At 41.0% G+C, this 65,631-nt stretch overlaps 2 protein-coding genes across 3 annotated transcripts; one reads left to right on the forward strand and one right to left on the reverse strand.

Annotated features, from left to right (window-relative positions):
- Positions 1-13,339: 13,339 nt before the first annotated feature.
- On the reverse strand, positions 13,340-27,950 carry LOC118831215 (zinc finger protein 420-like). The gene is made up of 6 exons (XM_036738470.1): positions 27,796-27,950; positions 25,040-25,419; positions 18,351-18,433; positions 17,118-17,244; positions 16,123-16,236; positions 13,340-15,597 (listed from the first exon to the last, which is right to left on the reverse strand). Exons 1-6 carry the CDS (start codon positions 27,948-27,950, stop codon positions 13,418-13,420), a joined length of 3,039 nt encoding a protein of 1,012 aa, XP_036594365.1. The 3' UTR covers positions 13,340-13,417.
- Positions 27,951-31,239: 3,289 nt separating this feature from the next.
- Positions 31,240-59,554, forward strand: LOC118855384 (zinc finger protein 501-like). 2 transcript variants are annotated; one of them, XM_036765484.1, is made up of 5 exons: positions 31,240-31,287; positions 45,014-45,105; positions 51,392-51,518; positions 52,510-52,599; positions 53,219-59,554. In XM_036765484.1, the coding sequence occupies exons 2-5, from the start codon at positions 45,073-45,075 to the stop codon at positions 54,457-54,459; spliced, it is 1,491 nt and encodes a 496-aa protein (XP_036621379.1). In that variant the 5' UTR covers positions 31,240-31,287; positions 45,014-45,072; the 3' UTR covers positions 54,460-59,554. The 2 variants fall into 2 exon arrangements, with proteins under 2 accessions (XP_036621379.1, XP_036621373.1); XM_036765478.1 differs by lacking the exon at positions 31,240-31,287 and adding an exon at positions 38,779-38,804 and having other exon boundaries at positions 53,219-59,550.
- The last annotated feature ends 6,077 nt before the right edge of the window (positions 59,555-65,631 follow it).

Genomic DNA, 65,631 nt, shown 5'->3' on the forward strand with positions numbered 1-65,631 from the left:
GAAAAATGAGGACTGAGAAGTGGCCTTTGGATCGAGTAATAAAGAAATCATTGTTATTTTGGGAGGAGTGGTTTCAGGCTCCCTGCAGGACCATGCAGGGTCATTGCTCCTGGGCTAGCAGGAAAGTTGGGTGTTTCAGAAAGCAGAGACCACTTGAAGAAGTGGCTATCACTTCCCCTTGGAGAAATAGAAACACATGAACCCTGCTCCAGGTCATGCCTGCTAACCATGGGTACCCCCCAGGGCTGTGCCCTGGGCCTTCTTTTCTTCTCCTTCTATACTATTTCAGCTCCCATGGATTCAATTATCATCTCTACATTGGTGATTTTCTAATCTACTTACCCAGCCCTAATCTCTCTGCTATTACATATGAAAACTAAAGAAAACTGAGAGACGATGGTCAGAGAATGATCAATTTACTAGTTAGTTTAAGTTTACTAGTTAGTAAAAGTTTACTAGTTTACTGTCTTAATGACCAAAGACCTCAAGGTAAGACTGATTAGGCTTCATATAGTTTTGGGAAGTGCAGGAGAACAAAGAACAGAGTTGGATAGGCAGGAAAACCAATGTAATTGCTTACAGGGCTGACAGCATCATGGGAGTGGGAACAACATGCACCCATGGGGCTAGTAACTACCCCTCTCTGTCATAGAGGAATATTTGATTGATTTATGGGAGCCATCTGCATCCTGAGGCTGATTGTGGGCCAGGGATAACAGATTCCCTCTCTCCTAGGAGGCAGATAAGACCTTCATTAATTGTACAAGGACAGGCATGGATGGACAATATATTGTAGAAATGTACCAGGTTAGCTTGCCCTGTGTGAGCTCCTGATAAAAGTTTTTTTTGGCAAGCATGTTTTGCATTCGAACCATATGGCCAGCCCATAAGGTGTTACGCTCTCTGAAGCAGAGTTTGAATGCTTGGAAGTTTAGTTCAAGAAAGGACCTCAGTGTCTGGTACCTTATCCTGCCAGGTGATCTTCAGAATCTTCCTAAGACAATTCAAATGGAAGCCATTCAGTTTCCTGGCATGGTGCTAGTAGACTGTCCAGGTTATCAATGTGCAGGGTGGGGAAAGAGGATAAAAGAGGGATTCTTAGAGGGGTGGGTAGATTAAGGAATAGGAGGGCAAGGTAGTAGTTAGAAGTAAATTAGAAGCCTGAGGAAGGTTAAGGTAATGATAATAATAATAATTATGATAATAGGGTAAGAAGAATAAAGAGGAAAATTAGAATGGAGGGAAATACACAACTACTAATTATAACTTTGAAAGTAAATGGGATGAATTTACTCATAAAATGGATGAAAAATCTGAATTTCACAATATGTTCCTTACAAGAAGCAATAAAAAAGAGAGATACACACAGTTAAAATAAAGGGCTAGGGTAGAATTTATTATGCTTCAGCTGATGTAAAAAAATAAACAACCAGGGATAGCAATCACGATCTCAGACAAATTTAAAGCTAAAATACATTTAATTAGAAGAGAAAAAGGAAAACTACACTGTATTAACAATATTACTCAATATTAGACCATAAATGGTCTAAATATATAATAAATAACTGTAGACAATATAAAATACCTGAGAGTATATCTGCCAAAACAGACCTAGAAACTACATGAACATAATTCTAAAACACTCTTTATACAAATAAAGTCAGATTTAAATAATTGGAGAAATATTGTTCATAGGTAGGTAAAGTCAATATAATTTTTAAAATGACAATTTTTACCTAATTAATCTATTTATTCAATGCCATCCCAATTAAATTACTAAAAATTGTTTTACTGAGTTAGAAAAAAATAAAATTCATTTGAAAGAACAAAAGGTCAAGAATTTCAAAGAAACTAATGGAAAAAAATGCAAAGGAAGGAAGTTCAGCAGTACTAGCCCTCAAACAGCATTATGAGGCAGTAAATATTAAAATTATCTGGGACTGGTTTAAAAATAGAAAAGTGTATCAGTGGAACAGAGTAGACACATATTACACAGTGGCAAAGGATTTTAGTAACCTTGTGTTTGACAAACATAAAGATTTAAGATTTGGGGATAAGAATTTGTTATTTGGTCAAAATTGTTGGAAAAGCTGGAAATCAGCCTGGCAGAAATTGGGCACAGACCAATATTTTAAAAACCACATATGAAGATAAGATAAAAATGGATACATGGCCTAGATATAAAGGGAGATATCACAAGAAATTTAAAAGAACATGGAACCTATTACTTATCAAACTCATAGATAAGATAACAATTTATGAATAAACAAAAGATAGAAAGCATTGTGCTGTATAAAATGGATAATCCTGATTATATTACATTAAAAAGTTCTTGTACAAATAAAACCAATGTAGCTAAGATTAGAAGGAAAGCAGAAAAAAATTTCATACAGTCTCTCAGGTAAAGGCCTCATTTCTTAAATATAAGAACTTTGTCAAATGTATAAGAATACAAGTCATTCTCCAATTGATAAATGGTCAAAGGATAGGAACTGGCAGGTTTTTTCGATGAAGAAATCAAAACTATAGCCATATGAAAAAACACTCTAAATCATTATTGATTAGAGAAATGAAAATTAAAATAACTCTGAGATACCATCTTTTTTTATTTTTTTAATTTTATTTAATATATTTAGTTTTCAGTATTGATTTTCACAAGAGTTTGAATTATGAATTTTCTCCCCATTTCTACCCTCCTGCCCACTCCAAGATGGTGTATATTCTGGTTGCCCCGTTCCCCAGTCAGCCCTCCCATCTGTCACCCCACTCCCCTCCCATCCCCCTTTCCCTTCTCTTGTAGTGCAAGATAAATTTCTATGCCCCATTGCCTGTGTATCTTATTTCCTAGTTGCACGCAAAAAATTTTTTTTTGTTTTTGAATGTCTGTTTTTAAAACTTTGAGTTCCAAATTCTCCCCCCTCTTCCCTCCCCACCCACCCTCCCTAAGAAGGCAAGCAATTCAACATAGGGCACATGCCTATCATTATGTAAAACCCTTCCACAATACTTATGTTGTGAAAGATTAACTATGTTTTGCTCCTTCCTAACCTATCCCCCTTTATTGAATTTTCTCCCTTGACCCTGTCCCTTTTTGAAAGTGTTTGTTTTTGATTACCTCCACCCCCATCTGCCCTCCCTTCTATTGTCCCCCCTTTTTTATCTTCTTCCTCCTTCTTTCCTGTGGGGTAAGATACTCAATTGAGTGTGTGTGGTATTCCCTCCTCAGGTCAAATCCGATGAGAGCAAGATTTACTCATTCCTCCTCACCTGTCCCCTCTTCCCTTCCTACAGAACCACTTTTTCTTGGCACTTTTATGCGAGATAATTTACCCCATTCTATCTCTCCCTTTCTCCCTCTCTCAATATGTTCCTCTCTTATCCCTTAATTTGATTTTATTTTTTTAGATATCATCCCTTCATCTTCAACTCACCCTGTGCCCTCTGTCTATATATATATATACATACATAGACACACACATATGTATATACATACATACACATATATGTATATATGCACATTCCTTTCAGCTACTATGATACTGAGGTCTGAGATACCATCTTACACTTATCAGATTGGCTAAAATGATAGATGTTCTTTAATTGGAGGATGGCTAAAGAAGTTGTGGTATATGTTTGTGATGGAATATTACTCTGATATAAGAAATGATGAATTGGCTGATTTTAGAAAAACATGGAAAAACTTGGACCTATGAAGGAAGATGCTATCCACCACCAGAGGAAGAACTGACAAGTAGAAATATGTATAGTATGGTCTTACATATATATATGTATATATATATATATATATGTATATATTCATGTTTAATTGCAGGCTTCTCTAGGCTAAGTTGAAAAGGAATGGAGAAAAAAATAAAAAGTGTACAGCTGAAAACAAAAGAAAACTTAGAAGGAAGCACAGAAAATCTGGGTAGTATTGAAAACAATGTGTACTATTTGTTACATAGGGTTTTTTTTTTAAAGGAAACAGTCTGAAATGCACATTTATTGTTTTATTCTGAATCTTCTCTTTATGTGCTGCTGTGTACATGGAGATGTGGAAATCATTTTTTTCCTCATTTTGTATGTAAGTTTAAATGCATAAACAATTAAAAAATAATTTAAACTTTAGTGTAAGACACAACAAAGATTATCTTTAAAACTGTTGACATGAAAACAAAAATCATTACTACGGCCTTTAATGGAAGGCCTTTTTTCCCTTGAAACATGCAGAAACACTTCTGATCTACAACAGTTTTATTCTTTGTTTTTGTTCTTTGACTGAAGTTGTTGCCAAAAGGGCGACATTTTCAATTTTATTAGAATGTAGATTATTGGGGAATAGCAGTGGGCTGTCTGATGCATTCTAACTTCTGAGTGTAAGCTTTTGATATTGTTGAAAACACTTTTTGAAAATAAAGCTAGGCTAATCTGGTCAAGACGGTGATCCAGGATGATTCCAAAGGACCCAGGGTGAAAAATTCTATCCACCTCCAGAAAGAGAACTGATGAATTCTGAGTGCAGATTGAAGCAAAATTTTCACCTTTCAAAAACTTTCTTGTTTTTTTTTTCTTTTGCAACATAGCTAATATGGAAATATGCTTTACATTACTTTGCATTATAATCAATAACATATTGCTAGCGTTTTCAGGGGCTAGGGAAGGGCAAGAGGAAAGGAGAGAATTTAGAACTCAAATTTTTTTAATGTAATTGGAAAATATTTAACAAAAAGAAATAAAAATATTTATAAATTAAAAAGAAGAAGAAAATGGGGCAGCTAGGTGGCACACTGGATAGAACACTGACCCTGGAGTCAGGAGAACCTAAGTTCAAATCTGACTCTGACACTTGACACTTAATTAGCTGTGTAACCCTGGGCAAGTCACTTAACCCCAACTGCCTCAAAAAAAAAAAAAAGAAAATGAAATTACAATATTTTTGGTGTGTTGAAAAACTGAGTAGTGTAGGAATGAGGGGAGATGTCAATGTAAACAATTTTCCTGGAAAATTTGACAAATAGTGTTGGGAATATCTTAGAGGATGGGTGAGTATTCATTCTTTAACCAGTGGTTACACATGGAAGTTAGGTGGCGCAGTGGATTCATCTTCCTGAGTACAAATCTGGCCTCAGACACTAACTAGGTGACCCTGGGCAAGTCACTTAATTCAGTTTGCCTCAGTTTCTTCATCTGTAAAGTGAACTGGAGAAATAAATGGCAAATTAGTATCTTTGCCAAGAAAACCCCAAATAGCGTTGGACGTGACTGAAATAACTCAACAACACATGCGGCATGGAACTGTAACTTGAGTGGTCTCTGAACTACAATAGTAATCCAGATTTAGATAGTCACTTTGGCTCTGTAAAATTCAGTATTAAATTACAATATTTATGAAAAGGTGAATGTTATATTCTAAATCTCCATTGATAAATCAGTATTCTTCTCTTGGGCTCATGAATTTTATGATCTATTCTTAAATCAAATTGGTTAAGTAGACAGCCCCTCTACTCCTTTCCCCAGCACCCCAGGGTTGGTTAGCCCTGCCCCCTGCCTGGAATTCTCCCTCCCATTTCTGCCTCCTGGATTCCATCAAATTCCAGCTAAAATCCCATCTTCTACCAGGAGCCTTTCCTGACTCCCCTTGATATTAGTGCCTTCCCTCTGTTAATTATTTCCAATGTATCCTGTACATAGCTTGTCATTCCTCCATATACTCTGCATGTTATATCCCTCATTAGCCTGTGAGGTCCTTGAAAGCAGGGTTATATTTTTATTTTCTTTGTATCCTCAACACTTAGACCAGTCTTCTGACACATAGTAAGTGCTTACTAAATGTTTATTGACTCACTGACTACTCAGAACCTTAACAGGGATGTGATGTTGAAGAATTCTCAGAACCAGGTCTCCCAGAGTCAGAAGACCCAAGTTCAAATATGATCTCAAACGGAAGCTGTGTGACCCTAAGCCAGTCACCAAACCTCTGCCTCAGTTTCCTCAAAAGTAAAATGGGGCTAAAAATAGCACCTACTGTACAGGGCTGTGCGAAGCTCAAATGAAATATTTGTAAAGTGCTTAGCATAGTGCCTGGAACATAATAGGTGCCTTAATAAATGCTTGTCCCCTTGTGATAGATCCTGTTGGTCAGGATCTGCCAAATGAGCTGTAACTTTATCAGCATAAGGAAATCACATACAAAGTGTAACCAACCATCTATATAGGACTTAGTAGATAAATCCTAGAGAGATGATTAAGGCACATTAGTGGATATGACTTACACTCACACTTAAGTGTCAGGGGCAGCATTTGAATCCATATCCTTTTGACTTCAAGTCCAGGAATCTGACGGCTCTGCCCCTTATACCACACTGACCATCAAATGTTAAAACTCCACTCCCAAGCCCCAAATCCAACGATTTCGTCCCTGAGCCCCTTGTTGTTTCAATTAATTAGGTTCAGAAATTTGCTAATTAGAATTCAGCATGGTACAGAGAAGAGAATGCTGGATTTGGAACCAAAGGGTCTACTTTTGAACCCTGACTCTGTCATTTACTGGTTGTATGATCTTGAGCAAACAATGTCTGTGAGCTTCAGTTTTCTCATCTATAAAATGAAGAAGTTGGAATAGTTCAGCTCTTAGTTCCTTTCCAGCTCTAAATCTACAAATACTTTGGGCCGACAGAATGCATCTACTCCATAGCTCCAGAGGGAAGGTCTGCTGAATATAGAATTGGAAATGGCCATTTTCTGTCTGCTGTCATCTAAGCCTTGGGAGCTAAGCTGAAGAGCCTCACAAACTGATTGTAGCGTGAGCAATTTCTGCACTGCTCCCTCTGTCCCCATAACAGTGTTAGGATCAGAGCATTAAACAGAAAATTTGAACTCCAAAACAAGCAGTACAAATGAACTTTTAAAAGACATCAGGATGATTAAGAGGGCAGAGAACCCTAGCACAATGTGAGGATGGTTCCAATGCAGCTAAGATAGTGATAGGAACCAACCTAGGTTGTGATCAGCTGGATTAGAAGCTGAGCAATCAAATAGTACCTTCCAATTTTAATCTTGTTAAGAAGGTGCTAAACGTAGTTGTTGCTAAGTTGTTCAAAGAGTACAAATTCTGCTGATGCTTGTGGGGCAAGAAAGCCCCAAAGATTCCACCCTAGTTTTGGCTTTGGATAGGCTGCTTTCCTAACACTATTGAGAACTGGAAGAATTGTGAAGAGATGGTAGTCTGGGTAAGGCAGTTCTGGCATATGTAGTGTGGGTCAAGGACACCTCCTGAGTGTGGACCCTTGGAATCACTTCTGTGTGACTGTCAGTGTGGGACCTAATCAGTCTCTTATTGGAGTGGGTACTGAATGATGTGCTTGGCGTGAGGGGGTAAAAGTGAATTAGAGCCATCTGAGTTGGGGTGATGGTGATGGATTTCCAAAGTGCATCTCACACTCCTGTGTTTGGATCCCCAAAAAGGACTGATGCTAGAACTGGTGAAATTTAGTGCTCTACTGAGACTTCAAGCCCAGAGTATGTACACATTGAGTCCTCATGCCAATTCCTACCAATTGATTTCAGCACATGAGGATAAGCCCTCTACTGAGCTGGTCTTACAAATTCCATAAATTGTGAGCCCTGTGGTCTCCAGAGGGTATTAAGAATGCTAAGGGAAAAATTACAGAAATTCAGAGGAGTGGGAAGTGCTCATAGTCAAATTATAAGAATGTCTGAATTCCTAATATAACCCTTCACTATCCTCTGCTATCCTAGAGATTGTCCTTCAAATCCTTAGTTGAATTGTCGCTACTGGGTGGTGAATCTCATCTCCACAAAGTCCCATTTGAGTACTCTGCAACCCTGACCAATCATTGTTATTGAAATATAGAGCAGGAAAGGACCTTTGAAATTGTGTAGCCCAAATCTGTTTTAAAAGGAGAGCATGCCTTATGTATGTCTAATATTCTGGTGTACACAGAGGATCCCTTAAATCCTTAGTGGCAAAGAAATTGAAAGGTCTCTTGCAGGTCCTGCCACTCTGACCCCAGGAAAGGTTAGGGTACAGAATAGTACAATACAAGCTATTTTACCCCACAGAAAAACTTAAGTTTTTGGTATTCTTGTTGGACAGAATGACATTCAACACACTGGTTTGTTGCTGGGTTTTTTTTTTTAATGGCATGAATTTATTGCCAAAAGGTGAAATGATGTGTAATGAAGGGGGCTGAGGATGAAGAATCTAGTGTCCATCTAAACATGCAAGCACATAGGCACAGCCTATACACCTATACACACTATCTTCGAGGTCTTGCAAACTCATACATATGCAAAATCCATAAAAAACAATCTATCTAGTCACACACACAAAATCAACTACCTTCTCCCGAGCTATACTTGCACAGAACAATCTACAACATACAACCTAATTTTAATACACGTGCATACAATTTATACACACAAATCTACCTACCAAAAGCACAACCTCCACACTCAGACAAAATCAATCTACTCAGTCGGAATCTATATCCTTACATTCTATACATAGATAGTTGTCTTCTATAAAACCTACACATATTAACAGAGGCATACTGAAAACCTACATACTATATAAAAAGGAGGAAAAAAAAATCTGGCTTGCTTAATCACAGTAAATGATGGAAATGAGGCTCAAACCTTTTTCCTGACTCAGTCTTGAGCTTTTAATGCACTAATCCAATCTTGCTTTTATAGATCAGGAAACTGAAGCAAAGAGAAGAGAATCAATTTGTCCATTTATGAATCCAAGTAGGTTAACAGGAGTTGGAGGAAGAACCACTTTCCCTATAGAACTACCTAGGCTAGTCTGGGCCTGGTTCTCTCACTGATTCTGAGGCACCAATTCCTCTTTCTTTCCCCTCTCCCAAATCACTTACTGACTCAGATTCTTACCTGGTTCTCTTCCTTCAAGTCAACATGGAAGGAGGTCTAGTGTCCTAGTGACTTGGCCTTACAGCGTTCAACATTTTATCAATTTCTTGGATAAAGGAATGGCCAGCATACTTATCAAATTTGTAAAGGACATAAAGCTAGAAGCTAAGTCTAGGTGACAGGATTCAAAAACATCCCAACAGATTAGAACCCTAGGCCAAGTCAAGTAAGATTACAATTAATAGGGATAAAAGGAAAGTCTACCTCCATTTGAGTTTTAAAAAAACAACACAGCTACTTAGGTACTTGATGGAAGTGGAATGGCTCGATAAGTTTGTATGCAAGCTTAACATTATGGAATCTCAGGGCAGGAAGCTCCAACCTATGCCCAAACCAGAACCTCCTCTATAACATATTCAATGAGTAGTATTTCAAAAAAGACCTTGAACCTCCTAAGACATCCTGTTTCACTTATGGATAGCTCTAATTGTCAGGAAGCTTTTCCTTAAATAAAGCTTAAATTGGCCTCTTCGCAACTTCTCCCCATTGCTCTTAGTTCTGACCTTTGGGAAGCAAAGTAATTCTCTCTTCCATATGACGGCAATCATGTTTCTGCCCTAAGTTTTCTCTAGGCTAAACAATTCCAGTTCCTTAACCAATCTTCACATGGTACAACCTGAAGACCCTTCACTATCCTGTGTGCTCTCTGGATATTCTCAATCTTTTCAATGTCCCATCTAAAGCATGGTGCCTAGAATTGAACACAGTATTTCACAATGTGGTCTGACCAAGGGATGAGTATATGAGGACTATGATCTCCCTAGTCCTAGACACCGTGACTCTTTTAATGTAGCTTCCGACTTAATTAGCTTTGCGAGCGGGGGCTGCCTTAATTTCACTGCCAACTTTTATTGATCTTGCAGTTCACTAAAGCCATCAGGTCTTTTTCAAATGAACTCTAGTCACACCTTCCCCATTCTGAACTTGTGAAATCATTTTTTAAACCAAGCATAATATTTCTCTGTTAAATTTCATCTTATATTCACCTCAATGTTCTAATCTGCCAAGACTTTTGGGGATCCAACCATCCAGTGTATTAGGCATCCTTTCCAGTTTTATCATCTTTATAATTGATAACCATGTTATGTGCCTTTATACAAATAACTGATAAAAATATTAAACACCACAGGACCAAGCCTATATCCCTGGGGTACTCCACTGGAGAGCTTTTGCCAAGTTAACATGGAAGCATCTTTGACTGCATGTGGAGACTAGTCATCAACAAAGTTCTGAATTCATCTCATTATATTACCATCTAGTTCATCTCTCTCTACCCTTTCCACAAGAATGAGAAAATTTGCCAAACCCTTAGTAAAAGTCTCTGCTATATTTTACAATATTCCTCTGATCTACCACTTATTTAGTAACCCTGTAGAAAAAGGAAATGAGACATCATATGGCAGCTTAAAAAGCTGCATTAATCTAGCTACAATCCAGGATGAGGTAGTGTCATTGTACTTGACACTGTTTAGACCATATCTGGGGTATTATGTTGAATTCAGGGCATCGGTTTAAGGCAGGGGTGGGGAACCTGTGGCCTTGAGGCCACATGTGGCCTTCTAGGTCCTTGGGTGTGGCCTTTTGACTGAGCCCAAATTTTACAGAACAAATCCTTTTTTTTTAATTAATTTTTAGTTTTCAACATTCACTTTTATAAGATTTTGAGTTCTAAAATTTCACCCCCTCCCTCCACTCCCCACTCCCAAGACAGCATGTAATCTGATATAGGTTATACATGCAGGATCATAAATAAATCCTTTTATTAAGGGGATTTGTTTTGTGAAGTTTGGCTTCAGGCAAAGGGCTGCACTTGAGGACCTAGAGGGCCACATGTGGCCTCAAGGCCACAGGTTCCCCAGCCCTGGTTTAGGGATTTATATTGATACATTAAGGATTGTCTAGAGGAGGGGAACTAGGATGGTGAGGCTAGATAGTATGCAATTCAATGATCACTGGAGAGAACTGGAAATGTTTAATATGGAAAAGACATGATATCTGTGTTCAAGTACTTGAAATGCTGTTATGTAGAAATGGGCTTAGACATGTCCTTTTTGGTCCCAGAAGACAAAAATAGGAGCAGCAAGTAGAATTGCAGAGGCAGAATCAAGCTTAATGTAATAATCAGAGCTGCCCAACAGCAGATTAAGTGTTCTCAGGAGGCAGGTTTCCTATCATTGGAGGTTTTCAAGTAGAAGCAGAACTCATCAAGTCTGCTTTACAGAGAGATTACTAATTAAGTTCAAGTAGTACTAGGTAAGGTCTGGAGGAGGGAATCCTCAAATACTAGGACTCTAAAGACCTGGGTTCAAGTTCCAGCCCTTCTATTACTATGTGACCTTGAGTTGGTCACTCAAACTCTGGACTTTTTTTTTCCCTTTGTAAACTAAACATGGTGGGCTAGATAATTTCCCTTCTAGCTCCAAATTCTAGATAACTACTCCATACAAAGACTAAAGAGAAGGCTAGCATGGTTTCCTGTTCTTCAGATATAGAAGACAAAGCCCACCTTCCTAGGATGAGTTCCTGAGAGAAGTATTTCTTGGAAATACACTAATACATGAGGATCAGTTTTAGCTGACCACCAAACAAGACAGTGATAGAGGCCCTTTTAAGGTACTACATCCTACCTGGATTTTCTTGCTCTATTCAAATAAAGCACCATTATTCTTAATGAGTTTGAAACAAGGGAATGGAAAAAGGGTGATAAGAATCACCCAGAGCTGGAAAGCCCCAACACTGCCATACACAAATGCCAGATACTGCTTTCTGATAGAGGTAATGGCTATACTGTGGGTGTAATTCACTGCTCCTTTGCCCGTGAATGAGTTAAGAAACAGTAGTCAGTTACAGGGTATTTATTACTGACAGCATGGATAGGATGAAGATAGCTGGAAAAGGGTAGAGGAAATTGTGCAGGAAGTCTTTTTTTGGTTATTCAAACCTGTGATTTCACTGACTTGAGGAACTCCTGTCATGTAAAATAGCATTAAGTTGCTTGGCAGTTCTGAGATGTTGAGTGACTTACTAATTTTATACTGCTAGTGTCAGATGCAGAATCTGAATCCAGGTTTTCCTGAATCCAAAGTCAATTCTCAATCTACATCAACATGATGTTAATTAAGCAAAGTCATGGAGTTGGGAAATTACTGGATATCTCTCTATCTAGTTGACCTGATTACACTTCGAAATCAACATGTCCAAAATTGAACTCATCTTTCTTGCAAAAATGTCCCCTTAGGAATTTTCTTTTTAAATAACACCATCGTCCTCCTGGTCACCCTTGGGATCATCTTTACTCTTCCTCCTCCCTCATTCAACATATCAAACTTGTTCTAAGTCCTGTAGGTTCTATATTCCCAACAACTCTCTCATCTACCCTCTCTCACTTCAACCATTACACTTCACATCCTCATCTCTTTTCCTCTTGATTACTGTAATGATCTATTTAGTCTTCTTGTCTCCAATCTATCCTCTCCAACACATATTTCGCATCAAATTCCACCTCAGATACTTGCTAGATGTGTGACCCTGAGCAGGACACTTTGGGCTGCAGTTTCCTGATCTATACAATGAAAGGATTGCACTTGATGGATCCTAAGGTTCCTTCCAGCTCTAAATCTATGATCCTATAATCTTCTTAATGGATTTCTCTTACTGTGCTTTCATTCAAAAACCTTCAGTGATTATCCACTGCCTATTGAGTAAAGCTGGCACCTTGTTTCACAATACTCTCTTTCAAATATTGCATGATCCAGTCAAATCCTCTTCTGTCTTTGTCAAATGTCTTTCCCGATGCCTAGAAATGACCCCTTGATTTTCTATCTTCAGTTGTTGAAGTCATTTTTCTTCCTTCAAGAATCAACTCCATTCTACCTTCTCTACCTTACATGAAGGCTTCCCTAAAACCCCAGAGATAGAAGATTCTGTCATCTCTCCTCAAATTTCCCACTTCACACAGATTTCTCCTTGGCACTTAATTATTATATCACTGTTACTTGTGTTTGGATTATCCCCCACTCCGTTTGATTGTGAGCTCTTTGAAAATAAAGTGTTTGTCATCTTTGTATTCTCAGTGCCTAAAGAATATGTCTATATGTGTATATATTTTATATGTGTGTGTGTGTGTGTGTGTCTTCTACTATACATAGTGGATAAATTCATCAAATTGAATCTAATTCTAACAGACACCCTTTCTTCAATAAAGACCCATTTGAAAGATGGGGAAAAAACTTGAGGCATAAGAGTAATGAGATAGGTTGCCTGAGGTCACATAGTGAATGAATGGTGAAGACAGGGCATAAACTCAAGCCTTCTGACTCCATATCCAGTGTTCTTCCTACTACAACCCATTAAACTATAACAGAAGAACTATCCATATCCACTGCATCAGCAGTATTCTTTTCACCATTTATTCTCTTTAAATAAGGGAATATCTATAACTGAACATTTTCTGCAAGTATCACATTCATAAGATCTTTTTTCCCATGTGAATTCTCTCATGTCTTTTAAGGCTTTTGCTCAAGAAAAAGGATTTTCCACATTCACTGCATACAAAAGATTTCTTTCCCATATGAATGAACTGATGTTCAATAAGGGACGAGTTATGAGGGAAGATTTTCCCACATACTTTACATTCATAAGGTTTCTTCCTATCATGAATAAACTGATGATAAATAAGGCAAGAATTCCGACTGAAGGCTTTCCCACATTCATTACATATATAATTGTTCCCTTCAGGATGCATTCTCTGGTGGTAAGAAAGACCAGATTTCTGAATGAAGGCCTTCCTACATTCATGACATTCATAGGGCTTCTCTCCAGTGTGAATTCTCTGGTGTTTATTAAGCTGTGTTCTCTGACTGAAGGCCTTCCCACACTCCTTACATTCATAGGGTTTTTCTCCAGTATGAATCCTCTGATGTTGACTAAGGGATGATCGGTCACTGAAGGATTTCTCACATTTGCTACATTCATAAGGCTTCTCCCCAGTGTGGATTCTTAGATGTTGAGTGAGATGTGTGCGCCTACAGAAGGCCTTCCCACATTCAGTACATTTATAGGGTTTTTCTCCAGTATGAATTCTCTGATGTTGAGTAAGTGATGAACTTCGGCTGAAAGCTTTCCCACATTCATGGCATTCATAAGGTTTTTCTCCAGTATGTATCCGGCAGTGTTCAATCAGGTGTGCTTCAATACTGAAGGCTTTTCCACAATCATTACATTTGTAGCCATTCTCTCCATGGTGAATTACCTGATGGTGAATAAGGCTAGACCTCTGACTGAAGGTCTTCCCACATTCAAGACATTCATAGGGTCTCTCCCCAGTGTGAATTCGCTCATGAACAGTAAGGTTTGTTTTCCGACTGAAGGCTTTCCTACATTCCTTACATTCATAGGGCTTCTCTCCAGTATGAATTCGCTGATGGTTAATAAGGGATGAGCTATCTCGAAAGGCTTTCTCACATTCATTGCATTCATAGGGCTTCTCACCAGTATGAATTCTCCGATGTGGAGTAAGGCGTGCTCTCTTACTGAAAGACTTTCCACAATCTGTACATTTATAGGGTTTCTCTCCAGTATGAATTCTTTGATGTTCAATGAGGGATGAGCTGTCACTCAAGGCCTTCCCACATTCTCTGCATTCATAGGGCTTTTCTCCAGTATGAAATCTCTTATGTCTATTAAGTTGTGTTCGGGTCCTGAAGGTCTTCCCACATTCATTACATTTATGAGGTTTCTCACCTGTATGAATTTTCTGATGTTGAATAAGATATGGTTTGTGGCTAAATGCTTTCCCACATTCATTGCATTCATAGGGTTTCTCTCCAGTATGCTTTCGGTGATGTTCAATAAGGCTTCCACCAGTATTGAAGGCCTTTCCACATTCATTACATTTATATGGGCTCCCTCCAGGATGAATTTTCTGGTGGTGAATAAGACCAGACCTCTGACTGAAGGACCTCCAACACTCACGACATTCATGGCATTTCTCTCCAGTATGAATTCCCTGATGTACATTGACATTTGCTCTCTGATTGAATGCTTTCTCATGTTCTTTATATTCACAGGATTTCTCTCCAGTATTAATTCTTTGTGATTTTATAAGAAATGAGCTGTGGCTCAAGTCCTTCTCATATTCACTGCAGTCATAAGGTTTCTCTCCAGCATGTATTTGATAATGTTCACCAAGTCCTACATTAATAGTAAAGGGTTGCCCACATTCCTCACATTGGCAGAGTTTCTCTTTTCCATTTAGTGTCTGAGGTTGAGTAAGGGCTGTGTGATGACTAAAGAAATTCTCACATTCACTGGGATTCCAATATTTTGTCTGTTTGCAGATGCCTTGATTGAAGGTTCTGTCAAATTCATTGTATTCATGGCCTTTCTCTGCAGTGAAGTTTTTTTTATTAGAGATTTTCACTTGGAAATCATTTTCCTGGAAATAAGACTTTCTTTGGGTCTCTTCTGCAAAGTTCTCCTTTTGGCTCAAAGACCTGCTCCCCTGTTTAGGAGCTTTTCCAAACATGCAACCCCGGTGGAAAACTACTCTGTTGAGTGCCTCCACTAATCTCTCTGGTTGACCTACGTCTTCAGTAAAGTCCTTCGTTTGAGGTGACCTTTGGGTCTGGCACTTAGTCTTCCAGTCTGAAAAAAAAATGAGAATACAAATCATAAGAATTTTGATGTTGGAATGGATAGAAAGAAAGACTTCATAAACTTAATCCAACCCTTATGGAAAGAAGTAATCCTTCATTTGTAACATGGAGTTCACATGTCATTTGAATGGAAAAGATTTCTAGAGATTATCTAGTTCAAATAATACAGGTAGGTCCATGGCTATCTTTGTATTCTCAGTGCCTAAAACAAGGCACTATACACTTCATTTTACAGAGAGGAAAACTGAGGCCCAGAGAGGTTACCTGACTTACCTAAGGCCACACATTGAGTTACCTTGTGACTTTTGGTAAGGAAGAGCCTAGTGGGGGAATATTCATCTTCCTCCTCTGAGAAAGGTCACAGAATCCTAAGTAAAGACTGTTCTTGATTTGGAGATGCCAAAACCCCAACCTCTGCCCATCAAACACGTCCAATATATCAAAGATGGTCATATTTCAATGAATAGGTAGGCTGGCAGTTGCAGTGATTCATATGTGCATGGAACACACTCACCTGGACAGGTGCCTTCCAAGACCACTCCTTTTTCAGTTTCTTGGGGATAAGGCATTTGCAACTCTTCCCCCTGCTCCAACCAGGAGATCATGACTGGTTTGGAATCCACAAGTCCTGTTTTTAGGGAAAGAAACAAGAGAACTCTGTGTGTGTAAAAAGTAGAAAATAAAAGGCTTCAGGATTGTGTTTCAAAGTGGGATGGTAGAATGATCCATGTGGCAGTATTGCACAATGGAGAGAGCTCTGCCCTAGAACTTAGAAAACCTGGGTTTGAGCCCTGGTTCTGTCACCAGGTCAATCGTTACCTAGACAAATCAAAGAATCATACAATCTTTGGAAAGTGGAAGGGGCATGACAGGTTCATTCATTCAAACTTACCCCAAAACATGAATTCCCCCTAAATCACATATCCCAAGCAGCTAATCTACTTTCTACTTGGAGACTCCCAATAAGTGGAAAGTTGAAATGGGCTCAGACCCCATATGCTCTTATTTGTAAGGGGCTTGGTATAACACAAGAAGAAATACTGGAGTGAGACACAGGTTTGGATCCCAACTCTGCACCGACTCATTGTATGACTTTCTTCTTCCCTTGGCCCTCAACTTTCACATCAGATTAAATTATCTCAAAGTGCCTTTCTAAGCCTAAGATCCTATGACAGGTAAGATATTACAAAGAAATTTAGCTTGCCTTTCCCAGCCAGAAGGATAGGATTCTCTATCTTACAGAGATTTCTGCACTGGGGCCTTGCCAGAAAGTCCCTTGCTGGCCTGGGATGAGGAAGGGCCAGAAAGAGAATTTGCAGGTTTCTAAGTCTATTCTGGGATCCTTTTTACTTGGTTACAAGAATCAGATATCACTGTCTCTGACTACAAAGATGATTAGGATTCTTGGAAGACTGAACTGCTTTGGCTAAGTAAAGTGGAAGCCCCAAAATATATGATAACAGGCGCCCTCAAAGGAAGACCTGATTCACAAAGGGAAGGCAATCTTACCTAAGGAGACCAGGTTCCTATAGTTCTCCAACATCACATCCTTGTAGAGGTCCCTCTGAAGAGGGTCCAGGTGTTCCCACTCCTCTTGGGTAAAGTCCACAGTCACCTCCTTGAATGTCACTGCTTCCTGAAACACCAGATTCCTGCTGGCCCAGGGGCCATCCCCCAACATGCCCCTAGTGGGGTAGGCTGGAATTAGCAGGACTCCCCTGGAGCAGGGGAGGTAGATGTAATGTAGAGTATGGTATAGTGGAAAGAGTGCTGGGGCTTGGAGTCAGGAGACATCTGGTTTTGAATCCCACCTCTGATATATCCTACATGTGCACCCATGGGCAAATATTTAATCTTTCTGAGCTTCAGTTGTAAAATGGTGATAATATCTCAAATGCCTCTTTCACAGAGACTCAAATGAAATGATATATATGTAAAATGCTTTGCACACCTCACAGTCTCATGTAAGCATTGGTTGCTATTACTATTTCTATGGGATAGATAAGAACTAGATCTAAGAGTGTCTAGAAGGGAAGAATGACCTGAGGTAGATTATGACTGGCAGGATTGTGAACTCTTTCAAGATAATCAAGTTCTGCCATGAATTTACTTGACAAACTTAGACAAATCATTTGACTTACTCTGCCTTAGTTAACTCATCGATTGAATAAGGGTGTTGAACTAAAAATCTCTTCCTCATTCTCTGACAGAGATAGAAGTAGGGCTCAAAGCCACATTCTCCGGCAGACATCTAGGCAGGTAGTGTGGACCCAATCTTATCAGAATCCTTTGCTCAAAGAAGCTAACATGCCAGAGCACCCTCTTGCCTTCTGTTCCCTCCTACCATCCTCACATGTGTAATGTACAACATAATTCCTATATTCAAGGCCTAGACTGGCTCTCAGAGATCATTTACTGTCCTTCAGCCTCTCTTATTTTTGCAGAGAAAGAAAACATAGTCTAGAGAGAGGGAAAGTGACTTACTCAGGGTCACACAGCTTGTCAAAGACAGCCTTGAACTCTGACCTCCTGGCTCCCAAGTCCTAGACTTTTTTCATCAAAACACACTGTCTCCCATGGAGACCAATGTTCATCAGGATAGGCCTAGCCTCCCCAAGCTGAAGACAAAGATTTGGGACTCAGGAACTTGGGAAGAGACACTCAAGAATGAAGAAGCAAAACATGTCCATGCTTGGGGATCTGGGACACTGTTCAGGAGAGATGATAGAGAACCCAACTTACCCAGGAAGTGATAGAGCTGGCAGCCATTGCCTCCTCTTCTGTGGTCCACTTTTGGGGAAGGGAGGACTTCAGAGGCCATGGAGCTATTGGGGATAAAAGTTATGGTGAGGGAGAACACTCTAGCCTTGTGCCTCCAGACTCCCCTGGGCAGAAATCCCCTCAAATCTATTTTTAACCCATCCCTTGGCTCCTCTCCAGGTCAGAAATGAGGCCCACAGTCACTGTGACTGGTTCTGCCCTGGAGTCCCAGTAAGATCAATCTATTACTATTCATTCAATTCAGGTCAACCAACAAATATTCATGATAAGGACTGTGGCATGAAAAGCACTGTGTTACACATCACAATCTAGTAGGAAAGACAAGACAGGGAAAGAAACTGCTTAGAAACCAGAATGTGAAACATGCAGAGAAGTCAAGTAGATATGAAAGAATTAGGAGAGACACCCATTCAGGGATATCAGGGAAGGCTTCCTGAAAGTGGCGGCATTCAAACTGGTTCAAGAAAAAAAGAAATAAAAGACTCCAGCAGGTAGATATAGACGGTGAAGAGAGGACAAGAAGGCCCCTGAAAATAGTGAGTCTCCAGTCTGGGTTAAGTAGAACATGAGGGAGTATGTGTTATATGTGGGGGAGAGGGAGGCAGAGGGGAAAGTTGGGTGATGTTAAGAGGGACGGTTATAAAGTATGAGACTGCTGTAGAAGAAAGTTAACATGACAATGGAAACCTGGCCTTGGGTGAGAGCTGTGGCACACTGAGAAGACAGATGTGAGATGTTAAGGAAGAAATAAGAGGAATGGGAGATGGGTTAGATAGTGACACTATTAACACAGAGACACTAAGGCAGAGGTAGGGGGGCATAGGCTTTGGGGAGAAGATAATGAGCTCAGTTTGAGACATCCAGGTGAAGAGATATAGAAGGCAATGGGAAACGTTGGCATGAAGTGTTGGGTAGAAACTGACAGTGAATTTAGAGATTGAGAATCATCCATATGGCGGTTGTAACTGAATACATGGAAATGAATGAGATCACCAAGGAAGAATATAGAGAAACAAATCAATAACTTAACTTTGCAAAATACCTACATTTAAAGAAGTAGGAAGAGGACAAGCTACAGGCTGATAAATTTTTCAGTGACGATAATTCAGGAAAGCTGTAGACTAAGGCATGGAGAAGTATCAGCAAAGGATAGAAGGAATGAATGGTCATCAATGCAATAGGATCCATTTGGTAATAGTTACAAAAAAGTAAAGAAGATCAATGGGATGGACTAGACAAAGATAAATGAATTAAAAAACCCAATTCTGATACACCCCAACACAAAATACTTATGAAAGAACTCTCTATTTGATGAGTTGCTGGGATAATTGGAAAGTGGACTTGTAGAAATTAGGCTTAGAACAGTATCTTAAACCATATATCACAATAAGTTCAAAATGGATATATAAGCTGAAAACTTAGAATAATACAATCCAAAAAAATTAGCAGAAAAACAGGTCATATACTTTTCAGAGGCATGGATAAACAAGGGTCAGAGGGAAATAAATAAAGTAGGTATTTTGAGTACATGAAATTGAAAAGCTTTTGCAGAAACAAAATTAACACATCTAGGACAAGAAGGGAAAGAATAAATTGTGCAAAAATCTTTGAATCAAATATCTCTGAAAAGGATTTGATATCTCAGCCATAGAGACAACAAATAGAAATATATAAGACCAAAAGTCATTTCCCAATAGAGAAGTAATCAGGGGATATGAACAAACAGTTCTCAAAAGAATTGTAAACTAATTACATCCATATAAAAATGTTCCAAATCACTAATAAGAGAAATGCAAATCAAAATATACCTGATCCATTCAGTCAACAAGCATTTACTAAGCACTTATTATTTGCCAAGCTCTGTATTAACTTCTAGAAATAGTAATATTTTTTTAAAAAAAGATAAAACATGGTCCTTGCCATCAAGGAATTCACATTCTAATGAAATGGGAAATGAGATGAATTGTGAAAAAACATACAAATAACTTGCTGAAAGTGTGTTTTTGGGAAGGCATAATTAACTCCATTTTGTTCTCTATTAGCCATTTTGCTGTGTCTGACCCCTACATGAACTGCAGGAGAGACTGCAACAACTGTTCTCTTTACTGTCTTCTTTCCTTCTCTAACTGGTTCAAAAACAGTTAATTGCCAGAAAAAGAGGATTTCAACATCCTAAAGAATGTTCCCTTTCCTTTCGTACTCTGACAGGGAGGATGTCTGATTTAGTCCAACGAGCTATACTAACAAGGACATATCCTTTCTCAATCTCCTGTAGCCAATGATATACATTGTTCTTAATAAGCACACCTTAAAAAATTTTTGTATGACCAGCTGCACTATAACGAGAGCCATCTTTCCTTCGTCTCATGCAATGTATAAATAATACTAGCTGAGTTGTGAAAGACATACATTTCCATCAACAGCTGGTGAAGTGTCACGCTAAGTGAATAAACTGCAGTAAATTCCATTTCTGATTCATGCTGGCTTACTGACAGTAGCCAGTCAAACAAAACATGCAACAAACTATACATAAAAAGTAATCTTAGACAAAAGGCCTCCTGCAGAAGGTAAGATATCAGCTGAATCATCAAGGAAGCCAGGAGGTGATGGTGAGAGGACGTTCCAGGCACAGGAGACAGCCACTTAAAAAGCACCAGGCCAAGAGATGTCTTGTCCTATGTGACGAACATCAAGGCCACCGTCCTGGACTGTGCAGTATATGGATGGGAGTAGAGTGTAAGAAGACTGGAAAGGTGGTAAGGGGCCAGGCTGTGAAGACCTTTATAGACCAAAAAGAGATTTGATATTTGATTCCAGGGGTAACAGGGAGCTACTGTACGTGAACAGGGGGTGACACAGTCAGATGTGTGCTTTAGGAAAAATCACTTTGTCAAATGAGTGGAGGATGGACTGGAGTGGGGAGAGACTGGAAGCAGAAGTCTATTGCAATAGTCTAAGAATGAGATGATGAAGGCCTGACATAGGATTGTGGTTGTGTGACTGGAAAAAGGGGACATATAGAAGAGATGCTGAAGACAGAAAAGACTTGACAACAGAATACATATATGGGGTAAGTGCGAAAGGAGTTGAGAATAACACTTAGGTTGGGGGCCTGGGTGGTGGGTGGCTAGGAGGATAGTGGTATCCTTGACAGTAATAGAAAAGAAGGGAAGAGGGGAGGGTTTTGGGTGGGGTGGAAATAATGGAGTTCTATTTTGGAAATGTTGAGTTTGAGATGTTAGTCCAAGATGTTCAAAAGGCAGTTGGTGATGGGAGACTAGTTCGAGGGAAAGACTAGGGCTGAGTATACAGATTTAAATATATAGATCTGCATAGAGAGGATCATGGAACCCATAGGAAGTGATGAGATCACCAGGTGAGATAATATAGAGAAAGAAGAGAAAAGAGGCCAGAACAGACTCTTGAGGGATGCTTATGATTGGTGGATATGACCTAGATGGAAATGAAGAAGAAAAGGAATGGTCAGACAGGTACAAGGAGAATCAGGACAGAGAAGTGTCACAAAAACCTAGAGAACCGAAAGTATTCAGAAGAGGTGACCAACAAGAGGGTTTCATCTTGCACTCAGGAAATTTGCAAAGATGAAAGATGGGAACAGTCGATGTCTGAGGAAGTGTGGAAAGACTAACATAGTAATGCATTGTTATTGGAGCTGTGAATCCGTACAGCCACTCTGGAAAGCAATCTGGAATTATGAAAGTAAAATGGTCAAAATGTCAATATCTTTTGCCCCGGAGATTCCACTGTTATGAATATTCATTGACACAAAGGAAGGCTGCAAGTACACTAAAATATGGGGCAACTAGGCGGCATGGTGGATAGAGTGCTGGGCCTGGAGTCAGAAAGACCTGAGTTCAAATCTGCCCTCAGATACTTACTAGCTATGTGGCCCTGGCCAAGTCTCTTAACCTTGTTTACCTCAATCTCCATATCCATAAAATGAGCTGGAGAAGGAAATGCCAATCCACCCCAGCAGCTTTACCAAAACCCCCCTAAAAGGGATCACAAAGAGTTGGAACAACAACAACAAAAACCCACTAAAATATTTATAGTAGTACTTTTTTGGTGTGGTAGCAAAGAATTAGAAACAAAGCAGATGAACATCAGATGGGGGAATGTCTAAATAAATTGTGGTATATGAACGTAATGGATTATTATTGCGCTGTAAGAAGAAACAGACATGACAAATACAGAGAAGTACGGGATTTTATATGAAGTGAAGCAAGATGAACTAAATAGAGCCAGAAAAACAATAGACACAGTGACTACAACAGTGCTGATGGAAAGAGCCATCGCCATTTATTGACAAGGAGGTCATTAGTGACCTAGCAGAGAGCTTTTCCATGAGATCACAGATTCTGAAGGGAATGAAGGAGCCATCTGGTCCAATCCCCACATTTTACAGGAAAGGAAACTGAGGCCCAGGGCAGTCAAGTGAATTGCTCAAAGTCACACATAATAAGCATCAGAGGTAGGATTTCAATCCTGGTCCTCCAAAGCCAATGCTCCTTAAGGGTGACAGATCGCAAGAAGTTAAGGAGGAAATGGAGGCAGAAAGTGGAAACCACTCTTTTTAGAATTATAGTGGTGGAGAAGGGAGAAATAGGCCAGTAACTTGAAGAGATGGCAGGGTCCAGAAAAGGGTTTTGGTTTTTTTTTTTTTGGATAGGGAAAGGAAAGATATGTCTTGGATATGTTTGTAGGCTTGCGGGAAGGTGACAACAGAGAAGGAAAATTTGAAAATGAATAAGAGAGAGGCGGTGACTGATGAAACAAGGTCACAGAGGTGATGTAAGAAGAAAACATTGATCATACAGATGAAAGGGTTAGTTTAGCCAAGAGGGACACCACTTTCATTGAGACTAGAGGGAAGGGGAGATTAGTAAGGACAATATGTATAGGATCACCAAGGTGCGGAGCTGAGGGAATTCACATCTGAGAGCATCAATATTCTCAGAAAAGAAGCTGAAAGTAAGATGATGGGGATGAAGAGACTAAAGGAGAACAGAGAAGGTCTGGAACAGCTGTTGTGGGGAGTGTGATATAAAATCAATAAGAAATGAATAAAATAACCACCACCAAGTGGTGAGAGCCTAGTTGAGATTAGATAGCATAAATATAAATAAAATCAGACAATTGATCAGAATTTCTTGGGGGGGGGGGGAAGGGTTCCTGCACCTTTTGGATAGGAGGTAAATGCTTGGACTTAACAAATGTGGAAGGTCAACGGGGTGGAAGACGAGGTTATAGATACAGTTGCTGTGTAGAGGGCATCGGTGAAGTGATTAATAATATAAAGTATGATTAAAGACAGAATCATAGACTACTGGAGCTGGAAGGAACTAGACAAACTATCTAGCTTTCATTTTGCAGAAAAGGAACGCAAGGCCAATAAAGAAGTCGTTTGCTTTAGGTGTTATATCGAGTCAATGGCAAAGCCTCGCCTGGAACTCAAGTCTCCTGATTTCTGGCCTAGGAATATTTTCTCTCAATATCCTTGTTTCACTACATACAAAACAGCTAGATTCATCTTCTTATCAATAAAAATGTATATCCATATCCCATATATATCCTGTAACAAAAATCCCAAAATATAAGGCCCATTTACAAAAAAACACATTTATCCAAAAAGGAACACACACAAACACATTAGCACACTGAATACAGAAGGCAACAATAAATGTCTCTTGAATGAACCAATCAACAAGCGCTTATTAAGCACCTACTACGTATGTGTTAGTCACTCGAGATACAAATACACAGAATGAAAAAATCCCTACTGGCAAGGAGCTTCAAGCTTAAAATGTTGATAATTCACATTTAGAATGCTTTATCTAAATGTATATCTATGTAAGACAGTTTCACAGATATAAAAAAATATGCAAGAAGCACACAAAGACCAGCAGCTATGCAAATTTTATCAACGAACAAAAATATATGTATAAATACACATTCATTAACAAATACAGTCACATAGCTAAACAAAGTTCCATAAAGACCTACACAATGGAAGTGACAGCCCCAGGTCACAGGCAGATTAGAAGCCAAGAAATCTAGGTATCAGGGTGTCCACCCTGGGGCCCTCATCCCTTTCTGCTTTCTCCTCCCTGGGATCCCACCATCCCATTAGGTAAACCTTTAGGTAAAAGAAGGGCAAAAGGGAAGAGGAAGGAAGAGCTGTAATAAAAAGACTGTAAGTGTCCTGGGGAAAGGGAAGAAAGAGGTTGTGAGGAATGGAGGCTAAAGGGGTACATAGAATCCACTTTGCCCCTTCTCCACGAGTAAAGGCCTGTGCAAGCCTTCTCTACCGCCTCTGAGAGAGGCTGCCCATTGGCCAGGTTCAAATGAGTCAGTGAGTCAGTGATAATTAAAGATTCCTGATTTTTTGCAGTACTCTTTTCCAGCCACTCTGGAGACCTCCAGCCCAGGAGTCTTTCTTTATACCTACTTTGTTGCATACAATAGAGCCTAATGGGAAAGTCTAGAAGGTGCAGGTACAGAAGCCCTGGTAGAGCTTCCAGATCTTGTTACTGGGCCTCCCATTTCCACAGAACTCAGAAGACCCTTATCTTCCCTCTCCCCCACCCAAGAGGATTATACTTTCCTTTCTCTACACCTGTAATTCTCACCTCTTTCCTGAAGAACAGTAATCTTATCCTCCACAGTCATTCCTCTTTGATATTTGTCTGATCCCTTGACATCACTGAGGCCCTGGTCTCCTTGGACAGGAATTACTTCAACACCAGTAGCTCCCTGATTTTCTCCTTCTTGTGCTGCTATAGTTCTGAAGAGAAGTCCTGGAGAACAGCATGCTTCCCCCGGAGGAGGATCCTGACTCCCCGGAGGCTCTCTCTTCCAATTCCATTCCGTTCTCTTCTCCATTCCAATTCTAATTTGTGAGGAATCTGGTCTGATCTGTGGAGCCAGGATGTGGGGACTCAGTGGCGGTGGCTCTTCACCTGGGAGCTTTTTTGAGGCTCTAATCTCAGTTTGAACCATAGGAAGGCCACTATAGGGCAGAGATAGGATGGAATCAGCTTATCCTGTAGACCAATGCCCAGGACTCTTGGAAGAAGGCTGAAACCCTGGAACAAAGAAATACTCCACAAGGTAACATGGTACTATGGAGTGGAAAAAGCCCCAGTCTGGAAGGTAGGGGCCCTGGGATATGATCTTGACTCTGCTGTGTGGTATTGGGTAACATACTTCCATTGAGACTTTGTTTTCCTGAGCTGCAGCATTAGTGGGCTGAACTAGATATCTTAGCTCTGTTTTTATAAAGCTGTGTCACCCAGGGCAAATTTCTTTCCCTCTCTAAGCCTCAGATTTCTCATCAGCAAAGATGAGGGGGTTGTACCTATACTCTAATAATCAGAACTGTCCAAAGGTAAAATGTACTGCTTTAGCATACAATGGGTTCCCTCTCACTAGAGGTCATCAAACAAAGGCTATGAGTCCTTGTTGGGTATATTGTAGAGCCGTAACTTTCAGTTAAAGGTTGGATTATTATAACGCCTCTGGGGACATTTCTGAATTTAAGATTCTATTACAAATTGTTGTTTAACATTTATATCATTAGTTAACTTTTCATTTGTTTGCAAGATGTGATTATAAATTCATGAAATGTTAGGGCTGGAAATTATCATAAAGATGGTTTAAAATAATGCTCAGAGAGGGGAAGTGACTTGTTTAAGGGTTCTATGGGGAACTTCTAACATGGAAACTCCTTCCACACAGATAGAGACTGTCAAGTCTTCTGTAACTTATACTTTTGGAGGGGTACTGAGGGGCTTAAATGGCTTACCCAAAGGCACAAAGCTAGAATACGCCAGAGGCAAGCCTTAAACTCAAGTCTACCGACTAAATGGTTGTCTTCTATTCTACTGCCCTTCATCATTTCATATGAAATTGCATTGATATGTAGACGTTAAATCGGCTAAATTGAAGAATTTTCAGCAATCCTGGAGCAAGAGTAGAAAAGTAAGATGACTATTTATCTATGGATATTCACAGGTAATCATAGGTAAAGGGGGTGAGGGATCCTAGGGTAGCAGCTAGTGAAACATTAAACATTTAATACTGGGAGGTGAACTGGTATAACGGAAAGAAATAAAATAAAATGCTGCAGTAGGAGTCAGAAGATTTGGGCTCAAAACCCTTGCTCAAACACATGGGGAAATCATTCCACTTTCTGCGCCTGTTTCCTTATCTGTATCTCTATGACTGCTTTACAAAGATAGATGTGACCAGTTATTTTTCCTCTCCAAAATACACACACACTAGAAGAGAAGACTGAGGATGATAGGAGGTTGGGAGAGGAAGAGCACAGAAGATGAAGGCACACCAGGATAGATAGGAAATTGGGAAAGGAGTCCAAATAGAAGACAATAGCTTTTATCTATTCAGCACCACCTCCACCCTCATTTTCTACACATCTCCCAACTAAGCCATGGAACCTGGAATCAAGAGAGACCTGGGCTAGAATTAGTATTATTCTAATTAAAGGAGTTAATACACACAAAGCACTTGGTAAAAAAGTGCTATCTACATGATAGCGGTTATTATTATTGTATGCCTCTGACACTCACTCTCTAAGACTCCGTTTCTTCACTTATAAAATGTGGTATCATAAGATCATGTCACAATTCTGGAGATAGAAAGGAATTTAGGGATAATCCAATCTATGCCTTCCTCCCCCATTTTACAGAGGAGGAAACTGAAACCCAGAAAGATTATGTGACTTGCTTAAGGATAATACAATTAAGCGGCAGAACCATTATTTCGAGCCCAGGTCATTCACTTTTAAGTGCAATGTTCCAAATTTGGTTCCTTTTCCGTTGCACCTAATTGCTGTCCCTAAAATGGGGATACCACCCACTCTATTTCAAGAGTTATTCATAAGATTATGTGAGATACTGAATTATATACTATATACTGCGCTAGGTAAAAAATGAGTTGCTATTATTAGTAGAGAGGCATCGTGGCATAACGAAGAGCCTGCTGGCCTTGGAGCCACAAAGACCTGGGTTCAAGTGCTACCTCTAACGCACACTGGCAAGTAAATCACTGAATCTCCTAGCGCTCTAGGCACCTCGGACTCTAAGTGGCAGAGGTGGTGACAATCTGCCTTGGTAGAGGGAGTTCCCTCCCATGGGAGTTACCAATAGCAATGAAATCACAGGTCGAATCCCAATCCCCGTTAGTATAGAGTAACTGCTGGTGTTGTTAATTACACTCTCCCGCCCCTTTCCAACTCACCGCCCAGCCCCTCCCCCAGGCTCCTCTTACTCCCCCTTCCAGAGCCGAGCTCCATTTCTCCAGTCCGTTCCTATGGACCCTCCCCACTCCCCGACTCTCCTCAGCTCCGTCTCCCAGCAGGACTCACCCCAGCCTACACTCGCAGCCGCTCCCAGCTAGCGGGACAAAGCACCCGTACATCAAAGCCAGGCCCGAGAGTAAATGCGCATGCGCCAGAAGGGCTGTCAGCCTACGTTTCCCGAAGGCCTCGGAGGTTGGCCGCGCCTGCGCTCTGCTCCCCATGGGATTAAGCGGAGTAGAAGGGATTGTGGGAGATGGAATTCACTACCGGGACAGTCTGGGGAGGAACTCCGAGTGCGCAGGCACTCTCATTCCCCATCCTTGTGGCTAAGGTGAGAGTGCTGGAGGAGCAGATGTTATTCTGTTTTCCCCCTCTCAGACCTTGGAGGCAGACCGTGCATTTGAAAAGGGCAATCTGGGAAGGAGGTGGAGCTCTCATGCTCCTCTGTTTGAGCTTTAAGGTCCGTAACTATCAGGTTGCAGCCTAATGTAGGGAGACCGGCTTTTCTGCTGGTCAGAGTATAGCACCACAACTATTGGGGGGTGGGGGGGAAGGGTTGGGGGAGAAAAAGGGAGGGAAGGGAACAAGTAGGTATTAAGCACCTCCTAAGTGCCAGGCTTTGTCTTAAGCGCTCTACAAATATTATCTTACCGAATTCTCTCAACAATCCTGGCAGGTCGGTGCTATTATTAGCCTCTTTTTACAGTTGCGGAAACTGAGGCAACCCAAGTTAGGTGACTTGCCCAGGGTCACACGGGTAAGAAGTGTCTGACGCTGGTTTTAAGCTCGTCTTGTTATTTCTGTGCCCGGTGCTCTAACCATCGGGCCACCAAACTGGCAATGGGGACTTTGTAGCTGGGGTGCACAATAATCTTGTTTCCTTAGATTCTTGTTTTCTTACAATTCTATATTCAGGCAAAGACAAAGAATATATTGGGAATGTTAGGAGCATTCTGATCTCTGAGTAAGCAGAATCTGGAAGGAAAAAAGACTTAATCCTAGCTTTTTTAGGGTACTCTGACTTCTTTTGTTAGATCGGTGGGGTAGCTTTTTACTAAACGATTCCAACTCTAGTCTTAAGGTTTAGGGGTACTGGGACCCCCGAAATGGCGACACGGGGACCTCCCTGAATGAATTCGACCCAAGCCTTCTTTCAACCAAAGACAAGGTTTATTAGAATACCAGTAGAGGGTGGATGTGCTTCTAAAATTCCGTCATATTGGCCAGACTATTAAGGAATCTGAGCGGGCCAGAAATTGAATCTGAACACTTTAATGGAAGAAAGATGTATCTTATGTACAGAAAGACTGGGAAGGATCTAGGAGTGGCCAAGTAGTCTGGGGTGACTGGGAGGTAACAGGGAAGGGCCAGGAACACCAGGGACCTGGACCATGTGGCCAGGGGAGAATGGGGTCTAGATAGGATCAAGGGTGGAAAGTGGGGGTGGGGGTGATCGGGAGGTAACAGACAATGAAGGGCTGGGCTAGGTTAGGGATAACAGAGAATTGGGGGATTAGGCTACAATGAAAGACCAGTTCACTAGGATGGGTCGATGCCTCAGGCAAATGCCAGAGACTTGACCCTGTAGGAAAATTCAAGGAGAGTTCAGGGGAAAGTTGGGGATGGGAGGGTTTCCAGAGCATATACCCCCATCACTAGCCTCCTAGAGGTTCTAGTCACTAGACTGTAGGAAACTGGAACTAAGATGGCCAATGAAGGGATAAACTTGAGATCAGCAGCCAGCAGAGAGTAGGCATCCAGCTCCCATTGGCTACCAGGACACCTGCAGAGCAGCTCCTATCCGGATACTAGTGGAGCGGTGTTGAAGATGCCACAGCCATCACTGAGCAAACTCAATGAGAGCAAAGCCATGATACCACATCCATATTACATCATCATGTGCGTGCCCTGGTCGTGTTGTTGAGTGATTTCAGCAGTGTCTGACTCTTCGTGACCCCATCTGGGGTATTCTTGACAAAGATACTGGAGTGGTTTGCATTTCCTTCTCCAGCTCATTTTACAGATGAGGAAACTGAGGCAAACAGGGTTAAGTAACTTGCCCAGGGTCACATAACTAATAAGTGTCTGAGGCCAGATTTGAACTCAAGATGAGTCTTCCTGATTTCAGGGTAGGCACTCCATCCACTATGCCACCTAGCTGCCCTGGTCATGCATGTTCTTTATGTACATACCCCTTATGTATGATCCCTATGCATGACCATTTTCCCCACCAATGGAGCATATATTTGTGGGAAAGTGTAACCTAGGTTTAAGAGGGGAATGTTCTAAAAAAAAAAATTTCTTACAATGCTATTTCATGAAGTACCTTTGCTTGGAAGTACTAGTGTTCTCTGGCTGACTAGAGATAAAGGAAATACTTCTGTAAGGACTTGGATTATAGCTTTTAGTGGATTTCGATCTAGAAAGTACCTTGAACCTGGGCTAAAAATTCTGGGGGCCCATGTGAGAGGGACATTTTCAGGTGTTTTGCATTTTTCCCCTTCCTGCCCTCTACATTCCAGCTAAACTGGTCTACTTGCGCTCCCCCCCCCACCCCCCATGCTTGCAAGTTACTCCATCCCCAATGTTTTAGAATCCCTAGCTTCCTCAAAGCTCAGCTCAAAGCTCACCTCAAGTATGCTAAGTCCCCTGGTTACTAGCATCACTATCCCAGTTATTGCAAGGTGTGAATATAGTCATATAGACCCTCAGCAGTGACTGCCTACGGGGCTATGTGCAGGCAGGGCTGCACCGACTCTAATATCCACATCTTCATAACAAACCCACCACCGTGCTTTAGCCTACTCCTCTTCCCTAATTATGCTGAAAGTGAGGAAAGCCCTGGATCCCTGAGAAGCCCTGAACTAAGACCCGCCCCCGTCTCTCATTTAAGCTATTCCCCTACTGGAATGCACTGCTTTACCACCTCCACCTAGAAATCCCTAGCTCCCCTCTGGCCTCATTTGAAGTCATGCCATCTGCTTTAAGAGCTCTTCCCACAATTGCTAGCGCTCCTTCCTTCCATTCCATTACTTTGTATTTTCCCAATTCTTATACGTGTTGTTTGACCGTAGCACAACCTAAGTTCCTCGAGAGCGGTGGCTGTTTCATTTTGACTTAGTACGCGCAGTACCTAGCATAAGGATTGAGTTGACGCTGCTGCAGATGTTTGCAAAGGAGAGCGGCGAAGGCCTCTGGGAAATGGAGTCGGGGCAGTACTCGAGGGCAGTCGGGTACTGTAGCTAGAGGAGGCTAGTTCGGGGCAGGGTATGCAGGAAGCGCTTAAGTAATTAATCAGACTCAATTGCTTGAGACATTAAGAGGCCGCTTGCGTACAGCAACCTCTGGACTCCATTTCCCAGAACACTCTGAGACAGCCCCTGCTTACATCACCAGAACCAATCTCCATTTTCTAGAAGCCCTCCGCAAATGTCAGCATACCCGGAGCGTCCTCGAGCGCTATGGATTCTGGGAATCGTAGTTCAGCGGCTTATTCTGCACAGGCGCAGTAGTCCGTGGAGCCGGAGCTCGGCTCTTTGTTCTTCTGGTGACTGGAAGGTGAGTCTTGTCCCTGGTCCTGGCTCCTGTGGTTTGCTTGGTTCCTAGCGTCCACCCCAGGAGTTACCGGCCTGGAGACAAACATGTCCCGGGAAGGTTTTGGATGAGGGGGTTCGTCAGGGATGTATGAGCGCGGCGGGGGATTCCGGGGTGGGGGGGGGGGAGGGGAGGAGTGTTAGACCAGGGTAGGTCTGACGTCAGCCCTCCCGCTGTGAAGGGACTTCGGAGAAGGGTGGAGCTGGAAGGGCCTGACGTCAGAGCCCAGGCTGGTCCTGGGACGGGGTGCTGGACTTGGGCTTCTGGCTGCCTGTCCGAGCTTGGACAGGTTTTGGGAGGTGCTGCTCCAGCCTCTGGGGCTGGGTGTAAGCGCCCTGTGTCCGTGTGCCTGTGTATATTTGACTGTATCATTTATCTGGAGTCCTTGGTTCGGTTCTAGGCGCCATATTTTAGGAAGGGCTTTAATAAACGAGTGGGTCCAGAGAGGGGCATCCAGGATAGGGGTGGAGATTATGCCATCGGACGAGCAGTTTGGGGGACTGGGAATATTTAGCTTTGAGAAGAAAAGATTGAAGGAAATGGGATGGCCGGTTTTAAGTATTTGAAGGGTTGGCATTCAAAGCCCTTCCTAACTTAGTGCCCCCCCCCACCTTTTAATTCTTCTCAAACCTTACACCCCACCAGATTTTTGATCTGGTGACAATGGCCTACTTGCTGTGCCTCCAACAAGGCCTTCCATCGCTTGGCTCCAGGCAGTTACACTAGCTGTGCCAGGAACCCTCTCCTTACTGTATCTTGGCTTCCCTTGCTTCATTCAGGTCCCTCCTAAAATCTCACCTTCTACAGAAAACCTTTCCCGATCCTCCCTAATACTAATACCTTCCTTCTATTGATTATCTCCTATTTATCTGTAAATGGCTTGTTTGTACATAGTTGTTTGCATCATTTATCTCCTCTATTAGAGGGCAGGAGCTGTCTTTTCCCTGTCTTAACCACAGGGCTTGTTACTCAGTAGGTACTTAATAAATACTTATTGACTGACTGAATATGGACCAAAGCCTCTTAGGATCCTTAAGTTGCCTTCAAAACTTAGCTCAAGTGACATCTACATTAAACCTTTACAGATGTCCACAGCAGCTAATAGCCACCCTCTCTATTATTTTGTATTTACTTTGCATATATTTTAATATTTATTTATATGTATACATGTCATTCCCCAAGCCTTGTGTTATCAGTCAGTCTACAAGCATTTTTTTAAGTGCTTGCTACCTGCCAGTATATGTGCTGGGCACTGAGGATACAAAGAAAGGTGAAAGATAGTCTCTGCCCTCAAAGAGCTCACAGTTTAAGAGGAGAGATAATATATAAACAACAATGTGCAAGGACAAATAGTGGATAAATTGGAGATATTCAGACAGTAAACGTTTATTAAGTGCCTTATCTGTGTCAGACACTGTGCTAAATAAACATTGGGGATACAAAGAGACTAAAGACAGTCCCTGCCCCCAAGGACCTTACAGTCCAGTGGGGGAGACAACGTGCAAAGAAGTATATACAAAGCAAGAGATATACAGGATAAATAGGAAATAATTAACAGAGGGAAGGCATTCAAATTAAGAGGGGTTGGGGAAGGCTTCCAGAGCAGATAAAGGAAGAGTTCTAGGCATGGGGCTGGGGAATGAGGGTATGGAACCGTTGGAAAAAATATTAGTAGATGGAGTGCCTTCAAGGAACAACTAGGAGACCCAGGTCACTGGGTGGAATATCTGATGGATTGTAAGGTGAGGGGTGGCTAGGTTATGAAGGGCTTTGAATGCCAAACAGAGCATAATCTTAAAGGGAAGGTACTAGCAGTGAGGAAGTTCAGGAAAAAGGCTTCTTTTAGAAGGTGGGGTTTTTTCTGGGACTTGAAGGAAACCAGGAAAACCAGGAGGCAGAGATAAGAAGGAAGAAAATGCCTTGCAATTCCTCCTTGTGTGCAGAACACCAATGAAGCCAGTGTCATTGGATTGAAGATTACATGAGATGTGGGGAGAGGAGGAAAAGGAAGGTTTAAGAAGACTGGAAAGGGACCAGGTAATGAAGTGCTTTAAAAGCCAAACAGAAGATTTTATATTTGATACTGGAGATAATAGGAAGCCACTGAATTGAATATGGGGGTGAGATGGTCAGACTTGTGCTTTAGGAAGATCAGTTTGACAGCTGAATGCAGGCTGGACTGAAATAGGAAGAGACTTAAGGCAGGGAGGCCAAAAGGTTATTGCAGTAATCCAGGTGGGAGGTGATGATGGCCTGTACTAGAAAAGTGGCAGTGTCAGAAGAGAGGAAATAGTGAGAAGTATTATAAAGGAAGAAACAACAAGACTTGGCAACAAGTCATATATGAGACGGAAGAGCTGAGAATGGCACCTAGGTTATGGGTTCACTCTTAGATGTTTTATATATTTCATAGAAGTTTTGAATGGAATTTCTCTTATTGTTGTCTTCTAAGCCTGGAGCATAATAAACACTTGACAAATGCTTACCTGCTCTTCCTTTTTCTTTCTTTCTTTTTTCTTTCTTTCTTCCTATCTATCTATCTATATCTAATTCCATCCGGTTATTCTCAGAACTTTAAAAATATTGATGATTTTTGTAGATTTATTTTGTATTTCTACCACTTTACTCAAGCCATTAACTATCGATAAGTTTCTTTTCTGCTTTTCTGGGGTTTCCTAAGTAAACCATAATGTAATCAGTATATAAGGACAATCTTGTATATATTTATGTTTATATGTATTAATAATAATAACAATAGCTAACATTTATAGAATGCTTACTGTGTGCCAGGTGCTGTGCTAAGTGCTTTACAGTGATTATCTCATGTGGTTGGCACAACAACCCAGGGAGATAGGTGCTATTATTATACCCATTTTACAGATGAAGAAACGGAGGCAAAAAAAAAAAAAAACCGTGAAGTGACTTGGCTAGGCTGACCCAGCACACAGATAGTAAGTGTCTGAGTCAGATTTAGACTCAGGTCTTTCTGACTCCAAGTCCAGAGCTCTGCTCATTGCACCACCTAACTGCTCCATTTCCATTTGTTTCTTTGCTTCTTGAGGGCAGGGTTTTGTTTTGGTCTTTGTACCTCCAGCCCCTAGCACACCATCTGTCAGGTAGTAACTGTTTGATAAATGTTTCTTGATTGACTAGAGGTTAGATGTGTTCTGCATAGACTCAGGGGCCAGAACTTCAGCTTAAGATGAAACACTTTCTAATAATTAGAGTTGTCCAAAAGTGAAATAGGGTGCCTCAGCTGATTGTGGGACCTCTTTCCCCAGAGTTCCTTGAACTAACCTAGATTACCTCTTAGGACCATTGATCTGGAGCTTGAAAAGCCCTCAGAGGCCATTTTATCCAACCCCTTCATTTTACAGGTGAGTAAATTGAGGTCCAGAGAGAGAAGTTAAATGGCTTAACCAACATCCCAGGTACATGTCAGAGGCAGGATTTGAATGCAGGTCCCCTGACTCCAGGATCAATGCTTCTTCCCTACTGCCACCTGGAATCTTCTTTAAGTATGGATTAGACCAGGGCAGCCGGGACTTAGGCTTTTATCAAAACAGTAGACAATATATTTTAATTTACCATTTTAGTTAGAGCTCTGCAGTAACTCGGCTTCCTTTACTAAAGCATTTATGTAAGTTTTTATGCTTGTAGGCAGGCCACATAAATCCGCATTTTGGACAGTCCTGGATTAGAGGATGATCTCCCAAGGCCTTTTCCATCCCTGAGAATCTGAACTCTATTTGTGCTATTCAGCCACAGCACCTAGGTCAAGGTCCCCAACCTGTTAAAGGAAGATAGGAACTAGACGTGTGACTTTGTTGGTGTAGGGAACTCCCAGGTGAGGAAACTTCACTTACTAATGCAGGTTGGCACCTTCTCTACAATGTATAGCCTTAGTGAGTACTAAGAGGTTAAATGACTACCACAGTCACACAGCTGGGCAAGATTAGAATCTCATTCTTGAACTTGAAGGTCTCTGGCTACCTCACTGTCCACTGTGCCATGCTGTCTCAGTGAAAAGAGATGACTTTATTTATAGAATCATAGGATTATAGTTCTAGGATGTGAGGTTATCTGGGCCAAACCCCTCATTTTACAGATAAGGAAACTGAGGCCCAGAAGATTTAACTGCCTTCACCAGGCTCACACAGATTGTAAACAGCAGAACTGGCAGTCAAACAGATCTCAGATTCCCATTCCCCAATACTGTTTCTGCCATATCAAAATTGTTTGTAATGTTCTTTGAACATAACTTTTTAAGACGTTTTACTGTAGCTTTTTGTTTTTATATCACATTAGTCATTTATGTGTATAGGTTCTTCCTTTTGCCCTCCTATATCTCCTTCCCCTCCCCCTCAAAAGAAAAAGTCAAGTAAAAATAATCTCAGCTGAGATCTATCTAGCAGCTGTGGTTTCCTCACTATCTCCTATCAGCAGGGAGGTGTTTCTTATCTGATCTCTGGGACCCTGACTGGCTTTCAGCTGTTGAGAAACTGGTTTCCTTTCTAGTGCTATATTTATTTATATTGTTGTAGATATTGTGTATATTATCTCCTGGTTCTGCTTATTTAACTGTGTGTGTTTCTCTGAATTTTCATATTCATAAGATCCTAGCGCTAGAGTTGGAAGGGACCTAAGGGTGTCTTGTAGGTGCTTAGATATCTGTCTCAGCCCTCACATTTTATAGATGAGCAGCCTGACGCCTCTGGATATTAAATGACTTGCCAAAGGTCCCACTGGTACCAAGCATGCATCAGAGACAGAATTTAAACCCAGGGCCTCTGAATCTAGGGCCAGTACTAGTTATTCATTGGTCTTACTACACAACAATATTCTATTATATTCCTATAACACAGTGTGTCCACCCCTTCTCCAATTGATGGACATCCCCTAGATTTCCAGTTCTTTACTTCCACAAAATTGGTGTACATTGAAACTTTCTGTTGTTTTAAAAAAAAAGAAAAAGATGTTTTTTATCAATATCATTTGTTTTTAAATCACCTAGAGGTTCCCCTGCATCCTGTCTTTTTCCGCTCCCAGAGAGCCATCCCTTATAACAAAGAATTTTTTCTTAAAAGAAAAAAGGAAGAAGAGTAAAATTTCAGCAAAGTTGACCAATATACTAAAACAATGACATTATATATAATGTGCCACACTTGTGACCCTCCTACTTCTGCAGAAGAACAGGGGGAGGTGTCTTCTCATCTCTCTGAACCTTTCCATTTTGGAGCCCCTTGAGATACACCTGTATTCCTAGGATTGGTGTTACTAGATCAAAGACAATAGGTCGTTTACTGGCTCTTCTTGCCACTAAACTAAAATTCTAAATTATTTTCCAGAATAGTTGGACCAATTCACAGCTTCACCAGCAGTGAAGCTAAGCAGTGCACTTCTCTTCCCATCGACCCTCCAGTATTCATGGTTTTTGTTTTGCGTCATTTTTGCCAGTTTTCTGGGAGTGATTCACATTTCTCCTATTATTAGTGATCTGGAGCATGCTTTCCTATGGTTGTTGATAATTTACAAGAATTACTAACCTAGTCAGGCTTCCTCTCCTCCCCTGGCAATGGACTGTATTGCATATCAGTTGTCTGATAGGGTAGGAATACTGGATGGATTTAAAGTCTGAGTACCTGGATTTGAATCTTGTCTTGGCTTTTGACTTGGAGCAAATGACTTCATAGAATCACACAATCTCAGAGTTGGGAAGGAGTTTAAAGTACCCAGTTCAGCCTCTTCCTGAAAAAGAATTTTTTCTACAATAACCTGGGATCTGTGAACTTTCAATAAAATATTTTGATCACTGTATTTCAATGTACTTGGTTTCCTTTGTAGTCCTCTGCATTTTATCCTGTGTGTTTAAAACCATTCTGAGAAGGGGTCCATAGGTTTCATCAGATTCCCAAAGGGATCCACAGCACAAAAAAAAAAAAAAAAAAAAGAGAGAAGTATCGTTCTACAACATACCCAAGAAATGGTCATGCAGCTTTGGCCCGAAGATGTCCAGTGAGGTGGTGGTAGTAAGAGGCACAGATCTTACAAAAAGTTATCCATCCCAAAGTTTAATAATTAATCATTAGGAAAGGTTTTTCCTTACGTCAAGTTGAAATCTTCCTCTGCCACTTTCACCTGTTGCTTATACGCAGCTAGGTAGTGTAGTGAATAGAGTACTAGACCCAGAGTCAGTAAGACCTGAGATCAAATATTAACCGTGTAACCCTGGGCAAGTCACTTAACCTCTGTTGCCTCATCTTCCTCAGCTGTATAATGGGAATTATAGCAATAGCTATGCTGCAGAGTTGTTGTGAAGATCAAATGAGATGATGCTTGTAAAGTGCCTGTCACACAGTAGGCACTATATGAATACTTATTCCCTTCCCTGTTCTGCGCTCTGGGGCTAAACAGAATAGTCTAATCCAGGCGTGAGGAACTTGCGGCCTCCAGGCCACATGTGGCCCTCTAGCTCCTCAAGCCTGGCCCTTTGACAGATCCTAGTTTGGATCACATGTGGCCTGGAGGCCGCAGGTTCCCCACCCCTGGAATCCCTCATTCACATGAAATCCCTTCAAATACTTAAAAACTGTCATGCGTCTCCTAAGTTTTCTGCCCTTCAAGCTAACTGTGCTTAGTTCCTTCAGTTAATCCTCCTATGGCAGGCTTTCCAGGCTCTTTGTCACTCTGCTCTCACTTCTGTGGATATTCTCCAGTTTGACAATGTTTTTCCTAAAATGTTGTGCTCAGAACTGAATTCAATTCTACAGAAAAATGATATAGTCATATACACTCAAGTTTTTTCTCAGGTACACATACGTAGGTTGGGTCCCCACCTTAGCCCTAACTTGCCAGGGCTTCCCTTTTCTCGTCTGTAAGAAGAGGCCCTTCTAGCTCTAAATCCTATGATGCTAGAAATGTTTATTGAATGAACCAAACTTATCATGTGCTCGTTTGTATGTCTAGGACGTCTGCCTGTCTCTGTAGAGCCCAGGTTTGGAATGTGTGATGGTCCTGCTGGTCCCCTCCTGCTGATGCTGACCTGTTTCTGCAGATCATGTACACCAAGAAGTCTTTGGTAGGCTCTGTAGTGACTTAGGCTGGGTGCATCAGAGACAGAGAGATATTATCTGTGTTGGGGAGACAGAGCTGAGCGCCAGAAAAGAGATCCCAGTTACAGTGATCTCGTATTTGGTGTCCCCCATCCTGCCCCTCCTCCCCAGTTTAAGACCTGCAGGAAGGTGAAGGTGGAAGAGAATTCCCTGAGGATCAAGAATTGGTCTGCGAAGATCCACCTCCAATTTTCTGAGCTTCCAGGCAGAGACTGTTAGATAGGAGCAGATACTGGAGCTGTTGGGCCTGGAACAAGTTTTAAGCATCTTGTGTGGGGAAATGGTCCTTAAGCAAAATCAGAATACTCAGGAAACATCAAGGGCTAACTATGGAAGACTTGACTTTGGCTTTCTTGCTGGAAGAGAGAGGTGAGAATTACAGAGACAGGGTGGGGTGGATGTGAATCTGTCCAATATGGGAGAAGAAAACAACACAGGCAGGACATGGGAAAGAACAATATAAACAGCTGACTTGATGCTTTCCCTTCCTATTCCTCTCTTCCCCAACACATGTATACTTATATGCCCCAGCGTGATCAGTGATTTCCAGTCCCTGAGTTGGTCAGATCCCATAGTCATAACTATATTGGTCCCTAATCGTACACTGATTTCCAGTTTTTATCATGCCCAAGGTGTGGAAACATCTCTTTTTTTCTTAGTTAAACTGAGACAAGATTAGTTTTTCAAGGGGGTATTTGTACTACAAAACTAGGAAGAAAGAAAATTAACTTTTGTTATCATCCAAATAGAAACATGGACTTGATGAGTTTTTTGGATGCCAGGTTGAGTTTGTCATTCATTGAAACCTGAGATCTTTCTCCCATGAACTCTCAGATGCATCACCTCCAACTTATGCAGTTGATTTTTTTGAACCAGAGTACGTGATTTCACCAGGCAGTTAGGTGGTGCAGTGGATAGAGTGTTGAGCCTGGAGTCAGGAACACATCTTCCTGAGTTCAAATCTGGCCTCAGACACCCAGGCACACTACTGTGTGACCCTGGGCAAGTCACTTAACCTTGTTTGCCTCAGTTTCCTCATATGTAAAATAAGCTGGAGAAAGCAATGGCAAACTACTCCGTATCTTTGCCAAGAAAATTCCAAATGGGGTCACAAAGAGTTGGACAAGACTGACATGACTGAACAGAAACAACAACATGATTTCACATCTATCTCTATTTAATTTCATTTCCCTCCATAAAGTCTGCTCTGATGCCTCATCATGGCACAGAGGTAACTCTTGAGTTCTGGGACAAGCTAAAGTTCAACTATATTAGTGAGTACCATCCAGGAGAAAGGCTTGTTCCTGCTCTCTAAGGACCAGCCTAACTAAATATGGTGAGGCTCATTAATGGGATGTTAGTCACTTGGCAATGAATTCTTTGATATCAGTGACCTATGAAGCAGAAAGAAATGCCCTAGTTTTGTGCAACATCTTCCCTTCCAATGTCAGAAAAGGTGGCAGAGGGCGCTAAGGACTGTGCCATTTTTAGACTATCTACAAATATGATAATTATTAGTATCCTGAGAACAGAAGACATAAAGAAGTTGCATCCAAACAGAATGATGGCTCATAGTCTCCCATGGGAGAAAGAATGAAAGAGATAGTGGAGTTGGTTTCATTGTGAATGATTCCATGGGACGATTTTTTTATCTTGCCTTGCAGTGCTAATGATGAGCCTATGCAAGGGGGTTACCAACATGAAGATAGTTACAGCTTATGCACCAGTGTCTCTTGCAGAGGATGACAATGTAGAGAAATTCTGTTAATGACTTGGTAAGATCCTCCAAATCAAGTCAAACATGTACCTTGATATTGGTGATTTCAAGGTGATATGGAGCTCAGATGAGGACAGCAAAAAAAAAAATGTTGGAAAGTGTGTTTTGTTATTAAGACATGAAGTAAGCCAGTGGCTTATAGATTACTCAGAAGCCTCATGCCTATATATCATGAATACTTCTTCAAGAAGAGACTCAGAAGACTAATTGGATATGAAGAACACCAAGCAAACAATGAAACTGACTGTTTTGTCAGGTAGTATATAAATCGGTGGTTATCAATTAAGCAATAACTATCTGCTTGTAGTCGTATCATTAATTGGTTAGATTAAATATCAAGATCAATACCAAAGTAGAATAAAGGATAAATGTGACAATAATGGGATCTCCAATATGACCTACTAAAAATCTGCTGATTCTGAAAAGTGAGAAAAGGACAAAAGTAAAGACACTGAGTCTGATTATTTCTTAGAGACGTTTAATCAACGTAAAGTCATTGCCAGAACATGGAGAATGAAGGAGCCTAGGACCTGCCTTAACTGGGAAACACAATAGCCAAATGGACAGACATGGAGGCTAAAGGCCAAACTAGTTTAGAGTTCAACTCCATTTGCAGAAAATTCTGCAAATGGCTAAAGGTTATAAGCAATATCCTTGCAAATGACAAAATTTTGAAAAATAAGTAACATCTGTGTGACTTGGTCAGAATCTTCACAAGCTAGACTGTTGAACTAAATCTGATATGAAATTAAGTAGGCATAAATGTAAAGCACATGGGTTCAAAAAAGTCATGACGTAGATCATATATTTAGATTTGGAAAGGACCTTAGAGGTTTCTTAATCCACTGTATATTTTACATGTGAAAGAACTGAAGTTCAATTTAAATAACTTGCCTCGGGTCCTACATAGGACAAGTGACTGAGATTTGAACCCATGTTCAATTCTTTCTATATGCTGCCTGTCAGCTTCCTGAGTACAAGTCAGGGAGGCTTGCAAGTTAGTGTTTTCTCTGAAAAAGATCTATGGCTTTTAGTAGACTACAAGTTCTAAAAACTTCTATTTAGTGTCTACTAGTGCCCTGTGCTAGGTATGGGAGGAGATGCAGAATTTATGTGACATAGTCTCTGCCTTCACTAAATTTCCTTTGTTTATGAAGACACAAACACAGATAAATTCATTAGAGAATTACAAAACAGGTAACTGTGAGGTCTGAAGGGGGTATCAGTGATGGATTAGAGCATCACAAAAGGACAGTCATGGGCATTGAGCTTGTCCTGGAATTGTATTGGAGACTAGAGAATGGGATAAATTGCATTTTGGAAATCGTGTAATGTTTTCAGGGATCCCAAATTACTTGGTTATATGAAAGCCCATTATTCAAGACCCATAATTTCCTTGTGATGGTATTGTGGGTATAAATGATGGAATAGTACTATCTTACAGAAGAATCAAAATTATTTGTGATCCAAAGGCCATTGTAAAAACATGTGAAGAATATATTTCCAATAGTATATTAACAGAGATGACTTATGTGGGAAAAGAGTTACAATAAGCCTTCAAGGACATGCACTAATGGAAAAGGAGTGTCTGTGTGCTAAATGCAAGGAATAACAGATTCCCTTCCCTTTCCCTCTCTCTCTCAAGTACTGTACTGGTATCCATGATATATTGAAAGAACTGGAGAAAGGCCTCTAGCAAAGTGACTGGTTCCTCTATGTAGAAATCATAAGAAGACATGGATAAGAATCACAGAGGATATGAAGGTGCAAGTCAGTTTCAGTCTGCATTGGCAGAGGGAGTTCTCTCATTTAGGAGATCATGGACCCATTGGAGTGTCTTATGAAATATGGCCTATTAGTCTAGCTTGTCAAAGCCTTTTGGGAGCCTGCATTGGCCATCTTGCTCAGTTTCCTATCATCTGTATGAGAAGCATGCTTTCTCTGCTTCCATCCAAGATGGTAGTGACAATAGACAGTGTTTCCATAGTACTATCATGCTGTAGTCTTCTAGGTTGGCATTGCTCCATTAATCTCTGTTCTTTGAGTCTGGTCCTTCAATCAGTTACTAAGCCTCTACCTCTAAAACCTTTCAGGTGATATATCTCCATTTGTCCGTAAGATTATCACAAGACTGTCAGATGTTTTGCTATAATCCAGGTATCCTATGTCCACAGCATTCCCTGTATGAATTTAGTCTAGTAAGCCTATCAAAAAGGAAATGAGGTTAGTCTGCTGTGACTTCCTGTAATCCCTCTCTGCTTTTTCACTTTGAAGTGCCCAGAAAATCTTTTTCATAATGAGAAGCAGCATTGTTTAGTGGATAGAGCTAGGTGGCTCAGTGGAGAGTCAGTAAGTCCTGAGTTCAGATTTGGCCTCAAGACATTTACCAGCTGTGTGACCCTGGTCTAGTCATTTAACATCTGTCTGCCTCACTTTCCTCATCTGTAATGTGGGGATAATCATAGCACCTATGTCCTGGTGTTGTTATGGGGGTCAAATGAGATAATATTCATGAAGTGTTGAGCGTAGTGCCTGGCACATAGTGGACACTTAATAAATGTTTGTTTCCTTCTGTTGTACCTTCCTTTCTAAAAATATAAGCCTTCAGTGCTCCGGGCAAGTTAAGACTTTAAGTTGTATAGTAGGTACCAGTCAGCATTGGTCCTACTCTGGTGAAATCACAGGTCTGATGAAAAAAAATGCATTTTAGCATTTTCCTACTAAGTGAATTCAAGCTTTCTAGTCCATCCTCTGAAGACGCTGAATCTACTTTAAAAAAAAATCAGGACATTTGTTAATTTTTATTCCTGTTGGACTGCGCCATGTTTTAGTCTTGTCCCAGATTTCCGGGACAGCTATGTGTTTTCATATCAGATATGACATCAGTAGAAGGACTGGTTGTTCTTTTTTTAGTCTTTGGCTGATGACAAAAGTCTTAATCATATTGACTGTCTTACAGGTGCCTTTGAGTAGAGTTACATCTTGGCACCCACTCTCAACCAACTCTTCTGAGGATAGAGAAATGAGAGTAAGGGCAGTTGGTATAGTTCAGATTGGGGGTTCTAGGATGGATTTGGACCTTAGCTTTTCAATCACTCACTTTTCCAGAGCATCTGCCAGAATCACATGGGTCAGGGTGAGGAATCTACAGCCCCCAGGTCACATGTGGCCCCCTAGGTCCTCATGTGTGGTCCTTTGACGGAATCTAAACTTCACAGAACAAATCCCCTTAATGAAAGGATTTGTTCTGTAAAACTTGGACACAGTCAAAAGGCCATACCCAAGGACCTAGGAGGCCACATGTGGCCTTGCGACCACAGGTTCCGCACACCTGATTCATGGGCCAATACAGAGCCCCATGAACATTCTCAGCTCGCCACAATGAAGACACCAGGAGAGCAAAGCTTTGGCCTCAAGGCTGCTACAGTGGCAGTCCTACTCTACACCTGGGGCAGGCCCACAAGAGTAGCTGACACAGTGGGGCACACTGAGGGAGAAATAAGAAGTATTTTCCAAGCAAGTCAAACCACCCCCCCACCACCCTGAGCACTTGCTACCTCCTTGGGAAGAGCAGTGTCTCCCCAACCACCAGACCTGCCTCTACCTAGCCACACAGCCATCACTGAGGGGAAAAATTGTAGAGTGGGGGTCCACCATCTTTAACACCACAAGCAACAGCTGCTGACTAATCACCACCAACAAGCAGGTGGGCTTATGAACCTTGGAAGTGGTAGCACATTGATCCTGCTTCCAGCTCAGCCCTCACAGTCATCATCTCGGGGAGCAGCCCCTGTGGAGAAGGGGCCAGCCAACTACCACCTACAGGGCAGGCAAGTCAGCCTTGCTGAAGTAGCACCCAGAAGGCAAGGCACCACCTTGACTGCAATCTCCCTTTAGCCAGTGGAGACAGCCCAGGACCCAAGAGCCTGGGGAATAGCAGTGCTCCCTACCATCGTCTTGGGAAGCAAACCTTGCAGCGGTACAGCCCGGCTACTGCTTCTGCAGGTGCTGAAGCCACAACTACTGAGGACCTGGACAAGAAAGGTCTTTCCACCAGTGCCACCTTGGCTCTGTCAAATGGCTCAACATCAAACACTGATAGGAATTTTATCAGTGGAAATGACATTAAGATGAGACACGCCCCTCTGCTTTGCTGCTGTACTTGAAGGACCTTGGGATCTTTCCATCTGATTTCTGATTAAAACCATCCATATGTGTTATCTCCTCCATCAGAATGTGAGCTCCCTGAAGGCAGGGACTATCTTTCTTTTCTATTTGTATCCCCAGCATTTAGCACAGTTCTTTGCACATAGTAAATGTTTAATAAATACTGTTTTCATTCATTAATTCTTTCATTCATTCATTCCCAGTCTCAGATGATGTCCCTGTCCACTCGTGGTGAACTCTGTACATCACTGTGTGTTCTGGTTATAAGTAGTAATGCTTCAACTCCATTTCCAGGATCTGACCCCAAGGGGCTGTTCCCCATGACTGTGGGACATATCACATAGCACATAAAGGACCCAGTTGTGAATTCAGCCTGTGTCCTAATCCCCAGACTATAGGTCTGGGCAAAACCTGAAACCTCCTCTGGCCACAGAAATAGTGTCAGGAGGTCTTGGAAATTAATGTCCCTGATCTCTCTCTTTGCTCCTAAGAGGGGGTGGGGCAACTTCTGTGCCCTTTTTGATCTCTTCCTCTGTAGATACCATCCTGGAGGTATGTGGGCAATTTATCCTGGTAAGTTTGGGAGCTAAAAGGCAGGACTGGTCTCTCTCATCATTCCTTTCTCCTTCCCCAGCTCTGCTTTCTGAAGACTCTGCTCTTTCCCAAGAAAGGAGTCTAGAGGAAGAAGAAGTAATGACTTCTGAGTTTCTGACAGCCAGGATGCAGGTGAGTTAGGGCTCCCTCTCTTTTGAAATGCCATTTCCGTTTTCAAGTGTGACGCCATTTTCTTCCTTTGCTCATCATCTCTTCTTTCATGTAAGGTCTATAGGTGAACCTGAGGATTGATTACTTTCACCCAGAAACCTCATCCTATTCTGTTGGATGATGTAGAGCTGGCATTTGAGCAGGGCAGGAAGCTTAGGGATCAAGTAGATGCAACAGATCTTAACCTGTGGTCTGTGGACTTGTTTTTTTAGAAAAATATTTTGATAACTGTATTTAGGTGTGATAGATTTCCATGTATTAATATATTTTATTTTATGTATTTATAAACATTATTCTGAAAGGGGTTCATGGACACCACCTGGCTGCCAAAGTGGTGCATGACACTGAAGAAGTTACACATCCTTGATGTATACCAATCTCATCTTCACATGAGGAAATCAAGGACCTCCTAGAATCAGAATGAGTTTCAGAGATCGGTTGTGCCTTATCCCTTATTGTTCCTTAGCCATTTTTCAGTTATGGACATGACTCCTCATAACCTCATTTGGGATTTTCTTGGCGGAGTACTTTGGAGTGCTTTGCCATTTACTTCTCCAGCCCATTTTACAGATGAGGAAACTAAGGCAAAGGAGGTTAAGTGCCTTGCCCAGGGTCACCAACCTAGTAAGTGTCTGAGGCCAGATTTGAACCCAGGAAGATGAGTCTCCCTGACTCCGGGCTCAGCATTCTATCTACTGCCCTACCCAGCTGCCCTGTCTCTTATTTCCTGTTATTTTTCTACCCAGTCGCAGATTAGGCCTTTAAACTGCTTAATGTATTTTCCCTAGCTGCAGTTCTCCAAGCCTATCTTGTTCTAGCATGACTGTCTCTATGCTAGGCAGTCTGGGACTAGGTCAGTTTCTTTTATGTGTATTTCTTATGTATAGAGGCACCTAGATGACACAGTGGAATGAGCACTGGGTCTGGAGTCAGGAAGACCTGGATTCAAATCCAGCCTCAGGCACTTTCTAAGTGTGTGACCCTGGGTGAGTCACTTAACCTTTTTCTGCCTCAGTTTCCTCAGTTGTAGAATTGGGATAATAGCACCTATCCCCCAGGATTGTTATATGGATCATATGAGATAATATTTGTAAAGCCCTTAGCACAATGCCTGGCACATAGGTAGGTGCTTAATAAATTCTTCCTTCCTTTTCTCCTTCCTGTTAACTATTCTCAACCTAGTGTATAATTTCTGAATTTGTATGTTTTTTCCTCATTGTAGAAAATAGGCTTGTTGTCTGTAATGTGCAGAGATAAGGAAAGACTCAAGAAAAAGGAAGTAGATGCTAGAATTGGACATCAAGATAATATGATTGTGGCAGAATAGGAAGGATTTGTAATTAGGGAAAATTGGAGCAACTGATCACTGGGACCAAGGAAAGTCAGAAGTCTTAGTGCTTGGAGTCTGAGGTTCAGTAAATACTAAAGTGTTAGAAAATAGTGGAAGGTGAAAGTCCCAGAGTCGTAAGAAGTTGGTTTTGTTCAGCTGATCCCAAAGCTCAGAACTAATCCCTCAGAGGCCCCAGTGTCCTCTAAAATGTGCACACAGCACATCAAAATACTACTTGACTCTACTAACAGTTTCATCTGAAATCTACTGCTATAATTATATTAACTGGATCTTCAACAAAGGAATCTTTTATTTTGGTCTGCTTGGCACTATGGGTGAGAAAAATGCTAAACAAGACACAGTCTGCTCTCATCAAGCATGTTCCTTTTTGAATGCCTTTGGTGGAATGATTGGGAGGGCTCAAGTCATACTCTTCCCTTTTATATTTAATTAACTTTACAATAAAAATATTTATAATACAAACAGTTGTGTTATACAATCTCTCTTGCTTTCAATTTTAAGTGATTAAAATTAAATAGTCCAATTTTTTTTTAAAATAAAATATGGCACAAGATGTGAATCTATACCAGTTTTTCCATATAGCTGTACAATTTTCCCAACAATTTTACTGAAGGAATTTTTTTTACTTTTTAGCTTATTATTTTTGGGTCATTAGGTTTATCAAACCTGAATTCAGTTCAAGTATATTAGGCTGTATATCTGGCTTCTCTGTTCTTTTCCACTGGTTATCCACATTTTTAATATGACCTGATTTTTATGATAAACTCACTACACTAACAAACAGTAACTCACTACACAGTCAGTCAGTAAGCATTTATTATTAAGTGCCTTTGTGCTAGGCAGTACAAAGGCAAAGATGAAATAACCCTTGCCTTCAGGAAGCTACTATCCTATCAGGGGAATCAAAATGTGTGTTTATATTCATATAAACATGCATTTAGATATACACATACATATAGCAGGTTATTAATAATAACTAAGAAAACAACCCAAGCAGAGATGATTTATTGGTTAGGCATTCAAAAAGAATGGGTCAGTGGACTCCCCACTTTGTCCAAAGGCCCTAAATGCAGAGTAAAGCAGATTTTTTTGCCCCCAAAAGTAATTAAATAAATCCCCAAAGTCCAGTTAATTATAACAAAAACAATTAACCAGGATACAAAATTAGGTCATCTATTTCTAATTGGAGGAAAGTTTAGGGGCTTTCCAAGTTGGGAAGGGGACAGGTACATTTTGGGGTCCCCTATTCGTAAAATGAAAAAATGTTGATTAATTACATCCACCTGCCTATATGAAACAATAGATGACTTATATAATCTAGTTTCCCATGGGTGAATAACAGAAAAACAACAAAATGAAGGAAAATACATGCGGCAGCACAGGATGGAGTCTGTGTTCAAAGGTAGAATCTGATTGGTTCTTCGGATTCTCACACTAAAGTAACTTCATTTTCTACGTGGTCTTCATTTTATTTTAACATAGACAACATCACATACTGATGAAGATGATAAGATGAAGACCATGTATAAAGCACAGTTTTATACATTATGTTATATACATACATGTGCATATATGTATATAGTTACGTGTATGTATGTAACTCCTGTGTGGAGTGCATCCACTTCTCTTGCTCTCTCTTACCACACCTTCCCTTGAACCAGCAGGTCCAGAGTTTCTAAATAAAGACTACTACGACGTGGCTACAATTCAGATTCTTCTAGGAGCCTAGGGACAAACTTGTGGGAGATTGTACCCCTATTTGCTTGCCTTTTCAGTTCCTGAGACCTCACCATTGTGTTTCCTGTTTATATAAAATTAGCCACACCATTAACTCTTAAACATAAAATTATTACTTAACAAGAAGATAAAGTCAATAAGAATGATTATGAATCTATATATGATGCAAACATGCCACAGTCCCCCTATAAACCTGGACTAGTACACGCAGTGTCTGTAGACACAGAGAAACCCATCAGGAGGGCACACGAGTGGGAAAATCCATGTATCCAGGGCAACTCTCCTTTGAACGGCAGGCCTTGACGTCCTTGGTCCTTTCAGAAACAATCTGCTCAACTCAAAGCTGTTCCTCTTCTAGCTGCTTCCTTTCTGGCCCTTATCACTGCCCTGCTGAGCAAAGTCTCTTCTCTTCTGTCTCTGAACTGATGGAGCAGTAATAAAATTTTAAGTCACGTCACTCTCAACGAGGTGATGAAAAAGTGTAACACTGTTGTGTCCAGTGGTTCCCATAAACCATAAAACTGCAGAGTTCCTCAGTTTGGTTCTCTGCATAGTGCCTGAAAGCCCAAACAGTCCTTTACCCAGTAGGCTTCTGTTCTATTTAATCACCCCATAGCCTCTTAGAGCAGGCAGAGTGGAACTCACAGTAAAACTCAAGTTGGCTCTCTGAGTAATGTAGAAATGCCCAGCCATTCACTCAATGGGATTCAGCTTTGGCCAGTGGGCTCCAGGTTTCTTATAACAAACTAGTTGCAAAGCTTGTCTTTTCTCCCCGTTCTCCCTTTTCAAAGCAGAATGGGCAGTAGAGAGCAACCAGGCACCTGAGAGAGGATTTACCACTCAGGTTATAGGTCGAGCTGGAGGGCAATAGTTTAAATTGCATCAGAATTCAGCTCTCTTCCAGTGAGTTTACAGGTTTTCTTGCCAGCCTTAGATCCAGGAAGACCTGGGTTCAAGTCCTGTCTCTGACACCTACTGACTAGGTGACTTTGGGCAAGTTACTTAACCTCTTAGTGTTTAAGCAACTTTTAAAGACTGTGAGAGGCAGAGAAGATGCCACCCTGCATTGGCAAAGGGGGTTTCCTCATAAGGGAAAGCTCTTTACTGGTGAAATCACAGATATGTCCCTATCCCTAAGTAAATATATAAAATAATGCAGTATAGCCATATTTCAAGGATCTGTGATTTCATCTCCTTCCCATCTTAGTAGATGGCATCATGAGAGTTCTTGTGACCAACAAGGGTGATAGCAGGGGCTGGATGGAAAAGCAAAATGTGAACCAAAATCTGAACTCCTAGCAAGGCAGAAGTGGCTTCTGATGTGACAACAAAAATCTGAAGAGGATAGAAATCGATGCTTAAAATGAAGACAGCCTGTGCTTAGGGAGTGGTACTTTCTTAGAATGAAGAGAAGTAGTGAGGGGTTGACAGATCAGAGAGTCATAGAACCTCAGAATTAGAAGAGAGCTCTGAGACCATCCAGGTCAACCCATACCTGAATAAGAATCTCCTGGTCTGGAAGTAATGGCAGAGAACCAGGAGGAGGTTGACCATTCTACTACCCATCCCTTTCAATAAGAGGCGATGGAAGCTCCAGAGAAGAAGGTAGCAGGGCATGAGGTGAGGTTCAGGAGAGGCAAGTTTTTATTATGGTGAGGAGTTAGAGGGAAGGTGGCACAGAGATGCAGGATGAGATTTCCTGCAGTGGATTGGGAGTTCCCTGGAGGTACTACCAGGTATACATTGGACAGGACCTCTGTTATAGCTGGCTCAACAGTTGTGTGCAGTCCCTCATTACCATCTCCTTGGCCTTTCATGAAAATCTAATTAGTTTTCCTTTCTCAGTTATCTTTCCTATTCTAACCTATCCTTCAAATTGCTCTCAGATTCATCTTTCTTGTTATAAGATTTTATCATCCCTGCTTGAAAAACCTTCACTAGCTCCCTATTCCTTACCAAAGAGGGGAAGGGAGGGGAATAAGCATTTATATAGCACTATGATGTGCTAGGCACTGTGCTAACCCCCTTTATAAATATCTCATTTGATCCTCACAGCAACCTTGGGAGGTAGGAACTATTAATATCTCCATTTTAGAGTTGAGGAAACTAAGGCAAACAGATGCTAAGTGACTTGCCCAGGGTCCTACAGCTAGAAAGTATCTGAGACCGGATTTGAACTCAGGTCTTCCTGACTCCAGACCCAGTGTTCTATCCATTGCACCATCAGCTGCCTCTCAAATAAAATTCTAACTCCATGGTACTCAGTCCATAATTTGGCACCACCCTACCATTTTACCTTCATCTTACAGTATGCCTCACTTTGTACTGCCTACTGGACTTTGTAATGGCCTTCCTATTCCCACTTCTGCCTGTTGAAATTCTGCCCATCCATTAAGGCTCAGCAGAAATTCTATCTCTTCACTTGTTTACCCCTTCCTCTCCAGTTAGACTTGGTCTTTCCCCACCTTTGACCTTCAGAGCACTTTGTTTTATCTTCTTTCACATGTTTATCATCAATTGTTTTGTATTATAGTTATTTATATACATCTTCACTTGATGCACTGCCCTGCCCCCAATCCCTTCCCAGGTGTGGCCCATATAAGGACAGAGGCCAGTTCATTTAGTTTTTGTGTTTCTTCCCATACCTGGCATAGTGCTTTGTATGAAGCAACTATGGAGACCTGGGATGAATGAATCACTGGTTTGGAAGAGAGAAGATCTGGCTTTGACTTCAGCTTTCATCACTTACTAGCTCTGTTTGACCTTGGGCAGGTTAAGTAACCTCCCTAGGTCTTTGTTTCCTCATCTGTGCAATGATAGTTGATCCCTGGTCCAGGGGCCCTTCTGGCTCAAAATTCTAGGATTGTCCGCAATCATATTAGTGGTGTGGTTCAGAGGTTAAAAGGAAAATGCTTTGGGGCACTTTTGGAATTTAATTTGTGAGCATGTTTTTGAGAAATGAATTAAAACTATCTAGGCATGTGCCCTCGGGGTCTAATTCAAAGTGAGTAGGTAGATATTTAAACATTTGACTTGAGTCATTCGGAAACCTAAACACTATGGGGACAACTCCCTCTACTGTGATCTTGTTCGCTTCATGTCTTCCCAGGGTCCGTATTAGGAATTGTCCAAGGCTAAGCAATATGCTTGGTATTTCAGGAATCAGTGACATTCAAGGATGTGGCTGTGGACTTCACCCAGGAGGAGTGGAAGCAGCTAGACCCCGCACAGAGGGACTTATACAGGGATGTGATGTTGGAGAATTACAGAAATTTGGTCTCGCTGGGTAAGAACATCATCCAACTCCCATCTCAGAATTTGCCCACAATTGAAGTGTTTTGATTTGAACAATTTGCTTGGGTTTTTGCTTGATGTGTAGAAATATTCAGCAGTAACTTGGCCTATAGGGAGAGCCAGCATGGCATAGTGCATAGAGTACTAAGCCTAGAGGCAGGAAGACCTGGGTTCAGATCCTGTCTCAGAAAACTTACTGGCTGTATGAATCCAGGCAAGCCACTTAACCTCTATCTGCCTCAGTTTCCTCACCTGAAAAATGAAGGGTTGGACTTGATAACCTCTGAGGCCTCTTCTAGCTCTGAATCCATGAACCTGTGATTGTGCGGTAAATTAGTACCATGATCTTGTGATCCCTTTAGGGTCAAGAATCACAGATTTTCAGAGTTGGAAAAGACCTTCGAAGTCATCTAGTCCAACGTATACCTGAACAAGAACCCCTTTACATCCTACCTGGCCAGTGGCCATTCAACCTTTGCTTGAAGGCCCTCCAGTGAGGCAGAGCCCACTGATTCCCAGAGAAGCCCATTCATTACACAGGAACAAGGTGTTAGCTCTTTGTTTTTTACAACTGGAAATCACAGCTTCACTTTGCTGCTCCTGGAGAGGTTGTACATTCCCTACTCTCTGTTACCCTGGGTCAAATAGATATCTGGAGACATAAAAAAATTCCCATCCTTTTAGCAAGCAGCATGTTATGTGAATTATTTTCTTTCTGAGCTCAAATCAGTTCTGAATCCCATTATCCCTAATATTTCCCAGTACTTAGTACATGCTTGGAATATTGAAGTCATGTAAAAAAAATCTTGTTACATTAAAGTAAATGCAGTTCACATCCTCCTTTAAAAGTCCACCCTTGAAGTTGTACCACCCTTTGGGACTTCCTGATATGCCTCCTTTTCTCTCAAAAGGAACAGGATTGGATTGAGTTCTCAGATGGTTCTCTGTCCCCAAAACTTTCTCATTTCTTTCTCCTTGAGCAGGACTTCCAGTTTTTAAACCTGAAGTGATCTCCCAGCTGGAGAGAGGAGAAGCCCCATGGACTCCAGAACTCCCAAGAAGCACTTGTTCAGGTGAGTCAGTGAAAATCAAGGAGTAGTTGTTAAGGAACACTTTATCTGACCACTTAGTAGGCAGCATCTTTGAAATGTTGAACAGGGAAGTTCTCAGAGACCCATAGACTAGAGTGGAGAAACGCTGTGTCTGTCCAGTGTATTTCTTATGTATCTTCACCTTTCATTTAAATCACTTTCCTACTTTCATTTCTTTATTCCTGTTTTCTTCTTATCCAAGATAAAACTTCTTTTTTTTTCTTTTAAAGAAAACCAGCTTGATAATGTAAGTTCCATACTTTTCTCAGGGCTTGACATTAGGTTTATCAATCTCTCATTTACAGAAATAACCTGTTTTCCCTTTCTAAAAAGTTAGACCTTTCCCCAAAGTTCACCAATTCTGCTTTTCCAGTAATATCGAGTTCTCTCATTGTAATTTGGTAACCAGGCAGCTCTGTGTGTTGATTCTGTCTTCTCTCCTATCTTGGAATCCAGTTGTCTTTTAATAATGCTTATTTTACCTTTTTTAGATTTATGATCATTCTTCTTAATCTAGAACTCTGGAAATTAGAATGTATCATAAAGCAATTTACTTTCTCAGAGACAACAGGGGCCATTAACATTTTTCTTTTTGTTTCAGGTTCTTTTAGTCAGGAGACTAAGTGGGAAAACAAAGACTCAACTCCAAAGCCTGGGTTTTGTATGGGAGAGACATCTAAGGAACTTCAACTCTCACAAGATGGGTACTGGGATTTCAAGTTGGGATCATCTTGGGAATATGATGTTAGGTTAGAAAGGGATACAGACAACCAAGAAAGACCATCTAGGCAAGTGATATTCATCCCCAGAAAACCTTCTGGCAAGGTGAATATTAATGAAGGTAATACATATGGTTTCAGTCTGGGGTCAATTCTTGATCCACAACAGCTGTTCGCTACAGGAAAAAGTCTTCATCAATGTGATATGCTTGAAAAAAGCTTCAAACAGTTTTCAGAGCTAATTAAGTGGAATAGAATTTCCTTAGGGAAGAAGCTTTTTAAGTATAATAAATGTAGGAAGCCCACCAGTTACCATTTAGACTTGGTTCAGTATGATGGAATACCTATTGGAGAGAAACTTTATGAATGTAATGAATGTGGGAAGGCCTTCAACTGGATTACACACCTTACTGAACATCAGAGAATCCATACTGTAGAGAAGCCCTATAAATGTAATGAATGTGGGAAAGCGTTCAGCAAACACTCCTACCTTAATCAACATCAGAATGTTCATACTGGAAAGAAACCTCATAAATGTAACGAATGTGGGAAAAACTTCAGCCAGAGGGGACACCTCACTGAACATCAGAGAATTCATTCTGGAGAGAAACCTTATAAGTGTAATGAATGTGGGAAGGCCTTTGGCCAGAAGGCACATCTTACTGAGCATCTGAGAATTCATACTGGTGAGAAACCCTATCAGTGCAGTCAATGTAGAAAAGCTTTTAGCCAGAACTCATCTCTCATTCTGCATCGGAGAATTCACACTGGAGAGAGACCTTTTGAGTGTAATGAATGTGGAAAAGCCTTCAGCCAGAAGGGACATCTTACACAACATAGGAGAATCCACACTGGAGAGAAACTCTTTGAATGCAATGAATGTGGGAAATCTTTCAGCCATGGGTCATCCTTTACTTATCATCAGAGAATTCATACTGGTGAGAAACCATATGAATGTAATGAGTGTGGGAAAGCCTTTAGCCAGAATTCATCCCTTACTCTACATTATAGAATTCATACTGGAGAGAAACCCTTTGAATGTAATGAATGTGGAAAAGCCTTTAGGCAGAGGGGAAATCTTACTGAACATATGAGAACTCATATGGGAGGAAAATCCCTTTAGTGTTCTGAGTGTGAGAAAGCCTTCCGCCACAGAGGTGATACCTTATTGAGCTCTGGAGAATTCATGCCTGTGAAGAACCTCAGTGAAACGATTAAGGGAGGGTCATCACATCAGCCGTCAGTCCATTTGAAACATCAGATAACTCATACTGAAGAGGGTGCCCTGTGAATGTTTTGACCATGGGAAAGCCTTTAGAATCATGCATCAGAGACTTCATGCTGGAGCTTAACTCCGTGTAGAGATGCTATAAGGAAAACATTATGAAGACTTAACACCTGTTCAGTAGGGTATCGGTATTGGACCTGTGATTTCATTGGTCTGAGGAGCTGAGTGAGAACACTCCTCTACTGATGCAAGTCAGCACCTCCTCTGCAACTTGCAGTCTTTGCTGATTTCCTTGGGCAGTGGAAGGTTAGGTGACTTGCCTGGGGTCACAAAGCCAGTATGTATCTGGGGTCTTCCTGGCTTCAGGGCCACATTCAACTATACACTAGACCACACAGGGAGGGTAAAGATTTCATAGTTCATCATTTGTATGTGTTTGTCATCTGAAGAGAAAGATAAACCTGTCTTTTCTTGTCTCGCTGTCTTCTGTTAGCCACATTAGTTGACATCAGGTGGCTGCAGAGTGATCTATGGAGAATACATTGTGTATGCTGATTTAAGTGCTGCAGTCATGCCTAAACTATTATAATATTCTTTAGTAGCCTGGTTAAACTTTAATAACTTGCTAGAACAAAAGAAGAAGAACCTAAGGTGGCTTTCTTGCTTGAGGGTGTGTTTTTGTATGTGGATGTATGTGTGGGTGTCGTCGTATGTGTGCACATTTGTGTTTGTATGTATGTGGGTGGAGAAGTTGCTAGAGACTGCTTAAATGAGAGTCCTTCCAAAATGAAAACATATTCTTCCTGGGCCTAGAAGGGTCCGGTTTAAGCCTGTTGTCCTGCCTAGAAGCATCTAGTGTCAGAACTGGAAAGGCCTTTAAATTAGATCACTGTTACCTGTAGCAACTAAGAATAGGGCTGAGAACAAGGAAGGGGGTCTTATATTCTACTTCCTAAAGCTAGAAGAGGTGGAAGTTTCAATGAGAAACCAGTGTGAGAGAGAATCTGTGAGCTTTAAGCACAACTGACTGAGAATGGGATCTGTGTTTAGGAGTTATTGCAATGACCCTGGGTCTACAGTTAATCTGTGGTATGTTCAAGACCATTCTAAAGATATCAAGGTATAGACAGATTATTAGGCTCAGTTTTTGGTGAGCACAGGACTTTCATTAGTCACCTGTACACCTGGTTCTGATACCTCATAGGCCTCAGTGGGCTTACAAATCTGTAGCAGAAGCAAAGCCTTGTTACATAATTCTATCATGCTACCTACTTGCCCTCCCTCTGATATTTCCTTAAGTTCCTCCCTAACTCCAGTCCGTATTCTGCCCACCCACCCAGTTCCATGTGCCCCGTGTGCACTTTTGGTCTGTCCTCTAATAAAGCACAACGTCTTGACCTTAGAAGAGGTCCCCTAGGACCAAATAATACCTTTGCTCCAGTTTCCCCTCTTTTTTCTTATACACCCAATAACCATAGTAATAAGACAACTAACCGATGTTAATGTAGTACTATAAAGTGTTCAAAGAGCTTTGCACACATCATCTCATCTGAGCCTCACAACACCACCACGATGGCAGGCTCTCTCCCAGTAGGTATGTCCCCAACCCCTAAGCAGTAATCAGAACACAAAAAAAGCTATCACATTACCCCTTTTGGGTTTACAACTCCATAACAGAGCAAGCCAGGAGCAGCAGACAGAACAATCCTTGACCTAACTTAGGATCTGTTGAACAATGTGAAAAGTGTTGCCCAGTAAATATTGCAGTATTTTTCCCCCACAGCTTTCTCTATCCATGTCTGGTTTGGTCTTTAGGTAAATTTTAGTAGTCCCCAAGGGTTCCATCCAGTTCTACACATGATTTCAGTAGGAATGTAGATTGAATAGCATCCCTCTAGACCACTTGGTGCCAATGGGAAGAGTTCAGGCATGGAATGAAGTAAACAGGAATAGTATTTGTTATTAAGCTGATGGGCTACCCTTTGTGAAGAGTCTAGTTCCCCAGAGTGTCCAGAAATGGAGCCCTTTGGATGATAATGTTACTCACTTTTATCCTTAGCACTGGATTTGAAGTCAGAGGTCTTCTTTGAATCTCACCCCTGCTATTTATAACCTGACCTTGGGCAAGATACTTAACCTCAGTGGGCCTCAGCTTCCTCAAATGATCAAAATGATCCACTTGTTTCGGCCTTTTCCACTTGTTCCACATGTTTTGGCAGTGTTCCTTGGTGTTGTGTAGCCTGAGGTCATGCACAGTGCAAAGTGCACATGCCTTGTGTTCAGAACCAAAGCTGCAGTGAAGTTACACCATGCAACATGGTGCAACTGTGTAAACTATATGTTTACACCTCAGATTCATTATGAGTTTGATTTTTAATTAATTTTTGTGGTTTTGCATTCAAAAACCTTTTACTGTTGCCAAATTTTTCAAGACCCCTTATGGGATCATGACCCACAGTTTAAGAAGTGCTGGCACAGGTGATTTCTAAACTCCCTTCCAACTTGAAATCCATGATTTCATATAAGCTTTTCCCTTTTATTCTACCAGCCCCTCAGGTCAGTGGGAGGATAGAAAGGCATTGGGGTGGCTCTCTCTCAGCAGATTTCAGCATAAGTCCTTGGAGGGGAAGGATCCTAAGTGCGCTGTTACTATATGTCTTTTGTGTCTTCATGGCATGCTTCCACCAGCTCAAGTCAATGTGTTTTGACTGAGACTCAATAGGCTCATGTCTGCCTACCTGAGGACCCTTGGGGAATCTTCCTCAAGCTTCACCACTATATGGTCCTCACCCTTCCATCATACGGATACATTATACCTAAGACAAGATCTCATCCATTGTTATCCATCTTCTCTGTCTGCCTGGAGATGCTACCCCCTCACTTGATAATACATTTTCCCTGCTTTTTTGACTTCTTAATCTCTGCTTTTTCTCTTTGTCATCATTCATACCTATATATTTTCCACTTACTAGTCCTGATTCCACTGGGCTTCTTCATTATTGTTTTCCTTCTTTTCCTTCACATTTAGTTCATAACTTCTGCAATTTTTCTTTTTCTTTAGATTTGGGAGAAATGACTACCCTGACTATACTATCTTCATCAAGATAGTGGCCACTCTAATTTTATTTCTACTTCTTCTTTGGCTTATAATTCCTCCACCTCCACCTGAAACAACCACTTCAGCTCCTTCAGCTGCCATTACAATTCATCCAGCCCCCTTTCCCCAGCATACATATTCTCAGGCTGTCAAGGAGAGGAGGTCTGACTTCCTCCTGCCAATCCTTGGCACAAGCCTTTCTCTGCTGCAACCAAGTTGGGGTGATGGGCTTGATGAAGGTTTCTTCATATCAACATTCTATTTAGACCTCTGTGATTGATGTGTATTTTCCAAGCTCCTGCCTACTTGGTTGGTAATTCCCCTGCATTATGGTTAGCCAAGTCCAATTTCCAGCTCTGTTAATTGCTGTCATTCAGAACCACCACATTACCTAGTAGAAATCTCTTTCCCCCGATACCATTTCCTGACACCTCTTTCCTTTCTAGATCAACCCCCAACCCCCACCCCTATGTCTAGCCATTTCTGTCTTTCCTCTTTACTATATATACCCTTTGGAACATCTGCCATTGGTAACCCAGTGCCATTTGACCTGTATCTCTTATACACACCTCCCAGTAACTGAAATATGGCTTTGTCCCATATACACTATCTTTTGCCAACCTTTCTAATCTTGTATACTCCTCTTTGTGCTCCACTGCTCCTCACCAACCCCCCCGCCAACTCGTAGGACTTTGAGGAATGGTTGGCATGTGATGCTACCACTGGATTCACTTTTCTACCACCATTCGGTCTTTCTTTTTGAACTTTATTAGATCCAGTTGTATGACTACCTTGTTCATTATTGCTGCTATCTATAGATCTCACTTCCACAGCATCTTCCCACTCCTATCAATCAATCAGTAAGCCTTAGTAAGTGCCTCCTATGTGCCAGGCACTGTGCTAAGTTCTAGGTATACAAAGAATATTGAAAGTCAGTTCCTGCTCTCGAGGAGCTCACAGTCTAATGAAGATGACAACATGAACATAACTATGTGCAAACAAGGATAAATCAGAGATAACCAGAGGGAAGGCACTAGCATAGGGAGATCAAGAAAGGCTTCTTATGGAAGGTGAGATTTTAGCTGAGACTTGAAAGGAGTTAGGCAAATGAGAAGGTGAGATAAGGGAGAGTAATCCAGACATTGAGGACAGTCAGTGAAGATGCCTGGAGTCCACTCCAGACTCTTCTCATTCTATTCTCATAATATCTTATACCTTTCCCCTCTATTCATATTGCCGCTATTATGAGACTCTCTTCACCCCTTGCCTGGACTACTGTAATTAGCCTTCTATCTGGTCTCTGTTTGTGGTCTAATGTCTTCCTAATCCATCCTATATGCAACTGCTTTGACCTTTCTCATGCACAAGTCTGACCATAACAGTGTCTTGGGCAAAAACCATCATTGGCTTTCATTATCTATACAAGATTCAAAATTCAGATTTTTCACCCTCTTCAGTCTGACTCCGGCTCCATTTCCGGACATATTTCATGCTACTTGCCTTTGCATAATATGTTATCACCAGATTGTTCTACTGAACAAATCTTGCTGTCCTTTCACACCTCTAAACATTTCTGTAGACTTCTCTGCATGCCTGAAATGCCCTCCGTATCCCTTACTTTTGAAATTGCCTCTTCTTTAAAAGCTTAGATCAGGTACTACCTCCTTCGTCAAAGCTTCTCTAATCTACCGCATCGAAAATGTCCTCTTAGCCCTCTGCCTAGATCCTGCCTTTGCCCTCACCACATTCTCCCTTGTATATTTATTAATATACATGTTGTCCTACTCCCTTTAGATTGTAAATTTGTTGCATGCTGTTTTTCCATTTTTGGATTCTCAGTTTCTCGCACAAAGCTTTGTACAGACACTTAATAAATTGCTCTTGAATTCAATTATTTTTGAGTGATCATTCTGATTGTCTTTCTGGTGGGTCATGAGGGTGAGTGTGTGACCTGTATCCTACATGAAGCAGGTTGCCCTATTGAAATAAAGGAGGCGGGGGTGGCCGGGGGAGCTTATCTGCTTCACCAGTATGCACACTCCTTTTTATTTACAGTAAATCTCGCAGGGATATGTGTGTGTTCATACCTATGCCCTCAAATAAATTAATTGAGATGATTAATGACTTCAGTAAAGTAACGGGGTATAGAATACCACAGTAATTGCCGGCATTTCTATGTAACAATAATAAAAGCGGGGTGGGGGAGGAGATAAAGAGGGTGTAGCTGAGAGCCTGATTATTGGCTCTGACTATGGGGGTGTCTTAGTACTTCACAAAAATGCCAACAACTGCGAAGAGAGTGAAGGAAAGAGTCATAAAAGTCGGAGTAAAACTCAGTTTCATTAATGTCCAGGAAGATCAATGCCTTGGGAAGGAAGTGATCTCTCCCATCTATTTGGGTGTTGATTTTCTGGACACTACATAATGATCCAAATCTGCAGGAGGTGGACGTTATCTCACAGTGAGTGAATTCTCCCTATACCTGAACCAGGAAAATAGTAACACTACCTCAAACTAGCGTTCCCAGTTCCATAGGTGACAAGATCTTGTCACAATGCTATTCAATAAACTCCAGGGACTCTCTTTTACCTTCAGGATCAAATGTAAAATCCTGCGCTTGGCTTTGAAAGCCCTTCATAACCTAATCCAATAAAGTCAAATCTAATAAAACATTTATTAAGTTCTGTTAGAAATACGCTTGACACTGAAATTCATGTGTCAAGGTCAATTTATTATTATTGAGGAAGCCAAAGGAATTGCTAAACATTCCTGACCAGAAGCGAACTCTGCCCTTCTTTAGGAAGAGGGAGTACTGCTTACAAAACTCAGATCAGATTGATGTACCATCAACTCAGTACCTCCCCTCAGAGCAGATTGGTGCGCTCCCTTCTAGGTCACAATCTTCCCTATATGCCCCCAACATGCAACTACTTAGCATGTTCCTCCCTCCTCCACATACATCCCATGTTCAAAAATGGCAGAAAACTCCTCCCTGTGGGTGTGTGAGGTAATATTCAATTAGCCAATTAAGCATGCATAGAAGTCATTTGACCCAGTTTTTTCTTCAACCCTGACCATTATTTGGCCAGTTTAGACCGGTTTTCCTAACACCCTGAATCCGTGGTTTCTGCAAAACCACAAACTCTATTCCCATTGGCTGGGGACACTCATCCTGGTTAATTTTTACTCCTTCTTTGTTCAAGCTGACACTTCATTAATTATTCTGTGGAACTCAATTCTTCTGTGGAAACCTAACTTTTACCCATCTCTCATTTAACCATTGTTAAATGTGGCTGGGCATGCAGAGACAAGCCACTTAGGACAGATTCTACGGGAAGCAAGGTCTGGAAACTTTATCTCTTAGGAGCTTAAAGCCAAAGACAAGCTGCTGCTGTTACCACTGTCGACCTGAAAGTTTGGTTAAAGGAGGCAAACAAGCTAGGTGATATGTAAATTCATATTGTTTATTCCCTTAAAGCTAGCAAAGCTAGCTTACTTGTAGTACAAGGAGCCAGAGCCTTCCCTTCCCTCTTTCCTCCCCCCCCCCTCAAGACGGCATGCAGTCTGATATAGATTCTACATAAACTTTCCCATTAAACTTATTTACACAATAGTCAAGTTGCAAAGATTTATGACCAATGGAATGAATCATGAGAGAGAAGAAATAAAACCAAAAAAAAAAAAAGGAAAAAAAAGTAGAGAGCCTCAATCTGCATTCAGATTCCACAGTTCTTTCTCTGGATTTAACTAGCTTTTTCCATCATAAGTCCTTTGGAGCTGTCTTTGAGCCTTGTATTGCAGAGAAGAGGCAAGTCTATCAAAGTCAGTCATTACAGAATCACTGTGTCTGTGGTTGTGTATAATGTTCTCCTGGTTCTGCTCCTCAGGGAGAGCTCTTTCAATAGGACACATTCTATTGACGAATTCACTTCCCCTCCAAGCTGTTTAGAGTGAAAATTAGAAGCTGCAGCTCAAAGAAAACACTTAAAACAGGCATACAACATATAAACTTACCCAGAGAAGATCTAACTGCTGGTAATAGGGTGAGAGTCAAGTCACAGCCAGAGTCCCAATAGAAAGTTCTCCCTTGTGGACAAATTTTCCACTTGGGCCCAAAAAGATATAGAGGAATTTTCTGATAAGAATCTGGGGTATGTCACCTTCATGGTCACCAAACTGACAGATGAAAAAACCCCAAAAAACAGAGTTTTTGGTAATTAATAACCAACTTACTAATTAGGCTAGCTAATAATAAATAAATTAATGTCAGTGGTTTCTCTTGGAAAACCAATGGAGACACTAGATGAGGAAGTAGATTAAGAGTCTTCAGCTTGTATGGGACAGGATTTTTAAATAATAGGAGAGACATCTTTAGGAGAAACAAAGTAAATTTATTCTACAAACCTTGCAAGATTTGGGCACACCTCCATAATGGAGGAGGCGAGGTAAAAGGGAACCTGCCCTAATTTGTACTCTTTAATGAAAAGATTCCCACCCACCTCTATCCCTTTTCACCATTGGCTGGGAGGTGGGCTTACAGTCTAGGTGTGAAAACTACACAGAGGACCAAGGTTGATCCAGTCCATTCAGGTTTTTACCTATCAGAACTCAACTGCCAGGGTGGCATCTGAAAGTCTAGGAGAAGAAATGGGGTGGGGGTGGTGGGGAGGAGAGATCTTCCTGGAACAGAGAACAGATAGCTCACAGGAAGTTCATTATCTTCTAACATCTGAGAGAGAGGGGGAAGGGCACGCCCACAGTTCCAGGCCCTCACCTTCCAAAATCACAAAGCCAAATCAAATCCCAAAACCTCTCCATTAGACATACCCTGTGAAGTCTTCACAATTATCCATCCCATTCAGTCCACCCTCTTATTTCTTACTGAAGACTTCACACATCATTGCTGATATAAATTGTGTCCCCATTACCCTTTTCTAAGGTTTCCATTCCTCAAAATCTCCAACGCATTGACAAATCAAAGGGGGCAGTCCCTTTGTAAATACAGATACAGAAACCCAAAGGAAAACGATGATGCGGTTGTCCCTTTTTCCCGTATAGCTGTCTGGCAGGGAGCATCAAAAGTCTTCTGGTCCTTGGCATTTGCTCTCAGCACAGCATCCCAGTACCTTCCTCTTGTCTTCTTATAGGAACCAGCTTTCTGTCCATTCTCCTACAAACGTCACCTTAGCACAATTTTAAGTTACCATTTCTAATCCTTATAACCCTGATCATTTTACAAATTCAAAATTGGAACCTTGACCAATTGTTCTGTTTAAGAAATTCACATCAGAACCCAGTTTTTCATATTTTACGTTCACTCATTATTAATTTCCTCACTAGGAGGATGATACCTCACTCATACCTCAGGAGGATGATTCCTCAATTAAGGAATTAACAGGCTCCAGTACATACATAAACACATTAAATAACCAATTTTTATCACAGTACATACAATATCATAAACTTTTGTCATGCCATGTTTCTTTGATGGCATTTACAGAATGAGCCACAAGCCATTCTTCTTTCAACATTTTTAATTGTAGCAAAACCCTAGACAAGCTTGATATTAACCAAATAGCAAAATAATATTCTCACAGGCCCTTGACCTAATTGTCTCCATACCATTACTGAGAGAAAATCTAACTTATACCTATACAAAAACACTACTCCCAGTCCTTAGTAATCTAAGATGTTCCATAATCAATAGATTTTCTTTTTACTGTACTTACAAAACTTTCTGATTATAGAAATTTGCCACCAAGAGAGTAGGGACTCAGAGTAAGGGGACTATATTTTCCCCAGCTTCCTATCAACTCCAGGCAGAAGTTATGTCAAACTGCAAGCTGCATTGAGCCAGGCCTAGTCTGCCAGGCTTCAGTTCAGAGGATCAAGTCAAAAGGGTCCCACCTCAGCACATGCTGAACAGTTGCCCCCTCAACTTTGCCAGGAATCATACCTGCAGCTCATGCCTGCCCTCCCACAGGGCTGTTGGCATCTTGGGTCAGCCTTCCTGGATACTCACAACTGGAGTTAGGCTCAGAAAAAATCAGTTAACAGTCCCATTAAGTCTTTGAATGGCAAGATTGAATGAATATAATCTCACATTGCTTCAGGAATGCTTACATGCTTACATGCATTTCCCCCCTTATTCATAAAGTCTTCCCGTTAAGATCACAAGTTATTGCTCTAACACATTTGTATCAGTTTCTCCTCTATTTTCCTATTCTTCTCTAATTATGCCTGATCTGAAATAATTGAACCGTATAACTTTATGTTTTAGACAGTGGATTGAATTCAAATCCACATTTAACTTTTCCCGTCAATACAGAAATATTCTACAACTTATCTCTCCTAAAGAGACTTACATTGAAATTCTTTTCCCTAAACTGAAGATGTCTGATTTAGTTCCAGTGATTAATTACACTATTTGTATTAATACCTAATTGCTCTTATCACTTTAAAACATCTAAGAACTCTATCTCACATAGATACAATATAACTTTAAAATCCCAGCCTTAGTCTATGGGCTAATGATTCAACCCTACATTTGTAAACAATATTATCTCATAAAACTTCTTTTCCCTTTTTCCCAAATTATTCCCATTAATACTTTAGAAACCATATTATCTTTCATTTGGCTATACAAGAGTACCAGTGTAACTAGTCCTTTGATTAAAAACAACAAGATTTCACATGTTTGGATTTGCATTTATCCAGTTTTCCATTTTTCCCCATAAAACCAACTTCTTTCACAATGGTAACAGATTCTGGCAGATAACTTCCCTTTTGTCACTACCTGCTTATTTCTGATTAAAGAGATCTGCCATATCATCTCCCCCTGAGGGTGGGCTCTTTTCCATCAGATGGCAAGCTTCACTAATAAAAACTGTATCCTTAAGACCCACATCCTCAAAACCTAATCTTATCCTAAAAACCCATCACTTTTTGCTGACTTTAAAAAGCCAGATTCGGAGGCTTCAGACCCCTACTGTTTTCTTTCAGTAAAAACTCAAATCCCAGTAACTGCTGCTCCTCACCCTTCCTTCCCTTCTGACAGGTGGGCAAGGGTAAAACTCTTTCTTCTTATCTAAACTAAGAGGGGGGGGGGGAGGAGTAAGGAATGCACAGACTGCCTCCTTACTCAAAAATGTAGAATAAGAAATTGAATGGGTCTTTCTTGGGGTACATAAAACACATGGTTTAACCACCCTCCCCTGAGACTTCTATAGATAAGCATTAATTCCCCAAGTATAAGGTTCTCACCCAGAACTTGGAACTGCAACCAATTAGCTTACAGGTGGAAATTCAGCAGGCCTTCTGAAAATCATACAAAAAGATTTTACAGAGCATTTTTCAAAAGTATTTTCCCTTCTTTAAAACAGTTTAAAATTGATCCAGGTATAAACAGGGATTGTCACTAAACTTTCATGAAGGAAAATTATTTGGACAGCTCTAAAATGAGATGTGTCTCCTTCTTCTTAAAGCAAAATTAACCTTTAAACATTGGGATTCATTCACAAATTCCCAAAGTGACATCACAAATTAGTCCATAAACCTCCAGATTAACATACATAAGTATATCTTTAGATGATACAGGCTTGAAAATCATACCCCTATATTTTTCAAAGTATTATAACAACTCAATTCTTTGTTATTACAGAATTTCTAGCTATCACAAAATTCTTTAGTCAAAAAGATGTTGTAATGGGGATAACACTTAGTTTCTATACATTACATACCCAATTAAATTAGCTTTATCACAATAACAAAGTTTACCAGGACTTTAAAAGTTTTGTCCATAGGAATTCCTCTACGCTGAAAACTTTTAAACAAGATTGAATATCCAAATGTCCTTGGTTCAGTTAACGACCTCAATTTCTTAATTAAGTACAATTTTTAATCTAACAACATCTAGATTATAAGAGGAATTATTTTAATCACTAGTGGTAACATTTTAATTTCTAAGGCCC

The sequence above is a fragment of the Trichosurus vulpecula genome, chromosome 1 (assembly GCF_011100635.1).
Source record: "Trichosurus vulpecula isolate mTriVul1 chromosome 1, mTriVul1.pri, whole genome shotgun sequence".
Taxonomy (NCBI): Eukaryota; Metazoa; Chordata; class Mammalia; order Diprotodontia; family Phalangeridae; genus Trichosurus; species Trichosurus vulpecula.

Bases quoted from the DNA above. Each gene is read 5' to 3' on its own strand.
- LOC118831215 (XM_036738470.1), bottom strand. From the start codon at position 27,950: ATGGGGAGCAGAGCGCAGGCGCGGCCAACCTCCGAGGCCTTCGGGAAA. The intron at 16,237-17,117 runs GTAAGATTGCCT...CCCTAAAAACAG, and splicing joins TAGGAACCTGGTCTCCTTAG to GACTTGTGGATTCCAAACCA. The intron at 15,598-16,122 runs GTGAGTGTGTTC...TTTTTTTTTCAG, and splicing joins CTTGGAAGGCACCTGTCCAG to ACTGGAAGACTAAGTGCCAG.
- LOC118855384 (XM_036765484.1), top strand. From the start codon at position 45,073: ATGACTTCTGAGTTTCTGACAGCCAGGATGCAG. The intron at 45,106-51,391 runs GTGAGTTAGGGC...TTGGTATTTCAG, and splicing joins TTCTGACAGCCAGGATGCAG to GAATCAGTGACATTCAAGGA. The intron at 51,519-52,509 runs GTAAGAACATCA...CTCCTTGAGCAG, and splicing joins CAGAAATTTGGTCTCGCTGG to GACTTCCAGTTTTTAAACCT.